This window comes from Gossypium arboreum, chromosome 13 (genome assembly GCF_025698485.1).
Source record: "Gossypium arboreum isolate Shixiya-1 chromosome 13, ASM2569848v2, whole genome shotgun sequence".
In the NCBI taxonomy this organism is placed as follows: Eukaryota; Viridiplantae; Streptophyta; class Magnoliopsida; order Malvales; family Malvaceae; genus Gossypium; species Gossypium arboreum.
Window position 1 is genome coordinate 71410310 of NC_069082.1, and position 72089 is coordinate 71482398.

A 72089-nucleotide genomic window follows, 5' to 3' on the forward strand; every position below is an offset into this window, starting at 1 on the left:
CAACCAGATCTGAGGCTCGTGCGCCTGCTAGAGCTTATGCTATACGTGCCCGCGAGGATGCTTCTTCGCCTGATGTTATTACCGATACTTTTACTCTCTTTGATACTAATGTAATTGCTTTGATTGACCCCGGTTCTACTCATTCTTATATATGTGAAACCTTAGCATCCAGTAAGACTTTACCTATTGAGTCTACTGAGTTCGTAATTCGGGTGTCAAATCCCTTGGGTCATTACGTGCTTGTCGACAAAGTGTGTAAGAAATGTCCCTTAGTAATTCGAGGTTCCTGTTTTTCGGTGGACTTGATGCTTCTACCGTTTGATGAATTTGATGTTATTCTTGGTTTGGATTGGTTGACCGTGCATGATGCGATTGTGAATTGCAAAAGCAAGACTATTGATTTGAGGTGCGCCAATAACGAGATGATCCGAGTTGAGTCTACGGACTTAAAGGGGTTGCCAGCTGTAATATCATCAATGTTGGCCCAGAAATATGTAAGAAAGGGGTGCGAAGCATACCTTGCGTATGTACTTGATGATAAGGAGTTAGAAATAAAACCCGAATCTGTGTCGGTGGTTTGTGAATACCCAGATGTTTTTCCCGAAGAATTACCGGGTTTGCCACCTATTCGAGAGATAGAGTTTGGTATTGAGCTTGTACCTGGGACTACGCCAATTTCGATAGCTCCGTATCGTATGGCACCAACCGAGTTAAAAGAGTTGAAAGCTCAGTTGCAAGAATTGACGGATAGAGGTTTCGCTCGACCAAGTTTCTCACCTTGGGGTGCACCAGTATTGTTTGTGAAAAAGAAGGACGGAACCATGAGGTTGTGCATTGACTATCGTCAGCTGAATAAAGTGACGATAAAGAATAAATATCCGTTACCGCGTATTGATGATTTGTTTGATCAACTAAAGGGAGCCTCAGTGTTTTCAAAGATAGATTTGAGATCGGGTTATTATCGATTCTTGGATTCGAGATTCGGATGTACCCAAAGCGCTTTGAGCGAGGTACGGTCACTACGAGTTCTTAGTAATGCCGTTCGAGCTCACTAATGCCCTGCGGTATTTATGGATTTGATGAATCGGATCTTGAGACGATATTTGGACCGGTTCGTAGTTGTGTTCATTGATGACATCTTGGTCTATTCAAGAGATGAGACCGAACATCTTGAACACACGAGATTAGTGTTGCAAATTTTACGGGAATAGCGGTTATATGCTAAGTTCACAAGTGTGAGTTCGGTTAGAGAGGTTAGCTTCTTGGGTCATGTGGTATCTGCATCGGTATTCGAGTCGACCGAGCAAAATTTCAGCCATACTTAGCTGGAAGCTTCAGAAATATTACTGAGGTTCGGAGCTTTTTGGGACTTGCCGGTTACTACCGACGGTTTGTAAAAGGTTTCTCGATGATAGCCACACCAATGACGAAGCTACTTCAAAAAGATGTTAAGTTCGAATGGACGGAAAAATGTCAGAAAAGTTTTGATCAACTGAAAACTTATTTGTGGAAGCTCAATTTTAGTGCGGCCGAATCGGGCAAAGAGTTTGTCATCTATAGTGGCGCCTCCTACTTGGGTTAGGTTGCGTATTGATGCAAGAAGGTCGAGTTGTGGCCTATCGTCGAGACAATTAAAGCCACATGAGAAAAATTATCCGACTCATGATCTCGAATTAGCGCCATCGTATTTGCTTTGAAAATATGGCGACATTATTTATTTGGCGAGAAGTGCCATGTGTATTCGGATCACAAAAGTCTCAAATATTTGATGACTCAAAGAGACTTAAATCTGCGACAAAGACGTTGGCTCAAGCTGTTAAAGGATTATGAGCTTGTCATTGACTATCTGTTAAAGGATTATGAGCTTGTCATTGACTATCACCCGGGAAAGGCTAATGTGGTTGCGGATGCCTTAAGTCGTAAATCCTTGTTTGCTACTGAGCGATGAATGTACACTTATGCATTCTACCCGACAATGTGTTAGTAGCTGAATTAAAAGCCAAACCATTATTGATTCATCAAATTCGTGAGGCTTAGAAAGTCGATGATGAATTGATTGCAAAACGGGCTGAATGTGCTCCGAATGTGGAATCAGAGTTTCAAGTTGATGATGATGATTGTTTGAGGTTCAGAAGTCGTTTGTGTGTTCCAAGGAATTCGGAACTCATTTCGATGATTCTGAATGAAGCCCATTGTAGCCGAATGTCAATTCACCCGGGGAGTACGAAGATGTACAACGATTTGAAACGTTGATTTTGGTGGCATGGTATGAAACGAGACATCTCCGACTTTGTTTGAGATGTTTAATATGTCAACAAGTGAAAGCGGAACATCAAGTACCTTGAGATTACTTGACCGATCACGATACCCGAGTGGAAATGGGATCGAGTCACAATGGACTTTGTGTCCGGACCGCCATTGTCGACAAGTAAGAAGGATGCGATTTGGGTTGTTGTTGATAGACCGACTAAGTCGGCTCACTTTATCCGTGCGTCTGGATTTTTCATTGGATAAACTAGCTGAATTATACGTTTCTCAGTTGTGAGATTACACGGGTACCAATTTACATTGTGTTGGATAGAGATCCGAGATTCACCTCGCGATTTTGGAAGAAATTGCAAGAAGCTTTAGGTACCAAGCTGCATTTTAGCACCGCTTTTCATCCACAAACCGATGGTCAATCTGAGCGGGTAATTCAGATACTTGAGGATATGTTGAGATGTTGCGTCCTTGAGTTTAATGGTTTATGGGAACGATATTTACCTTTGATTGAATTCGCTTACAACAATAGTTTTCAGTCAAGTATTAAGATGGCACCTTACGAGGCTTTGTACGGTCGAAAATGCCGTACGCCATTGTTTTGGACCGAACTCGGTGAAAGTACAATTTTGAGTGGACTTGATTAAAGATTTGAATAGAAAGTAAAAGTAATCCGTGAAAGTCTAAAGATAGCCGCAGATCGTCGAAATCGTCTGCGGATTTGAAACGAAAAGACATTGAATATCAGGTGGGAGATAAAGTGTTGCTTAAAGTTTCACCTTGGAGAAAGATACTCCGATTTGGCCATAAGGGCAAACTGAGTCCGAGATTCATCGGGCCATATGAGATATCCGAACGAGTCGGTCCAGTTGCGTATCGTTTGATTTTGCCCCCTGAACTTGAAAAGATTCATGACGTCTTTCATGTTTCGATGCTTCGACGCTATAGATCTGATCCATCGCACATAATTAGTCCATCAGAGGTCGAAATTCAAGCCGATATGAGTTATGAAGAAGAACCGATTCGTATCCTAGCTCGTGAAGTGAAAGAGTTGCGAAACAAGAGGGTTCCGCTAGTGAAAGTGTTATGGCTCAAACACGGGATAGAAGAAGCTACTTGGGAACCCGAGAACTCTATGAAAGAGTGATACCCAAACCTATTTACGGTAAGATTTTGGGGACGAAAATTTCTTAAGTGGGGAGAGTTGTGTGACCTTAAAACGACCCTAGTCGGAATGTGGTTTGGGACCACAAAACCGAGGCATAAAAATAATTTAATATTCATTTTGATGCCTATAATATGTGTTAATTCGTGTGTGACATTTTTGATGTTTTGATTTAGGGTTATAAATGTGAATTTCACTAAAAAGGACCTAGTAGTAAACTTTGAAAGTAGGATAGGGAAATGTGTGATGACTAATTGAATCATGCATGCAAAACAATGGTTTTGCATGTCAAATACCCCTTCTTTTTATAAGTGGTGGTCGGCCATGACAAGGGAGGATGGGCAAAACATGTCATAGACATGTTGTGTTTGTGCATTATGGGAGGAAACAATAAACTAAGGTTAGGAATAAAGAAATGGGAAAAAAAAGAAGAGAGAAGGTGTGATCCCCCCCCCCCAATTGCCGTGAGTTGAGGGAAAGAAAACAAAAAAAAAGTGTTCATCATTTTTTTTACTTCTCTTGGCCGAAAATTTTAAGGAAGAAGGAGGGAGTTTTTGCTTCATGCTTGGTTTGGAAGAGGATTAGGAGGAGGTTTGGCCATACTTGTATCTAGATTAAGGTATGTTTGAGGTTGTGCCATGAGATTCATGCATGTTTCTAGTTGCTAGCTTGAGCTCTAATTAGCCCATGGTTCAAATCTTTACTATGTCATGGGGATGATATTCGGCCAAGGTGGATTTTGTGTTAATGCCATTGCATGCTAAATATGAAGCTTGTTAATGAATATGTGATGGTGGGTTGATGACTCTTGGATTTTCTTTTTAGCATTTTTGAGTGAGACATTAAGTTCTTTGTTTAACCATGACCAAAATTGAAATGGTATGGTGTTGTGATGTATTCGGCCATGGTATATCCATAAGTATGATTTATGCTTATTGCATGGTAGGTAGGATTTGTGTTTTTGGATATGTTTATATTTGGTTATAATCAACTTGAGATTCGGCCCTTGCACCTATATGTATATATGTTTGCACATGATGTATTGGTATGACATATATACTATCTCAAGGTATATATTTACTTATGATGATGTTTCGGTTATGAAGTAAATGATAGATGCATATTGAGCTACAATATGTAATGCATTAGTTAGTAAAATGTATGCCATTATGTGTGGTATTAAATATGTAATTGGCCTCAACATCAACATGCATATTCGGCCACATGAGATGGATTGGTGTGCATGCATTCGGTTAGAGGCAAGCATATTGATGCCTTTATCTTGGTTAGGACAATCGGCTAAAAAGGGAGTGTGGGTTAATATCTTGAGTTGATGCATGATTTCACATGTATGTGACTTTAATTTCTAATGTATAAATGTGGGCTAAGTGCCTTGTGTTCCTCTTTTCGATGCTCAAATGATTAAATCGATTTATTTATTTAATTAAGCTCAAGAGCAAAGGGGATCTAAATCCGATAAAGGGAAGGAAAAAGTGGTCGAATAGCCATCGAAATCGTTCGACAACATCCGAGGTAAGTTCTTGAGTAATAGAGCTTAAATTATGATTTGATTAGATCATGTTTTAAGCAAATCGAAATCATGCTCTTTGTGTGTGGATATTGAGCCGATATTTGCAAGTGTGATAAGTGTCTTGTGTTTGAGTTTTGCTAATGAAAATGAAATACTGAATGTGTCATGATTTAGTGTTAAATGTGCATGGTTATTGAATGATGTCCGGGCTAAGTCCCGAAGGCTTTGTGCTAAGTGACCATATCCGGACTAAGATCCGAAGGCATTTGTGCGAGTTCCCAAATCCGGGTTAAGTCCCAAAGGCATTTGTGCGAGCTATTATAACCGGGCTATGTCCCGAAGGCTTTTGAGCGAGTCGCTATATCCGGATAAAATTCGAAGGTACGTGATTCGGGAATGAGCAACCTTGCTGTAAAAATTTCAGTTAATACGCGTGAAAAATTCCAGCAATGAGGTATGTTTCGTATGTGCTTTGAATTAGTTGAGCCCTTACAAATAAGTATTCGCTCAGTTGATAAACGAGCTACCGGCCTTTGGCTAAGTTGATCTTTTGTGTATGAACATAAGGGTTGGTAATGTGAAGTAAGTATGATATTGAAAATGTGTGCATATGAAATTATCCGTTTAGCTATATGAATGCTATGCTTTTGTTGTGCTGGAATCCCTTGCTCAAAACTTACTAAGCATAAATTGCTTACTCCGTTTCTTTGTTCTCTGTTTTATAGATTTTGGCTCGTCAGCTATCGGACTCGGGATTTTTGGAAGTCGAAGTCTCCCACACTATCAAAGCCCCCTTTTGGTACAAATTTTGGTTGAACTTTGAAATGGCATGTATAGGACTACTCTTTCGTTTGTTGGTCATAGACCCTTTGATTTTGTATAAATTTGGATAGCCATGCGAAAATGGCTTATATACACTTTGGCATGGTATCATAATCATTTTGTATGTTGTTCATTAAGAGATGTGGAAATGTTTGGAATCGATTAGCCCTTGGAATGGTTAACCGTGATCATCTTTTGTGCCATGTATGCTAAAAGGGCTAGTTGAATCAAGGAAATTATGAAGTAGGTAAAATCTACCTTAAAGACAGAGGTTGACAGCTGCAGTGATGTGGATGTGAAAAATCACTAAAAATAGTAGGAATGGAATTAAATAGTGAATAAATTGTGTAAATGAACCTTGATGAATCTATTTTCATAGGAAAGTAATGAAACGATCATATGAACAGTATGTTAAAGAGATATTGAAGTTTTCGCGAGACAGGGCCAGAACGGCTTCTGGATTCCCTGTTCCGACTTTGGAAATTCATTGTAAATTAACCAGAGATAATTAGGAGTCATGCCATATATGTATAGATTCCTCTTTGAGTCTAGTTTCTATAGAAACAAACGGCATCAGTATTGAATCCCTGTACAGGGAGATATCCAAGTTGTAATGCGCAAAGGTCAGTGTAGTCGATCCCTGTAATATGGGAGATTTTAACTAATAAACTGTACTAATTGGCCTGACCAAAAAGTCTAGAAAAAAATTTGTAGATGCATATATGAGTCTAGTTTCAGGGAAAAATCACAAAACTGATTTTCGAGTTGCGGAACTCAAGATATGATTTTTAAGGTGACAGTGACACAGTTAGCCAGCTGGCTGGAAATTTCTAAATCGACTGTGATAATAAATATATTTATGTCTGTTAGCACTTCGTGTTCGACTCCGGTGACGGACTCGGGTACGGGGTGTTACACCTCATTTACTGATGCTGCCACTTTATTGGCAAAAAACATATAGACTGTTGGCCTTGAAATCAGTAGGAGTATTGCCTCCGAAGTGCTAATTCAACAAAAGTAAAAAATTACAATTCAAGAAAGTGCTCTAAAATTATATCCAACCTTATGTGAAGTAAAAGGTTTAATGAGGATGAGCGCTATCGTGCATTGAGTAAAATTCTAGACCATCTAACGCAAATGCTCATTTTTTTTTAGTTTACCTTCTACTATGTGACTGGAATGGGTTAGAAAATTTCTTACTGACCATTGAAAATCATGGTTGTGTTGATGATATTTTAGTAACTTTTTATATTTGTAATATTTGGATGATATAATGACATAATAGAATGTCATTACAGTGTTGTAACTTTTTTATGTAAAATTTAACATATGGATTATGACATATAAGAAAATGAAATCATGTAACTTTTTGTTAATATATGAATATTATGTTTGGATGTGAAATATAATTAAAACTATTTATTACTTCTAATATTTTGTTTTTATTGTAGAATAATTAAATTATTTGTTTCACTAATAATATTTTAGCACATTAAATATGTCTGCAGTTTAAAAATAATAAAGAAGGTTATATACTATTTTATAATATTATATGATTTTTTAATTCATGTAATGATAATTATATTAAGAATGTTATTAAATCATACATTATTTTATTAAATTGTATTTAATAATAATTATGTTAAAATATAATTAAATTATTTATTATTATTTTAATAAAATATATTTAACAATAATTTTATTAAAATTTAATAACAATAACACTAATTATCTACTTAAAATTTTAGTTAAAGGTATTTCGATCATTTAAGCATTTTTTCTTATATTATTACAAGATCTATTCTATTCAACCAAACACAATAATGTTATTATAACTCTATTCAATTACAGTCCTATTCCATTAGAGTGAATCAAAAGTACCCTAATTCCCTTAGCTATCACCACCTCCACAACACTAAGATAAACCACTTTTTTACCCTAAGTGCCGCTCACCACCTCCATGGCTCCACCAGTGACCTCTAGCGTTGCTGCCTGTCTGTCCGTCTACTCGTCCCGCTCTAGCCCATCAACGTTGCTTTTTCTGTCCTACTTCTTGCTTCTTCCTGTCATTGCTTCCTGCTTCTTCTTGCTTCCTTTGTCACCACTGATGCTTCCTTTGTCACCTTATCTGCTCTAGCCTTCAGTCATCGCCGTCATCGTCCCACTAGTTTGCTCGGTATATATGTCGTCCCACAGTTCATATATTTTGTTATTTTATTTTTCTTACTGCCGATTTTGGGGTATTTTAGGTACAAACCTTAAATCTTTATACATGTATCTAGATTCTAGAATTCTGTTTTTTTATATATACTTTTATACATTGTTTGTATATATTGTACATATCTTTCTCAAGCCCTGTCCGGTTTCCCAATTGTCTGTTCGAGCCGGGTTGATCGAGTCGGACGGTGGGAAGTTCGTGGACCTCCACGTGGCGAAGCCAGAGCGGAGGTTGAAGAAGCGAGAAGCGGCTCTGTTGCCCAGGGTGAAGCTGAGCAGGATCGACTTGCAATGGGTCCATGTTTTGAGTGAGGGCTGGGTAAGCCCCCTCACCGGGTTCATGAGAGAATTCGAGCTCCTCCAAACTCTTCATTTTAACTCGCTCTGACTCAGCAATGATTCTTTCGTCAACATTTCGATGCCGATTGTGTTGGCGATTGATGATTCTCAAAAGAAGAGGATTGCTAAGTCCAACAGAGTCACGCTCGTTGACTCGGATGATAACCCCGTAGCGATCCTCAACAAATAAGTCAATGAAGTCCTAATATAGAAATAATGTAATGGTAACTGTGCTTTTCTTCAACTTTCTTCACATTTTTCTTTGTTGTTTAATTGGATATATATATACACTTTTTTTCATAGTTTCATGTGATTATTTTTGGGGTTTTTTTTTAAAAAATTTTGTGGTTGGAATTTTCAATATAGTAAAGATTTTTGAAATTGATTCTTTTAATGTTTAGCTTAAAGTTCTTAAATTTTTTACTTTTTTTATTATGATTTTTTCAAATTTGATATATTGCTCATTTGCTATGATTTCATGTTTTATATAGAAATTATAGATCCCTTTGATTTGATTTTATATGAACCAGTATTCTAGATTTAGAAAGCTCCCCTGCCTTTTGATGATATTTAATAAAATTGGGGATGGGGGAATACGAGTGAAGAAGAGGCGGCTCAGCGCTGGCCTCCAACCGTTTGTAACCCTCATGATACGATCCTCGACGAATGCGGCATTTTCCTTGGTCCATGATCCCAGTGAAAGTTGTTCGATTAAAGCTTGTCTGAATGTAGGTCATCAGCGTAATGTTTTTGGTTGTTTGATTGTAGGACACAAACGAGACTATCGTGTATCATAGGTGTCTGGTTGGATTCGATAACTATGCGGCCTTATTGTTTGTTTCCTTAATGTATTTAGTGTATTTAATATATTTAAAATTTATTTTATGTAATAAAATATTTTTTAAAATAAAAAAATGAGTCAGGTAGACTAAGTTCGAATTTAACATATATAATTCAAATCAAATTTGAACAAAGAATTAAATCTCTTTTTTAGCCGGATCCAAACTTACTAATTGGGCTTAAAATTTTAGTCGGACTTGATTTATGGAGAGCTCTAATTGTATCCTATAATTTATTATATTTGCTTGCAAGTACAAGCTAAAGAAATCTTAAATTAATTTGGAAAAGCCAAAATAAACATAAGAGATATGTTGAAATACTGCTTTAATTTGAAAAAACCTAAATACACAAAGGCTATGTTGATATAAGCCTTTACAAAACGGAGGAGATTTTAGTGTCCGTTTGTTTGTCAGTAAAATGTTTTCCAGAAAATGATTTCTAGAAAATGATTTACTTTTCTAGAAATGATTTACTTTTCTGGTGTTTTGATGAATTTGTGTAAAATATTTTCTGTTGTTTGGCAGATTTCCTGAAAATATTTTCCGAAAAGTTGTTTTTACAGATATTTATATTTTAAATTATTTTTTAATAAATTTATACTTTAAATTGTTTTATATATATTGCAATGATTTATTTATAAATTAAAAATAATTCAAATTAAATATATAATAATACTCAATTTTAAGCTAGAATATTAACCGTCATAAATTGAAAACAACCAAATTCAAATAAATTATTTGTAATTGTGTTATAAAAAATAAAAACAAGGATTGAATAATTATAAATTAGCATCCAATTAATACTAGAAATTAATAATATTATCCAAATACATAATTAGTATAATTAGTAGTACACCACATAATAACAACAATATTGTCCAAGTGCATAACTAATATTACACCACATTAAAAGTATCAATATCTTCAACCTTGAGAAAATTTTTGAAGCCAAATTTTTCTATGCTTCTTACTTTTAACTAAAAAGCTTTGGCCTCGAATTCATGACTTACTAGATAATCAAACACGGAACACAAGAAGCCATCATCAAATCCTTCTTCCTCCATTGACATCACTTCTTCGTAAAGATGTGGTGTCTTATCCGTTGTAAATTGTTCCAAAGCATTAGCAATTTTACCAAGTTGTTCACCCACAAATTTAATTTGTTCATCAACGACACTTTCTTGAACATTTTTTCTTTTATGTTTGGATGTGCCAGATGAAGATACATTTGTTCTTACCTCTTCAATCTCTTCATTGTCTCCGTCTATAGGTACTGAATCTTGGTTACCATTATCCAAATCTATGTCAGCAAATGTTCTGGCAAAACTCCCTGTTGCCTTATCTTTGCCAACAACCAAAGCCATTTCATCATAATGATCAATACTTTTATTCAAAAATGGTTCATACTTCTTGTGTGCTTGTTGGATATTATACACAATTAGAATAACAAGTAAAAAACAATTTAAATATACTTAACATATATATACATATATTACCATCACTGCTGCATCATATGTCACTCTATCACATGTGATCATTTTCATGTTATCATCCCATCCAAAACCACTTTCATCCTGAATTGCGCATATAATCTGCCACTGGTTTTTTACAGTCCTCAAATGATTTTCCACATGCTTCGCATCGCATTGGACTTGAAATCTTTCAGAAATAGCTACGGCAACAGGATTAAAAGAAACTGCTTTGAAAGTGTTAGAAAGCTTATTTCCTTTCTGGGCCTTCTCTGTAACACCCCGAACCCGAGACCATCGCCGGTGTCGGACACGAGGGGTTAACAAGCCAAGTTCACATGTTTTGCCCACCAATTTGGCATTTCCAGTCAGGCTGGAAGACTGCGTCACCGTCGCCTTAAAAATCATATCTCGAGTTTCAAAACTCGGAAACTGGTTTCGTAAATTTTCCCTGAATTTAGACTCATATATCCATCCATGGATTTATTTCTAGAATTTTTGGTCGGGCCAATTGGTACAGTTTATTAGTTAAAGTCACCCATGTTACAGGGATCGACTGCTCTGACCTTCTCGCGGTATAACTTGAATATCTCTCTGTACAGGGCTTTAATGCTGGTGCCGTTTGTTTCTAATGAAACTAGACTCAAAATGGAATCTGTACATATAAGTTATGTCTCCTAATTATTTCTGGATAATTTATAGTTAATTTTTAAAGTTGCGACAGGGGACCCAGAAACCATTCTGGCCCTGTTTCACAATAGCTTCAATATCTCTTAACATGTAACTCCTATGATCATTTCGCTTCTTCCATATGAAAATAGACTCATCAAGGTTCATTTACATAGCTTATTCACTATTTAATACCATTCCTACAATTTTGGTGATTTTTCACATTCACGTCACTGCAGCTGGCAGCATCTGTTTTAAGGTAGGTCTTATCATTTTTGTAGTCTCCATCAACCAACTAGTCTTGCCATACATAGGTTCACATATGATCATTTTAACCATACCAATGGCTGATCATGTGACCAACACTCCCATTTCCGATCCATAATCACATTATGACACCATATATATACATTCAAACCATAAATAGTCTAAGTTCATGCTTCCTTTTACGAGCCATTTTCGCATGGCAGTATACATATCATCGCCACATTTTTAAACCAACAAGGGTAGTCTTATACATGCCATTTCAAAGTTCAACCAAAATTTATACCAAAATAGAGGCGTGGATAGTGTGGATGACTTCGACTTTATTAATCCCGAATCCGTTTGCTATCGGCGAAATCTATAAAACAGAGAGCCAAAGCAGCGGGGTAAGCATTTTATGCTTAGTAAGTCTCAAGGAATTTAATCAGCTTTAATTAAAGCAATACATTCACATAACCAAATGCATCATTTCATTAATGCACATTCACATAATCGTACTTACTTCACCATCCCAACACTTATGTTCATACACAAATAACGGCTTCATTAAGGCCGATAACTCGCTCCACCATAGGAGCGGATATTCATCGCTCTTACTCCTAGCGCGCATAAAGCACACACCGCACTTACCTTGTCATTGGGAAATTTCACAAGTGCATTAGCTGAAATTTTCCAGCAAGCTTATAATTTTCAAATCACATACCTTCGGAGTTTAACCGGACGTCGCTACTCGTTCAATCGCCTTGGGACATAGCCGGTTATGGTAACCCGCACCAAGGCCTACGGGACTTAACCCGGATATCACGATTTGCACAAATGCCTTGGTCTTAGCCGGATTTAACAACTTGCACGAATGCCTTGGTCTTGGCGGATATAGCTACTAGCACAATTGCCTTGGTCTTAACCGGATGTAATTTTCAGCATAATTGTCTTCGGGCTTAGCCGGATATCATTCAATTTCTCATGCACACATACATCAATAATCATTGGACATACATATTTCATTTTCGTTACTAAGGCTCAAACACAATTATAATCATTAGCATATTCGCCTTGGGACTTAGCCGGGTGGAATTCAAATACTCATACACACATAATCAATAATCATACACATCCATATTTCATCTCACATAATTCAAGTAAGGTCACTTCTTGAGGACTTACCTCGGATGTTGTCGAGCGGCTTTTACGGCTATTCGATCACTTTTTCCTTCCCTTGTCCAATTGTGGCCCTCTTAGCTCTTGAGCTAATTCAAACAAATTCAATTTATTAAAACCTCATTGTGCTAGCTTATGGCGAATATGACAAGGAATTTAAATGGTCATATGGCCACTCTTTAGCTTGAATACACAATGGTCATGCACATTTTATACTATATCAAGCAATTCAATACAATTTATTTGAGCATCAAGGAAATGCTAAGGCCTTCAATAGGCTACCCAAGGCGAATATTCATGTACATGTTGAGTCCAATTATGCACTTAATACCTCACAAAAACAGCATGCCTTTTTACTAGTTAATGCTTTGCATATTGTGGCTCAAAACTTATAATATAGCATCAAGCACTTATATGTGTGCTAGGCGAATTGTGCTTGAAATTTCACAATTATTCTTCAACATCTTCTTCTTTAAACAAACTTATTCATCACTTCCTTCATAACCAAAACATCATGTGCAAACATATATATACATATATGAGCATGGCAATTTCAAGGTGTCCATAGCCATCCAAAACACAAATTTTAACTAACATGCAAGAAGCATGAACCATGCTCATGAATGCATCATGGCGAATATGGCAATCATGCTCCTTTTCAACTTCAATCATGATAAAACAACAAGAAAACTCAAAATCTTACTCAAGAGTAGACAATCCATCATTGCATGCATCATCATCAAGCTTCACACTTAGCATGCAATGGCTTTATCACCATAACAACTTTGGCCAAACACCATTTCCATGGCATAACAAAGATTTGAGCCATGGCTAACATGCACATCAAGTTAGCAACCAAAACATGCATGAAACTCCCAACACAACCTCATACATACCTTAATCTTGATGCAAATTTAGCCAAATCTCCTTCTTGTTCTCTTCCAAACCAAGCATGAAGCAAAACTCCTATCTCCTCCCTTAGTATTTTCGGCCAAAAGGAAAGAACAAGGATGAACAATTTTTTCTTGTTTTTCTTTCACTTGCACGGTAATGGGGGAGGATGAGCTATTTTCTTGATTTTTTGTTTCTCCTCCAACATCATTAATTATTTTATCATTTAATTCATCATGCATTAACAAAACATGTTTCAACATGTTTTCTTTGCCCATAAACCATGTCATGGCGGCCACTAGCTTCTTTTGGGGAAATTTGACATGCAAATCCTTTATTTTTGCATGCATGAGCAACTAGTCATCACACATTTCCCCATCATACTTTCAAAGTTCACTACTAGGTCCTTTCTAGTGAAATTCACCTTTATAACACTAAATCAATCATCAAAAAATGTCATACATGGATACACACATATTATAGGCATCGAAATAAATTTTAAATTATTTTTATGCCTCGGTTTTGTGGTCCCGAGACCACCTTCCGACTAGGGTCAATTTTGGGCCGTCACAACTCTCCCCCACTTAAGAAATTTTCGTCCCCGAAAATCTTACCGGTAAATAGGTTTGGATATCGCTCTTTCATAGAGTTCTCGGTCTCCCCAGTAGCTTCTTCTATCCCGTGCTTGAGCCATAACACTTTTACTAGCGGAACCCGCTTGTTTCGCAACTCTTTCACTTCTCGTGATAGGATACGCATCGGTTCTTCCTCATAACTCATATTAGCTTGAATTTCAATTTCTGATGGACTAATCACGTGCGATGGATCGGATCTATAGCGTCGAAGCATCGAAACGCGAAAGACATCGTGAACCTTTTCGAGTTCGGGGCAAAATCAAGCGATATGCCTTTGGACCGACTCGCTCGGATATCTCGTATGGCCCAATGAACCTCGGGCTCAACTTGCCCTTACGGTGAATCGAGTATCTTTTTCCAAGGCGATACCTTGAGAAACACTTTATCACCCACCTGATACTCGATATCCTTACGCTTCAGGCCCGCGTACGACTTCTGACGATCGGAGGCTATCTTCAGACTTTCACTTTCTGTTCAGTATCTCTAATCAAATCCACCCCGAAAATCTTGCTTTCACCAAGCTCAGTCTAAAACAATGGTGTACGGCATTTACGACCGTACAAGGCCTCGTAGGTGCCATCTTAATACTTGATTGAAAATTTGTTGTTGTAGCGAATTCAATCAACGGCAAATACCGTTCCCATGAACCACTAAACTCGAGGACGCAACATCATAACATATCCTCAAGTATCTGAATTATCCGCTCGGATTGACCATCGGTTTGGGGTGAAAGGCGGTCTTTGAAATGCAACTTGGTACCCAAAGCCTCTTGCAATTTCTTCCAAAATCGCGATGTAATCTTGGGTCTCTATCCGACACGATAGAAATAGGCACCCCATGCAATCGAATAATTTGGGAGGCGTATAATTCGCCAATTTATCGAGCGAAAAATCCGTGCGGACGAGGATAAAATGAGCGACTTGGTCGATCTATCAACAATGACCCAAATTGCATCTTTCTTACTTACCGAAACGGTAATCCGGATATAAAATCCATTGTCACTCGATCCCATTTCTATTCGGTATCATGATTGGTGAAGTAATCCCGATGGCACTTGATGTTCCGCTTTCACTTGTTGACATATCGAGACACCTTGAAACAAATTGAAATGTCTCATTTCATACCGCCACCAAAATTGGCGTTTGGTCATTGTACATTTTAGTACTACCCGGGTGGATTGACATTCGACTACTGTGAGCCTCGCTCAAAATCATCGAAACAAGTTCCGAATTCCTTGGAATACATAATCGACCCTTGAACGTCGAGCAGTCATTGTCGTCAATCTGAAATTTCGATTCTTCATCCGAAACACATTCGGCTCGCTTAGCGACCAATTCAGCGTCGACCTTCTGAGATTCAAGTATTTGATGAATCAATAACGGTTTGGCCTATAATTCGACTACTAGCACCTCCTCGGGTGAAACGGATAAATGAGCATCCATCGCTCTCAAAGCAGACAGTGCCTTGCGACTTAAAGCATCGGCCACCACGTTGGCCTTTCCCGGGTGATAATCAATGATGAGTTCATAGTCTTTCAACAACTCAAGCCAACGTCTTTGTCGCAGTTTAAATCTTTCGAGTCATCAAATATTTTAGACTCTTGTGGTCCGGATAAATATGACACCTTTCTTCAAACAAGTAATGCCGCCATATCTTCAAGGCGAACACTATATTTGCTAGTTCAAGGTCATGGGTCGGATAGTTTCTCTCATGCGGCTTTAGTTGTCTCGACGCGTAAGCCACAACTCGACCTTCTTGCATCAACACACAACCTAACCCAAGCAAGGATGCGTCATGTATATGACAAACTCTTTACCGGACTCATTTGTACTAGCACTGGGGCCTCGGTTAAACAAGTTTTAGTCGATCAAAACTTTCTTGACAGTGTTCAGACCACTCGAACTCAACATCCTTTTTTGGAGTAGTTTAGTCATCGGCGCAGCTATCATCGAAAAACCTTTCACAAATCGTCGATAGTATCCGGCAAGCCCCAAAAGCTCCTAACCCGGTAACATTCCTTGGAGGTTTCAATTGACTATGGCGAAATTTTGTTCGGGTCCACCCGACACCGATCACGGACACCACGTGCCCCAAAAAAACTAACCTCTTTCACCAAAATTCACATTTACCGAACTTTGCGTATAAGCGCTATCTCGTAAGATTTGCAACACTAGCCTCGGTGTTCAGCATGTTCGATTTCATCTCTCGAATTGACCTAAATGTCATCGATAAATACAACTACGAACCGATCCAAGTATGGCTGAAAATTCTATTCATTAAATCCATAAACACCGCGAGGGCATTAGTGAGCCCAAACGGCATCACCAAGAATTCGTAGTGACCGTACCTCGTTCTAAAAGCGGTTTTGGGTATGTCCGATTCTCGGACCCTCAACTGATAGTACCCCAACCTTAAATCTATCTTTGAAAACACCGAGGCTCCCTTTAATTGATCAAACAAATCGTCAATTCGTGGCAGCAGATATTTATTCTTTATCGTCACTTTATTGAGTTGGCGATAGTCGATGCAAAACCTCATGCTTCCGTCCTTCTTTTTCACAAACAATCTTGGTGCGCCCCATGGAGAAAAACTCGGTCGAGCGAAACCTCTATCCGTCAATTCTTGCAATTGGACCTTCAGTTCCTTTAACTCCGTTAATGCCATACGATACGGAGCTATCGAAATTGGAGTGGTACCAGGTACCAATTCGATGCCAAATTCTACTTCCGAGCGGTGGTAAGCGGCAATTCTTGAGGAAAACATCCGGGTATTCACAAACCACGAACGCAGATTCGGGTTTCTTTTACGATTCCTTGTCATCGAAGCACGTCGCAAGGTATGCTTCGCACCCTTTTCTTACATATTTACGGGCCAACATCGGCGATATTACGGTGGCAACTCCTTTAAGTCCGTAGACTCAACCCGTATTATCTTGTTATTCGCGCTCCTCAAATCGATAGTCTTGCTCTTGCAATTTACAACCGCATCGTGCATGGTCAACCAACCCAGACCAAGAATAACGTCGAACTCATCGAATGGCAAAAGCATCAAGTCCGCCGAAAAACAAGAACCTCGGAACACTAGGGGACTTTTCTTGCACACTTTGTTGACAAGCACGTAATGACCCAAGGGGTTTGATACCGAATTACAAACTCGATGAGACTCAATAGGCAAGTCTTCTTTGGATGCTAAGGTTTCACATATATATGAATGAGTAGAACCGGGGTCAATCAAAGCAATCACATTTGTATTGAAAAGAGTGAAAGTACCGGTAATAACATCGGAGAGGCGGCATCCTCGGCGTGTGGCGTATGGCATAAGTCCTCGCGAGAGCACGAGCCTCGAGATCGATGGTAGCATCTCTAGATCCTCTCGACCGCCATCGACATTGCCCATATATCTAGGTGGCCTACCTCGAGCAGCGGTAACACGGGTTTCCACTCGACTCACATTCATTCAAGCATCCTCGGGCAATCCTTCATAAAGTGGTCGGCCGTTCCACACTTATAACAGAGCGATCACGAAACCAACAGCTCCCGAATGTCATTTGCCACAATGTGGACACTCCGCCCTCTCTCGGTGATCATTTCCACCACTGGCGATCGAAGTGACTCGTGTGGTCACAGGGGGTCGATCGCGTCCTCGTCTAGAAAAGCCCAAACGCCTCTAGACCGGCTCACATCATCTCGAAATCTCTTGATGCTTGTTGAAGAGACTTTCCGAGGACCTCTTTCGAATTCTCCGGTTCCCACATCAACTTTTGTTTCTCCTTTCTAAGCTCTTGACTTTACAAGCTCGCTCAACAAGTACTACGAACTCTCGTATCTCGAGAATGCCAACGAACATCCTTATATCATCATTCAGCCCATCCTCGAAGCGTTTACACATAATAGCTTCGGACGAAATCATTCTCGCGCGTCTGGCTAAGCCTCACAAACTTTCGTTCGTAGTCGTAGCGGACATAGAACCTTGCTTAAGATCAAGAAATTCCTTCGCTTTTGGTCGATGAATCTCGACTAATATACTTTTTTGAACTTCGGTTTGAAAGAATTCCCAAGTCACTTGCTCTCTAGGCACCACGAAGTCGAGTACTCCACCAATAGTAGGCGGACTCACGTAGCAAGGAGATGGTACACTTTAAGCACTCATCGGGTGTACAGGATAGCTCATCGAGCACCGGATAGTGTTATCCAACCAAAATTCAGCTCGCTTCGGCATCATCATCATCCGTAGCCTTAAATTCAGTGGCCCCATGTTTTGAATCCTATCGATTGGGGCTTACTTGACCTTATTTGGTCGATCACGGAGGTATTGTGGGTGCGGGGTTGCATTTGTCGGGAATGGAGGTTGTGGAATAGCCGTGTTAGTTCGAATGTATTGATTAAACCATTCGTTCATCACACTATAAAAGGCTTGCCTAGCCTCATCATTCGGATTGCTGGCCATAGGTTGAGAGTCCATGGCGCTGTCCCTTGCTGGAGCAGCGCCACACTCTCCACACCATCAGCTATCGCTTTCGGTTGGGATCGGGATCCATTGCTAATAACAAACACAAAGTCAAATTGTCGAAATCACCACACTATCGATTCATCATTTAATGGCATGTATAGCTAGACCCCAAACACATCACGGTAGTCCTAGAATCGACTAAACCGTGGCTCGATACCAATAAAATTGTAACACCCGAACCCGAGACCATCGCCGGTGTCGGACACGAGGGTTAACAAGCCAAGTTCACATGTTTTGCCCACCAATTTGGCATTTCCAGTCAGGCTGGAAGACTGCGTCACCGTCGCATTTAAAATCATATCTCGAGTTTCAAAACTCGGAAACTGGTTTCGTAAATTTTCCTGAATTTAGACTCATATATCCATCCATGGATTTATTTCTAGAATTTTGGTCGGGCCAATTGGTACAGTTTATTAGTTAAAGTCACCCATGTTACAGGGATCGACTGCTCTGACCTTCTCGCGGTATAACTTGAATATCTCTCTGTACAGGGCTTTAATGCTGGTGCCGTTTGTTTCTAATGAAACTAGACTCAAAATGGAATCTGTACATATAAGTTATGTCTCCTAATTATTTCTGGATAATTTATAGTTAATTTTTAAAGTTGCGACAGGGGACCCAGAAACCATTCTGGCCCTGTTTCACAATAGCTTCAATATCTCTTAACATGTAACTCCTATGATCATTTCGCTTCTTCCATATGAAAATAGACTCATCAAGGTTCATTTACATAGCTTATTCACTATTTAATACCATTCCTACAATTTTTGGTGATTTTTCACATTCACGTCACTGCAGCTGGCAGCATCTGTTTTAAGGTAGGTCTTATCATTTTTTGTAGTCTCCATCAACCAACTAGTCTTGCCATACATAGGTTCACATATGATCATTTTAACCATACCAATGGCTGATCATGTGACCAACACTCCCATTTCCGATCCATAATCACATTATGACACCATATATATACATTCAAACCATAAATAGTCTAAGTTCATGCTTCCTTTTACGAGCCATTTTCGCATGGCCGTATACATATACATCGCCACATTTTTAAACCAACAAGGGGTAGTCTTATACATGCCATTTCAAAGTTCAACCAAAATTTATACCAAAATAGAGGCGTGGATAGTGTGGATGACTTCGACTTTATTAATCCCGAATCCGTTTGCTATCGGCGAAATCTATAAAACAGAGAGCCAAAGCAGCGGGTAAGCATTTTTATGCTTAGTAAGTCTCAAGGAATTTAATCAGCTTTAATTAAAGCAATACATTCACATAACCAAATGCATCATTTCATTAATGCACATTCACATAATCGTACTTACTTCACCATCCCAACACTTATGTTCATACACAAATAACGGCTTCATTAAGGCCGATAACTCGCTCCACCATAGGAGCGGATATTCATACGCTCTTACTCCTAGCGCGCAAAGCACACACCGCACTTACCTTGTCATTGGGAAATTTCACAAGTGCATTAGCTGAAATTTTCCAGCAAGCTTATAATTTTCAAATCACATACCTTCGGAGTTTAACCGGACGTCGCTACTCGTTCAATCGCCTTCGGGACATAGCCCGGTTATGGTAACCCGCACCAAGGCCTACGGGACTTAACCCGGATATCACGATTTGCACAAATGCCTTCGGGTCTTAGCCCGGATTTAACAACTTGCACGAATGCCTTGGTCTTGGCGGATATAGCTACTAGCACAATTGCCTTGGTCTTAACCGGATGTAATTTTCAGCATAATTGTCTTGGGCTTAGCCGGATATCATTCAATTTCTCATGCACACATACATCAATAATCATTGGACATACATATTTCATTTTCGTTACTAAGGCTCAAACACAATTATAATCATTAGCATATTAGCCGGGACTTAGCCCGGTGGAATTCAAATACTCATACACACATAATCAATAATCATACACATCCATATTTCATCTCACATAATTCAAGTAAGGTCACTTCTTGAGGACTTACCTCGGATGTTGTCGAGCGGCTTTTACGGCTATTCGATCACTTTTCCTTCCCTTGTCCAATTGTGGCCCTCTTAGCTCTTGAGCTAATTCAAACAAATTCAATTTATTAAAACCTCATTGTGCTAGCTTATGGCGAATATGACAAGGAATTTAAATGGTCATATGGCCACTCTTTAGCTTGAATACACAATGGTCATGCACATTTTATACTATATCAAGCAATTCAATACAATTTATTTGAGCATCAAGGAAATGCTAAGGCCTTCAATAGGCTACCCAAGGCGAATATTCATGTACATGTTGAGTCCAATTATGCACTTAATACCTCACAAAAACAGCATGCCTTTTACTAGTTAATGCTTTGCATATTGTGGCTCAAAACTTATAATATAGCATCAAGCACTTATATGTGTGCTAGGCGAATTGTGCTTGAAATTTCACAATTATTCTTCAACATCTTCTTCTTTAAACAAACTTATTCATCACTTCCTTCATAACCAAAACATCATGTGCAAACATATATATACATATATGAGCATGGCGAATTTCAAGGTGTCCATAGCCATCCAAAACACAAATTTTAACTAACATGCAAGAAGCATGAACCATGCTCATGAATGCATCATGGCGAATATGGCAATCATGCTCCTTTTCAACTTCAATCATGATAAAACAACAAGAAAACTCAAAATCTTACTCAAGAGTAGACAATCCATCATTGCATGCATCATCATCAAGCTTCACACTTAGCATGCAATGGCTTTATCACCATAACAACTTTGGCCAAACACCATTTCCATGGCATAACAAAGATTTGAGCCATGGCTAACATGCACATCAAGTTAGCAACCAAAACATGCATGAAACTCCCAACACAACCTCATACATACCTTAATCTTGATGCAAATTTAGCCAAATCTCCTTCTTGTTCTCTTCCAAACCAAGCATGAAGCAAAACTCCTATCTCCTCCCTTAGTATTTTCGGCCAAAAGGAAAGAACAAGGATGAACAATTTTTTCTTGTTTTTCTTTCACTTGCACGGCAATGGGGGAGGATGAGCTATTTTCTTGATTTTTTGTTTCTCCTCCAACATCATTAATTATTTTATCATTTAATTCATCATGCATTAACAAAACATGTTTCAACATGTTTTCTTTGCCCATAAACCATGTCATGGCCGGCCACTAGCTTCTTTTGGGGAAATTTGACATGCAAATCCTTTATTTTTGCATGCATGAGCAACTAGTCATCACACATTTCCCCATCATACTTTCAAAGTTCACTACTAGGTCCTTTCTAGTGAAATTCACCTTTATAACACTAAATCAATCATCAAAAAATGTCATACATGGATACACACATATTATAGGCATCGAAATAAATTTTAAATTATTTTTATGCCTCGGTTTTGTGGTCCCGAGACCACCTTCCGACTAGGGTCAATTTTGGGCCGTCACATTCTCTGCTAGAATTTCAAGAAAAAGATGTTCCATCGATTTTGTCCACCTGAATTGCTTGGAGGTCTCTTCTTTGTTGCCCTTACCCATTCTACATTAATAATTTTCATTGTCAATCATTTCAATATCATTATCCAACCATATAAATTCAATATCTAACATAATAAATTCAACAAGCTTAAAACATAAAAAATTCAATAACTAACAAATTCAAGACATAATAATTTCAAAATCCAACAAACTAAAATTTCAATATCATTATCCAACCAACATTAACAAAGAAAAAATAATTTTAATACTAAAACATACATAACATAGAAACAATAACTCTAAGCCCTAAACCTACCTAATATTTCTAGCCATATAATCAGTCCACATAGTCTGTGCAATTTCTTCTCTCTTAGCAAACCATTCTCTTGCTTCTTCTCTTTCTTCTCACTCCGTAAGAGTTGGTATTATCAACTCAGACTCCTCGTATAATACATAATTAAGTAAATCACTAGGATCAACTCCTATTATATGATTATGAATGATACAACAAGCCAAAACTATATCTACTTGAGTTTGAAAATTCCAAAATGGTCAGCATCTAATACACGAAACCGTTTCTTCAAAATCCCAAAAACACGTTCAATGGTGATTCGCAACGATAAATGACGAAGATTAAAGAGTTCCTTTGCATTTTCAGGTCCCTGATCACTAAACTCTTTTAAATGATATCGGACACCACAATAGGGGGTAATATATCCATTTCGAATGCCATATCCAACATCAGCAATATAATATTTACCTACAATTTTACAAAACATAATATTACTAATAAATTATGAGCTTACTAGAACTATTTGGTATTTAATGTTAATTCTTACCTTCCAGAATTCTTAATCCTCTTGGGCGTGAAAGTGCATCACTTAAAATACGAGAATCATGTGCACTACCTTCCCAACCAACTAGAACATAGGAAAATTGCAAATCAAATGTGATGGCAGCCAATACATTTTGTGTCGTCCCCCCTTTACGGTTACAAAATCTTCCTTGAATGTTAACTGGAACGAATGCACAAACATGAGTTCCAACTAATGCTCCAATACAATCTTTAAAATAAGGATAAAACCTTGGATTGTTTCTGATTTCACTAGGAGTTGACTCATCAGGTAATCTAATAACTAGTTTATACAATTTCAAAATAGCTCTCAATACAACCCTAAAGTAAGGGTGAATTGTCTCAGTTGATATATAATATCTAGATCCAATCACTCGAAACCTTACATTATGACCAATTATATGTAAAAATATAACTACTTGCTCCCTAATATTCACAGACTTAGTTGACTGTAACAAATTATTCCTACTAAGAATATCACACAATTAAAAAAGGCAATGGGTCTCATCTTTATCAATCAATACAATGCTGGTCACCACTATATAAAATACTATTAATATAATTTTCCCTTTCACAATCTCGATTCACACGAGGGTGAGAAGTAATTTCCTTCCTAGTTTTTAATTTTTTAATCCAAAGAGCCCCAAAAGCTAAAACTAAAGCCCCAACTCCGACAATTGCATTTTGATCTTGATTACGATCCATCTACACAAAATAATGACACACAAATATTTGATCACTACAAAAAAGATGCAAGCTTATCATAAGATCACATATATGAATGAAGTTACCATGACTAAAGTGCATACAAACAAATATGAAAATGTTTGAATAAAATTATAAATAAATAAAAAAGAGTTTGAACTTAAAAATAAACCCGTTTTAAAAATATTCGAGCTTTGGATAAAAAAATTTTAGTCTGAACCTGACTCAAATATTTTAACTTAAAATTTTAATCATATCCCTTTTCCCCTACCCGGTCTCAAGGATTAGCTCTCTTTCTTGAGCTTGGAATAAGTTAAACCATGAATTTAGTTAAGCTATAAAGTGAAAGAGGGAACTTAAATCAAATAGAAAGAATGATGTAAACTAATTCAATATTAATGGTGCAATTTAATTTTATAATTTTGATGGACAAAATACTAGTGGTGGTCAGGGTCCTTCAAACAAGCTTTAAATTAGTGGATTATATTATTTGTAGTGTCAAATATAGATAATCCATACCCATTATAGTTTGTCTTAAAGAGAAAAAGAAAATAATAAAACCAATAATAAATAATTATAATTATAACTTCCAAGTCAAAACACTTTTCAATATCATATTTATTATTACATTATTATTAGGTGAATTTATTTTAAAAATTTTAAAAAGTCATACAAATAATTAGATTTAAATTTTTAAATCCAAAAAGTAGAGAGACTAACTTGAACATAAAATTAATGATTAAATTTTAAATATATGTAATGTATAAAGACTTGAAAAATATATTTCAACCTTTAATTTTATTACTATAATTTGACACAAAATAATAATTGTAATTATTTTTTGATAATTTAACTAGAACTAAATCAAAATAGAGAGAATAAATTTGAATGTCTTAGAAGCCTGATGATGGAATAAATTATCTAAAAAAATAAAAAGATTATCCTATCCTAATAATATATCCTAATAATAAATTTGAGTTTAGTCAATGGAATGAATATGTATCCCTATTGGTTGCCTAAAGCTTCCAATTTATTGATTTGATGCAATATGTACATTAATAATTTTAATATATATGGATAAATAAGTCATAATTTTTACAAAATATTTTAAATGTTAAATATTAAAACTACATAGTAAATGTAATTGTATAAAATAAGTAACGTTATTACTTGATAATAGTGAAATACTTTATAAACATCATGTATATAGAATAATTAGTTTTTATATTTTATTTTTAAAAGTATATATTATATATATCGAATCGGATCATAACATGTTATTAAAAAATTTTAAATAAATATATAGAAATATAACTATCAATACATCAACTATTAACCTATAAATTTTTGTACCAAAATTAAATCACATCATTATATTAGAATTTTTCATGAAAATAATAATATTGATGTTATATACAACCGCAAAAACAAGAAGGAAAAAATTGTATCATCATAGGGCCAAAACAGAAGGAAGCTACTTTGGATTCTTCTTTTAAGAACAAACTAGGATTACAACAAACAAAATTTATACATGTGAACCACATCTAGCATGTCGGTCAATAACCTCAACATCACATTGCTCCTTCCCTTAACTATTATGTGTTTTCAAAGAAATTACACATGTTATTAACCCTACAAATAGAAAGCAACAAAAATTGAACAAAACAACAAGCACAAGCTACAAATTTTTGCATGTTATGATCAATAGAGTAGTAGAATTCAATCATGTAAAAACAAAAGCAACATCCATTATCGATTGTCAAAAACAAACCGAGCCTAAGAAACAAGCTACCAAGTCAGTTCAGTTTTCCAACTACAATTCCATATCAAGAAATTCAAGACAACAAATGAAGTAAACTGAAAAGCAATACTCTGATAGTTAAATTAAAGAGTAGGACTAAACCCCAAGTTCTGATTCCTTAAATAATCGAGGTGGACAGTGTTAATGGAAAAAAAAAACTCATTTTCAAAACTAAAATTTATTTCCAACATGAACAGAAAGACAAAAGCTATTCGGCATGTCTAATATGAAGTGGTTACAAATAAACTTACAATTGAATTGCAGCAAATAGCAAATTGCAGCAAACAACTATTCGGCATTAAAAGACTAAACCAAATTGCAGCAAACAACAAAACCAAAATTGCTATGTTAAAACTAAAATCTATCTAACTAATGTATATATGTCAAGAAAATCACTAGTCCTTCATTTAAATGTTGAAAAACATGTTGTTATTTCATTTAAATCAATAGAAAGAAAAAAGCTATTCTACTTCTAGTTTCATTATGTTTGGTTAAAACTTGGGCAAAGACTAGTAAAGTTCATAGCATTTCAACGAGAAATAAAAACCAACCCAGAGCTAAGAATGAGAATTAATGGTAAAAAAGTTCATGGCACCCAAAACCCAGAGAAGTTTACTTTAGGCCTTTTAGTAAGTCTTTCCCTTCCTTGTACTAAGTAAGTTGGGGATCCTTTCTTTCTTTTTAATATTCTTTCTCTCCAGGCAAGCAAGGAAGTAAGCAAGTAAGGAAGGGGGTCTGTATGTCTATCCCATCCCTTCTTTGGTTCAGTCTTTGGTAGTAGGTGCGATATTGAAGGAGTTCAGGGCTAAGGGCTGGAGCTTTATTTCCACTCCCAGTAGTCTGTCTTCAATAGTTCGCTTGGAAAGTAATCTTTCGTAAGCAGGAGGGTAGCGCTTCGCAGGTGAAGGTGTAGGATTTGCTTCTTCCCCTTATTGCTATTACTTATATTTTTATTTTTTAAATAGCTTAGAGGGCCTGCCCTTGTTCTGGTTCTAAAAGAAGAGTTCAAAGAAGAGTCAACCTAGAAGAATTTGAATCATCCAATTCCTATAGCTTATTTGAATCATCCATTGTTTCAAGACCTTTTAAATAAAGCTGAGGAAGAATTTGGGTTTAATCATCCAATGGGTGGTCTTACAATTCCATGTAGTGAAGAGTATTTCATTAGTTTAACAACTGTCATTGAATTGTTCATAGAGGTATTTCATCATCAACCATGGATGCATTAAAAAGAATAGCAGTCTTTTCATAATTTTTTCCTTTTTTTTTTCTCTTTTTTCAGTAGGGATTAGCTAAAAAGAATAACAGTTTTTTTTCTCTTTCATCATCAACCATGGATGCATGAGGAAGCAGAGATAATTTATTTTTAAAAAAATTTATTTTTTACCGAATCTTAAGATGTTAACTAAAAATATTGTTTTTGGTTAGAAGGAATGCGCTAGTTTCGATTATTAATAGAATTGTAGCAAACAACAAATTGCAGCAAACAACAAACAGAGGAAGTAAAAGGAAGCAGAGTTTCCTGGATGAAGAAGAACGAAGATGAAGAACGGCTTGGCTAGGAAAGATTGGTGAGAGTTGGAACAAAAAGTGAAACTAAACAGCAGCCTGAGAAGAGAAGATATGTGAAAAGCCAGGAAAAAAGGAAATTAAAAGATGAAAATAGAAGAAGTAGGAGGAACATACCTAGATGGAGAAGAAGAAAATGAAGAACGGCGCAAGGGGGAAGACTGGAGAGTTGGAAAATGTCTTACGGAAAAAAATTATGTAAGACAATTTCCCTAAAACCTTAGGCATTTTACCCGTGAGTGTGAAAACATTTTACATGGGGAAAACCTTTTCCAGTCAAACAAACACCAGAAAATCAAGAAAACATTTTCCGAAAAATGTTTTCCTGCCAAACAAACACACCCTTAATGGAAATTTTGGAATTTTACAAAACGTTTAACCTTTTAGTGGTCTGCAATATGATTTTAGATATTACAATTTTGGAAATTTAGAATAAAAATGGAAACGTGATTGCGGACACCTTTTTTTAGGAAAAAAAATTAGGAAAAGAATAGGCTTCTTTTCAACAATTTTTTAGACTAAATTACTTTAAAATGTCAAATAAAATTATCAAAATAAATTGTTTTTGAAAATTTCACTAGAATAGGTCGATTTTACTAAAAGATTTGTAAAAAAATACTTTTAGATAATAAAAAATACTTCCAACACTCTTCCACATTAGCATTAATAGTGGCAGCATCAATATTTTTTTATTTTTTAGTGTCATTTATTAATGTGAAAATAAAATTTATAAAACAGTTCTTTATATAAGCCAAAATCTCATTTCTCTTATTTTCTTAAGCGATGTGAGATATGGGTGTATCTAGACGCATAATCCATTTGTAATATGTTCCTAGACAATGTGAGATTACTTACTCTTTTAACCGACAACATGATATTAAAGGCACAATATATTGAAATTTTATTTATTTTTAATTATTTTTGTTGAGTTTATTTCACTTAATTTATAACCAATTTTGAAGTTTTAGTATTTATGTAAACACTAATGAAAAAGTATCATATGATATCGTAATTATCACCGATAGCCATGTTTGTTTGGTTTCTTCTATTATTATTATCTTTTGAATTATATTTTTATTATATTGTTGTATAAAATAAAAGTTGGAATAAACAACCTTCAAATTATATATATTTTGTTAGATATTTTAAATTTATTTTTTGTCAAAAGCAATCTAAACTATAATTTCATAACTATTATAGTCTATACTATTATATTTGTTAGAAAAATTCTTTTAACTAATTAAGAGTTGATACATGACATTTTTAGTAGGGTAAACTATCAAAATAATCACTTTTGTTTACCTTAGGTTACACTTTAGTCACTTGTGTTTGAAATATTACGTTTTAGTCACTTAAGTTAATGTGTTGTAACATTTTAGTCGCTAAGCTGTTAATTATCGTTAACGGTGTAAGGATAAGCTGATATGGCATATTAATCATCATTTCAAACAAAAATTTTATGTTAAATTATACAATTGGTCCCCATATTTTTTTGAACAATTTAATTTTTTTCTTTTATATTCTTTTAGCTTTTTTTTTTTTTTTTCATTCTCTCTGCTTCTTCCTCTGTTTTTCACCTTTCTCCATCTCTTTTAATGTAGTTTTTCTATGTTTTTCATTTATTAAAACTAAAGAGGAAGAAGAAAAGGAAAATAAAGAGATAAAAATAAAAAATTAAATTAAATTGTTCAATGAAATAAAAGAGGACTAGTTTTAACAAATAAAAATATAGAAAAATTACGTTAAAAGAGATGTAGAAGGGAGGAAAATAAAGGCAGAAGCAGAAGAGAATGGAAAAAAAATTAAAAGAACATAAAAGAAAATAATTAAATTGCTCAAAACGAAAAAAAATGAGGACCAATTGTATAATATAACCTAAAATTTTTGTTTCAAATTATGATTTAACGTGCCATGTCAGCTTACCGTTTCACCTTAACCAAAATTAACGGCTCAGTGACTAAAATGTTACAACACGTTAACGTAAGCAACTAAAACGTAATATTTCAAACATAAATGACTAAAATGTAATATGAAGAAAACAAAATTAACTATTTTGATAGTTTACCCTTTTTAATAATATTAATGTAACACTCCTAACCCGTATCCGTCGCCAAAATAAGTGTAACATCCCAAAATAGGGCCTAGTCAGAATAGTGGTTTCGGGACCACAAATACGACATCAAAATATTTATTTTATGATTATTATGAGGCTTAGAATATGAGTACATGCATGCGTTAAAGTTTCATGAAGAAATTCTGAGCATAAGATGTCCAATTGCATGATTTATGAATGCATGATATCTGCAATTACTGATGGCATGAAAATGTATGAAATGCATCTTTGATAATGAATTGTTGATAACCGTCTCAGTTGAGGTTTAAAAGGGAATTCGATGGATAAACCATGTTTTACATGTGGAATAAGATCCTGCATGTGTTGCAGAAAGGAATTAGCCCGGACGGGTAATCCGTGATCTCAAGTATGAAAAGGAATCTAGCCCAGAAGGGTGTTCCTTGAATGATCAAGCCTCCCGAAGAATATATGTGCATTAAGGATTTAGCCCGGACGGGTAATCCTATTAGGGTCTGAATTTAGCCTGGATTGGTAATTCAGATCCGAGCTCATTAAGGGTGTTTGTCTCTATAAGGGATTTAGCCTGGACTGGTAATCCTGCCATGAGTGTGAGGTTCGCGGGAGTGCATATATGGAATGATCATTCGTATGAATTGACGGATAATGGGTATTCCATCGAGATTTCCTAGAAACTCAACGAGATTAGCATTAGATATATATATATGTGTGTGTGTGTGTGTGTGAATTAAATATTAAATGATGAACTCATCTAGTTAAATTACATGATATATGAAAATGTGACTAACTCATTGATTGAGTGCATATGATAGGAAATCATTTCATAATGGATGATTTCATGAATTGAGCCTAGATGTATGCTAATTACTCGGTAAGTTTACTTTCCGATTATTCGAGCTTACTAAGCATGTAAATGCTTACCCCTCTCTTTTTCCCTGTTTTACAGAGCTCGAGGACTTATAAGGATTGGAAGACAGTTGGAGAACCAACACACTATCAACTAGCCAAGCTTTGGCATAAGGACACTTCTACTTTGTTAATGGCATGTATAGGATTTTTTAGTATTTTGTTATATGTGTCATTTGATTTGCCAAATGAAGGCATATAGAAATATATTTAAGTAGGCTATGACCTACGATTTTTATGCATGGTTTTATTTAAATCAATTGGCAATGAGTCTCTTGAACGAGCCAATTTCGGATGGATTAATGCAGCATGGAAACCCATAAACACTAAATGGGAAACAACCTATCATGTATGAAACCAATGATATGAGGTTTCCATACAATGAGTTTTATTAAGATTATTTACAAGTGTAAAATTGTGTTTTCTCTCAAACTTGGAAATTTTTAAGCATAAGAGGTAGAAAGGGGTGATTAAAGGATTGGAAAATAGCCTATTAAGGTCCACATGGTTAGACACACGGGCATGTGTCTAGGCCGTGTGAGACACACGGTCCATCCCCATGGGCATATGCTATGACCGTGTGTCCCCTGCACCTAAAACTCTAAGCTAAATTAGCACACGGGTAGGACACACGGGCGTGTGTCTTGGCCGTGTTAATTTAACAGAATGCTCAAGTTTTGGACACGGAATGAGCTCACGGGCATGTGAGTCCACAAGGTCCACCTATACGGACGTGTGTCCCTTATGTTAAGGAAAATTTTCTGAGTAGCCTAAGGTTAATCAAATGTGCCCATATTTGTCCTGCATTGCTCTCCGATATGTTATAAGTCTCGAAGGCCTATACAAGGGACGAGATGTTCATGATTGAAAGGTTTTAAATTCAAATGAATTTTGTGATCCAAGTTGGTATACTAAAAGTGTAAAGTTCCGGTAATGCTTTGAGCCATGTCCCGATGTTGGATTCAGGCTAAGGGTGTTACAATAAGGTTACGAAGCATTACCAGAGTTTACAGAACAATTTCAGATAATTCATGTCATTTATTATTCATACTCAAAAATAATCATATCGTCCCTAAAATGGACCCTCGAGGCCCAATTTAAACATTTGAATCAAATCGGGACTAAATCGACATCTCAGAAAATTTTTTTCGAAATTTAAAAATTTTTCTTATATACAGGGGTCACACGCCCTTGTGAGTAGGCTCTATGGCTCACACGGCCAAGTGATATGTCCATGTCTCAAGCCGTGTCTGCATTTGATATGAGGCACACAACCGTATCCCAGCCCGTGTCCTTACCCGTGTAACTTTCTGACTTGTGCCACACAGCCTGCCACACGCCCGTGTGTTAGGCTGTGTGGTCAATTTAATTTTCATAAATTAGGTGCAGGTTTCACACAGCCAAGACACACGTTTGTGTTCTAGGCCGTATAGCACACACGACTGAGACACACGCCCGTTTCTCTGCCCATATGCCCAATTTTTAGCATGTTGTTTCTCAATTTTAAGATGTAACACGGCCAAACCACATGCCCATGTACCTGGCCGTGTGTCACACACGGTCAAACACACGCTCGTGTGTCTATCCGTGTAGACAAAATAAGGTTATTTCTTAGCCTTATTTCTCACCCAAATTTAACCTTCAACCTACAACAATGTTTGTATATATTTGCCAACCAATTCAATTTATATAATTCAAGCCAACATCAATAACATGTATGAAATAGTATCATATACATTCTTATGATTAAACTTACTTTTTAGTAAAGACTTATATTTTACCCTAATTAAATCTAACCAACCACATACTTAAATGTTAAACATGATATATAAAATCTCATATTAGTATACCAAAACAAACCATTATTAGTCATTCCAATGGCTAAATTACAAACAACAATGTACTTGCCAACATTGGCCAAGTTAACCTATACATGTCATTATATCAAAATAAGATTACTTTTATACCAAAACAAGCTGGAGAATAGTGTGATAATTCTCCGACCATTCTCCAACCTTAACAAGCTTTCGAACACTATAAAAAGAGAAAATAAAACCTAGTAAGCATTTAATGCTTAGTAAGTTCATATAACAGGAATTAAACTTGCCAATCACGTTCAATAAAATAAGTATATAATAACATGCTTCCCAACAAATTGGCAATTTGCCTAATCACATACACTCAAATAAGCAAGTTAGTCACATATTTCATTTATGCATCAATTAAGCATGGATGAGCTCATCATGTTACATTTTCAGGTATTTCAGGAACACTCAAGATATAATTCATTTAATCTCATAATTTCTTATTTCAGGGATTTATTTGTTGAATCATTGAAATTTCGATGGATACTCATATCTGGTATTACACACAAGGTGTACAAAACAGTAAGTCGTCAACTCATAATCAAGGATACCCATTAGGGCACTTAATCAGGGAGCACACTCTCGAGCTACATATTAGGATGCTCAATTGAGCCATGTATCAGGACGCTTATCCGGGATAAACAGGAAACTCGTAAAAGTTTTAATCAGGGAGCACCGGATAAGGTAACAGAGAGTCCAAACGAGCCACATCAGGAAGCCCATAAGAGCTTATATCAGGATGCTCACGTAGAGCTACGTTTGTGTCCGCATTATTTGCTGGATCACAACCGATCGAATCATGTAACAGGATGCTCACAAAGAGTTGCGGTAGAGTGCAACATATGTAAAATCACTACCGATCAGGATGTTCGCAGGAACTAAATAACAGGATGCTCGAAAAGGCTATAACAGGATTGCTCGTCTGAGTTATATTCTATCCGCAACATATGCAGGACCATATGTAATATGGGAAATCACATATATCCATCGAATTTCATTATTCAAACGGAACTTAATATTTTCTGGATATGATTAAACACACAATAATTTCATTTATTTTTAACATTTATATATTTCATAAAATCACATACCACATTCAATTCAAGCATATAAGTAAACACAATTCGATTACACGAACTTACCTCGATAATTGTTCGTATAAGAAAATCTACTAATCCGAAACTTTTTCTTTTCCTTGATCTAGCTTCAAATTTGAGTTGTCCGGATCTATATAAATGAATTTAATCATCAATTTATCACATTTCATATTCAATTGGATTCAATTTACACTCTAGGAAAAATTACCATTTTGCCCCTAAACTTTTCATAAATTCCAATTTTATCCCTAAACTCGGAAAATAAAATTCATGCAATTTAGTCCTTATTCCAAGCCTAACCGAAATTTTCATATAACATTTACAGCACTTTTATTTCACAAAATTCAAAATTTTTCCATGGGTTTTACCACTTTTCAATTTAGTCCCTAAATCATGATTTCATCAAAATTCTTTGTAAAAGTTATTTATCTATCAACAACCTTTCATTTTCTACCATAAATTTCAAAATTTCAGCATATTCATCCATGGTAAAATTTTTATACTTTAATAACTTTTCAAATTAATCCCCAAAATAGCTAGATTAAGCTATTTCGATCTCAAAAATATAAAAATTACTAAAAACAAGACAAGAATACATACCCAATTAAGTCAAGAAAGTTTGTTTCTCTTTCCTAGGGTTTTCATGTATTTTTGGGAAAGAAGATGATATATAATAAGATGATATTTCTATTAAATTATTTATCATCTTTTAATTATTTTGATTTCCAATTTAGTCCTTAACCCTTTCTAATTTTTCATGGATGAATCACTAAAAATATCTACTAAATTTTCTTTAATGGTCTAATTACCATATAAAACCTCTTATTCTGAATTCCATAGCTTTGATCCTTATACCTACTAGAATTCAACTTTTGCATTCTATGCTATTTGGTCTTTTCCATAATTAAGTACGTAATCAATAAAATTTTCTTATCAAAATTTTTATATAACATTCCTATCATAATACGGACCATGCAGTAATATTAAAATAAATTTTCTTTCTTACTCGGATTTGTGGTCCCGAAAACACTGTTCCGATTTCACTGAAAATGGGTTGTTACAATTAAAAAAATTAATTGAATTATTATTTAATAATATCTCTCACACACATATCTTCACCTATCTCTCTCCTTTTATTCACAACACTAAACATGGAAAAAGAATTTGTAAAAAATTAAGTAATCTCGCATTATCTAAGAACAAACTGCAAATGGATTATGAGTCTATATAAACTCATATCCCACATCACTTAAGAAAACAAGGGAAATGATATTTGAGTCTATATAAAGACATGTTTTGTTAATTTTATTACCACATTAATAGGATACATCACAAAATAAAAAAGAATATTGGTGTTGTCACTTTTCGTAAAATCAACTTATTTTCGTAAATTTTTCAAAAAATACCTATTTTGGTAATTTTGCTTTTTTTTTTTGTATTTTTAGTAATTTAGTCAATTTTTTTTATTTAAGAGTATTTATTGGGCACGATATTTCAATAAACAAAAAGTCAAACCCTCAAAAACTAAACAAAACAAAACAGTCAAGGCTTTTAGATTATATTAAAGTATTAACGGTTGATGTGTCTGCCAAGTATTGAGCTTAAAACTCAATTTTTTCATTTTTATTCTTTTTATAATATAAAGAAAATTAAATTATAAATCTCAAAATTTTCATAATTCAGCCTTACTATCAAAACTTCATCAACTGAATTCTTTTTATATTTATGTCACATCAAACAAAATAAAATATTTTTAAAATATAATATATTGAAAAAAATTACTTTTAATACATTACTTTTAGCATCTTTTTAAAAACAAGTTTTTAAACTTTAATCGTGGTACACTAATAAGCATTTTTCTTATTTTTCCTATAATATAAATTTTGAAAATTTGTGAATTTTATTTAATAAAAAACTTGGTATAATGTCAAATTTAGTTCTCAATTTTATCAATTTGACCATTATTTATTTTTAACTAAATTTGACCTCAATTTTTGAAAAAGAATCAAATAACTTTTTCTTTAATAAAATGATAACTAAAATATTATTTTTAATTGTGTCTTGTGATAACTCGCATGGCGATTCATATGTATTTTCATGCCAACATTGTCATTTATCTTATATGCCAATGTCAACAAATAATTTTAAAAATATAAAAATGAAGAAGATAAAACTATTTTATATTTAAAAATAATAAAAGTTCATAAAAAATTAACATGAAAATGTAGATTGTAATTAGAACTATCATGTTTAAAAGTTTAACACTTTAGTTAGTAGTTTCATTGAAAAATCAACAATTTAACTCTTTTGAAATGTTGATGATCAAATTTTGATTTTTAAAAAAAGTACAAAATCAAACTTAACTAAAAAAAGAATAAAAAGTAAATTGACAAAAAATTTAGGCATTAAAAGCTAAATTTAACATTACACTAAAAAGTTTGATTTTCTGGTTTAACTTGTTGAAAGAAAGGATTAAATTTAACAATATATATATATATAATATTTGGTGAATTGACAACAATAAAATGGTATTATATTAAAAATCAATATATTCAAACAAGGTATAGTATAAAAAGTGTTGAATTATTACAGTTTATAATCAAACATAAAAATTGATTTCATGAAATCCCTATAGGAAAAAAATAGCTATGGGGGTGGCAATGACTTTGATTTCATTCACTTGCAACTATCTATGAATCCGTACATGTCATTTGCAGGTCACCAATGAGTGTCAAACTAAAAGACTGGAAGGCAAAGTTAAAAGCTTGAAGAATCTCAAGTAATCTCCTCTGTGAAGCACGTTAGCTATTGATCTTCAAGTCGATTCACCTCAACTGAACGGTGACAGTGTTCTTTAAGCTACCGGCAATCTCACTCAATATCTGGCAATGGTACTTTCCAGAAATTCCATGAGTTAAAATCTTCCTGCAAAGGAATTGGAATATCAGGGGAATAGTACTATTTTCAAGACTCTGAGACAAACCGTAAACGGGGACAGTTGCAGAGAATTTGTAGAATTGTAAGTAAACAGGCGAGAAATATACTCTTTTACCTGCTCAACCAATGAAGTTGGCGGAAACATGTCGTTAACGAGAGTATGCAATGACGTATATGACTTCACTTCAATACAATGACTAATAGCCACCTCGCCCTGCCAGTTTTGAGTCGGATTGTTAGACTGCCAGCTTTTCTTTTTCTTTTCTTACATGAATAGGACATAGAAAGCACGTACCTTTGGGTTGATAATAAAAATCTTGCCCTTTGGGATCCCAATTTTTCTATAGCTCAGCTCATCCGTGTCTCTGTTTCCAAAGCCCGCATAGAATGGATTGTAGTCAGAGGGGAAAAGTTTCTTGATATCCTGCCATGCACGTATAAGAAAGAAACTCAACGTAAAAGGACACGCTATCACAGTAACAATTTCAATCTACATTGAGAAACAAGGTTAAGTATTCCAGAATTTACCTCTAAACAAGCTATTTTGAATTCATGAGGTGCTCTTCTTATCACTGCAATGAATAAGGTGGAAATGGTAATATGAAACTTATAAACTAATATAAAGAAGGGGAAAGAATAATAGAAAAGGAAAAGGAGTGAAGTGGGCACAAAAGATAATGCATGCATGTAACAAAAAATATAGCCGAAAGGGTTAAAACAACAAAGACAGCCACTTTGATCAATTATAGCAACACTTTCAACTGAAGCCATAAAACTGTGATGCAAACTCAAAACAGCAAAATAGAGTACTTCAATGAACAAACAATATATAAGCAAGATCTCACCTTCGCGATACAATGAGGGGAACAACCCATTGGGGGATATAACAACAGGTCCATTAGGTAAAGCTTTTCCATCCTGCATAAACAAGTCAATCAGTTAAAAACTTACTAGTCATAATTTCAGAGTAAAATCGTTTTAACAAAGGACCATGGTGTAGAAGTAGCTTCTCTTTAGTTCTTCTAATGCCTTTTTGCTCTCATAAGGAAAATGTAAGTTGTATTTAGATGCAAAGGCAAATAATACTTTAGAAGTAAAAGCAAGAAAAAAAATGTTTAAGCAAGCAAACCAAAACCTGGAGTATTTTCTACCTGTTTCAGGTTGTTTAAGAAACTTCTCGTTAGATATGCCTGAACAATTGCTCGTGCACTCAGAAATAGCAGCTGATATCCGTTCTCCTGTTGTGAACAGACAATTCAGTTGACGAAGCTTAATGATAATGGGATAATGTTCACACCATCATAATACTAAGGTTTTCAAATGTTATTCCATAAACTTGCATTCTAAAACCTGATGAAGGAATAGATTGTCACAAATTGCGGTAAGTCTCAAGCAAGTCGAGTGAACATCGAAACAAATGAGAAAAAACATACCTTAATAGCAGAGAAAAGTTTAGCTACACCAGATTGTGTCCAATCCCTTCCAACTAAAGGCATAAACTGGCCTAAAACATCAGACCTGAAAGAGAGGTGTCAAGGTTATTGAGAGACACATCTTTTATTAAAACTATACATGATTGAAACATGTTCAAACGAAAGATTACACCACAAATCAAATAGGGTAGGACAGACAGCTTCTATAAATATGCATTGCTGCTTTAACACTAAAGATCATATTGGAAGATCTACTTTCAGCTTCAAACATAAGTATATGGTTTACTAAAACTTTCTCCTTCACTTCTATAGTCCAATTTAATTTATTGTTCCAAAATTGTACTCATCATAATGATGTCTAGTAAGGAAATTATCTGCCATTTCCAGAATATATATCATAATAAGAATCATAAGTGAGTTTAGAAGGTCCATAAATGGGTGAAACAAGAACATTTCAAAAGATGCAGAGAGATAACATCAGGAGGTAAAAGTCCTTACTTGGTAATAGTTCCATCTACATCTGAGATTACAATCTTTGCATTCCACTTCCACAAGTAAATATGAGCATCAACCTATTAAAGATGCATGGGTTTAAGAGGATAAATTTGAGCATAACACAGACCTTGCAAACCTACTGGAAGAATCGAGTGGTAAAGAATTGAAACCTGTTGCGTTCCAAGGACCCTGGTGGAGAAGCTGAAAGTAATCTTATTCTGACCATCTTTCAGATTCAAGGAAGCTATCTGCTCACTAGTGGGAACATTTGTCCTAATAAATTGCTTGCGGGGAGATTCAATCTTTCCACTGGATGCTGGAGTTGAATCTGCTTGTGAATTTGGTAGAGTAGATTCAGTATCCACAAATTCCTCCTCACTAGACAAATTGCTCTGGGTGTGCTCAAGTGTTTTGACCTTTCTAAAGGGAATGGGCCAGAGCCTCCATCTATTGCCAGAGGATGTGGAAGCGACTATAGAATCATTATTCTTTGTGTTTGATGACTCATTCAGTTCAACAGGGACTGCATATCCAGCCTCAACATCTAACTCTAAACCAAATGCAGCCATTCCAAGAACAATAGGAGCAGCTTTTTCCCATGGAAAGTACTTCCCTCCAAATCGGATGATCAGATTTTCATTCTCAATAATTGACATTGCGTTACTTTTATATTCCTCATGTGATATGCGGTGCATTTCAAAAGCTTCTGCTGCAGCATCTAACCCCATACCCGCATGAAGTTCATTTCCACAGAGTGAGATCTCAAACCCTGGAAATTTAAGGTGTGCAAGAGAAGCTAAGATGATGATCAGCATGAGATAATATTATCTTATTTTCTATTTTAATTTTCTGAAACAATTTTCTCCTATTTTCTGAATTTTGATAATCATGTTTGGTAAATAAAAATGAACACCCTTTCAAAAATAAAAATGGTGAAAATGTGTTTGGTATGTGCATTTTCAAATTAAAATAATAAAAATTGCCAATAAAATACATAAGAATTCAAATTTAAAAAATAATTTGTAATGTAAAAATTATCAAGAAAAAGAAAAAATTATCAAGAAAAAGAATAAACATTCACTTCCCAATCCAACTCTATATGTGTAACAGAGGAAACTGTTCTATAAAAAAAAAAAGGGACCAAAGATGTGAAGCTAAGTATCGGATTAGGGGGGAAGATATGACTTACGGTTTTTAAGGTTTTGCCCCAAATAATAATAATAATAATAATAATAATAATAATAATAATAATAATCATCTAGCATGTCAGATGAGTTAAATTTGGGTCTTTAGATTGTTTACAGCAACATCCAAAAAGAAAATAACAATGATCTTGCATACTTGGTGACTCTAACATAGGTTTGCAATGACAAGTTGACAACTAATTGATATTTTAAAAATCACTTGTTTCATCGAAAACATCTTTTTTTTTCTTTATTTCTTTTTAGTTCACTAATTTTGCCCCATTTTTCATTCCCATTCTCTAGAAGACTTGTTCTATGTTTCCAAACAAACATGGTTTCCACTACATTCTATACATTTAAGGAAAATGAAAACAGAGAATGACTCTGTTTCCTCAAACAAAACACCAAGTATTCTAGGAGAATTAGAGAAAGAAAGAAAGAGAAACAATTTAAGGAGGCAAAGGTCCTTAGTTCCTTACCCAACCTTGCCTGAGTTTCTCTCTCTTTACCAGAAGTTGTTTCAGTTTCCATCATCTCACTTTTGCCAGTCATATCCTCTGGTGCAGGACTTTGCTGGCTACTATTTATCCCTTCAATTGCTGCTGATGCACCAAATTGCTCATCTTTTTGTTCATGGTCATTACTAACAGATTCAACAGATGCAATGTTAGAACCCATAAAATCTGTATCCAAAACTTCGATTTCAACTAGTTCACCCTCAAATTGTAACTCAGGAGATCCATTATTGTTGGAAGAATTGGGACTAAAAGTGGAAGACGGCACATCTTTGGAGTCACCAACAGCTTCCTCTTCAGTTTCATCGTCACCTAGAGGATTGCAAGGAGGTTTATCTTGTGAGATCTGAGCTTCTGACGGGCTAACAATTTCCTTAGAATCAATACCATGTCCACCCAATTCAGATAGTTCAAGGCAGCTCTTAAAAATATCATCCTTTTTCTCAAGCACAGCTGCATCTTCAATGTCACTTTGCCTGTTCATTTCACCTTCATGGTTAGAAAGGTTTGTTTCTTCAGTCTGACATGCATGTTCCACCCCATTTTCACAAACTTCTGGATGGCTCAAAGCAGTAGATTTACCGTTCAAGCTGCAAATATTATCAGAGGAATCCTTACCTGCAGCCGAATTGAGCTTACTAATATAGTCAGCAGCCCATATGTCATCACCTGAACTGAGCTCCTCATTGTCCTCACAAAAATCAGGTCCTTCACCTGGTCCTAGATGGAACTGAGGTGTGCTTAGTTGCACATTTTCAGCGCCCTGTTCTGATGCTGAGACGGGGGCTGTAAGTATGTGGCCATCCACACTAACCAAGACAACTTCTGAATCCGAACCCTGTGCTTCATTAAAACACTCGCCATTTAAACCGTCAAATCTGCCAGACCCAAATTCTGAAAAATTAACTGAACTGTCTATTGAGGATTGCTCATCCTGAAATTCATAGTACCTAGTATCTGATTCTGCCCTTTCAAGCCGTTTTAGATTTGTGAAATCATGTTTGTCCCTCAACTGAGCAACCACGGAATCTGAGACACTATGTTCAAGTCTATAAAATTCACCAATATTTTTGTTACCTTCACCCCGTATAACTTCACCATCAGAATCTTTCAAATCTCCATTTGTCTCATTTCCTTTACAAAAATTAACCTCCCTTGTGAAATATGCTTCCCCAGAGTTATCAAGATACATATGAAAATCCGCTTCAATGTCATTAACGATTATATGAACAAACTTCTCAGCCCCTTTTAGAACACCCTGAAACTTTCCAAACTGAACATACCAAGGTGTGCTTCGAAATGTCCCATCTTGTTGCTGAACAACAATCACATCAACAGCCCCGCCAAAAGGATGGAGAGGAGTAGCAACAGAATACACACCTTGTGAAATTAGACTCCCAACTTTGCCAACCACGTTCATTTGTCAACACTAAACCTTCACCAGATCAGCAAAATTCAAGGAAAGATAACAAAAATCCTTTTCCAGTTCTTTCTTTTTATATAGAAAAAAGATGAATCCAACAAATCACTAGGAGATCAAAATCTTTCTTTCTTCTCAACGATGTTTATTCTTTACCATGAGGCATCTGCATTCAATTCAAAATCAAACCAAGCGAATATTAAACCCTACAATGTTCCCTTTTAATCAGACTCTTTATTTTATATAAAGAAATAAATCCAACAAATCATTGTAAACATCAAAATCTTTATTTCTTCTCAACAATGTTTATTCTTTACCTTGAGGTATCTACATTCAATTCAAAATCAAACCAAGAAAATATTAAACCCTAAAATGATCCCTTTTATTCATATTCTTTATTTTCTATAATGAAGGATGAATCCAATAAACCACAGTAAGCATCAAAACCTTTCTTTCACGTAAATTGTATTTATTCTTTATTCTTTATGTTGAGCTATCTGCATTCAATTAAAAAAAAAAGGAGCAAATATTAAACCCTAAAATGTTCCTTTTTAATCTGCAAGAAAATAATATGTAAAAGAAATAGGAAAGCCAGCAGGGAATCAATCAGCCGTCACTTTCATGCCAACTCCAGAAACTAGAAATCACACTTTCACAGATAATAAGTAAAAGTACCAAAATAGAAAGTTAAAACGCATTTCTTACAAAAGAAGAAATACTAAACCTTAAGAAACACCAAAAAATCGAGTTACTTCTCCTCCAATTTTCACAACAACCAAACAGAAAATAATCGTTGGTTGTACAATTATAGAACAGTCAAAACAAGATTCATAACAGAAAAAAAAAAAAAAAGATAGCCAATGCATTTAAATAAAGAGAAATTGTAGATTTAAAAATCAAACTCTTTTAGTCCAATATTTTCAGCATTAATCTATAAATATTTATATATTTAGTAAAAGTCAATTAAAACTTACGTATAAGAAAATTCCAGGAAGGTCCAATCTTGCAGCTTGAAATCAAGACGATTCTAAGATTGTCTCGAAAGTTTTTCTTAACTTCTTTTGTTTCTTTTAGCTTCGGATTTTGACTTTTTTTCTGTAATTAATTTATAATAATGTTAATAAATTTCTTTAAAATTTAAATGGCAGAGGAGGAGAAGCAGTGAAAAGCTAAACTTGAAACGAACTTATATGAAGGCTTTTGATTGTTCTGAGTTCTGGATAAAACTACGCGATGAAGCTAGAAAGTTAACTTGTAAATTTACGTCACCTTAAGGGCATTTGAGGAATTCTACCTAAGCATAATTTATAAATTACCCCCTACATAATATCTACTTTTTCATTTTGGTAATATTTTATAAATTATTCTTTTCTCCTGTATTGATACTTCCATTAGTAAGCCTTTACTTAACAATGGTCATAGATGTTTTAACCCAATCACATAGGGACAGACAAGATACAAAAGTCACATAAGCACCACCACATCATTATTTATACCAAGTAATTACAAAATTTTAAAATTTTAAAATAAATTTAAATTTTTATAATATATTAATTATAAAAATTAAAATATTTAAAAAGGAATCTACAAAATATCTAAAATTCAAAATAAATATCTACAAAAAAACTCAAAAAGCTAATATTCAAATAAAATTTAAAAATATATAATAAAATCCCTTTAAAAATAAAAAATATAAATAATTCAAAATTATATAAAATATAAATAATTATAAACATATAAATAATTCAAATATAAAATAAAATAAAAATTAAGATTTTACCTACAAATCCCTAATCGGTCTGAATATTTTTATTTTTGAAGTTATATATATTGAATTTTAATTAATACAAGTCATATATTTTAAATTAATAAAATTTTATAAATGATTCAAAAATTATATGAAAATAAAATTATAAACATATAAATAATAGAATATATATAGACCATTTTACCAATAAAGACCCATTTCCTACTTTATTTATGAAAATGGGCCACTTTATTTATTATTTATCGGAATGGGCTAAAAACACTAAAATACGTTCACATAGGAGTGTTTTAAGGAGAAAATTCAGCAAAACGCATCCTTAAGGGAGCACTTTTGCCATGTCAACAAAAAACGCGCTGACGTGGACGCGCTTTGCTGACATGGCAAAAACGCTCCCTCAAGGATGCGTTTTAGCTCTTGTTTTTCTAGGGTTAGGGTTATTTGCATGTTTAGTGCCTAGGGTTTATGGGTTTAGGGTTTTATGGTTTTAAGATTTGGGTTTTGTTAAAATAATTTAAAGTTTTATTTGTTTAAGGTTTAAGGATTTTTTTTAAAGAACCAGGGTTTAGAATTTTTTTAAATTAATTAAATTAGGTTTGAGGGGTTTTAAGTAAATTAATTAAATTAGGGTTTAGAGTTTTTTAAAAATAATTGTGTTTAGCTTTTAGGGTCTTTGTAAAAGGGTTTAGGGTTGAGTCTTGAAAAAATTATATTGATAAGAGGGATTTTGTTTTTTTTTCTACAGTAGTTTCTGAAAAATTAATTTTGAGAAGACGGTTCTAAAAAAATAGTGACAAAAACACTTCAAGCAGGATGCATTGTCAGCAAAAGTACTAAAAAAATCTCCCATGTGGACGCTCTTTTTCTATAGTAGTTTTTGAAAAAATAATTTTGAGAAGACAATTCCGAAAAGATAATGTCAAAAATGCTCCAAGCAGTATGCACTGTCAGCAAAAGTATTGAAAAATGCAGTTTGTACAAATATATTTAAAAAATAGTTTGTACAAATATATTAAAAAAATAAATACATGTGCTGGTCGGAATCAGTGCCACATGGGGGTGGTCAATGGTTACACGCTAGATTCCTTCTTGATTCAGCTTTCGACAGGGGTTGTGGTTGCTCTGGCAGGGGTTGTGGTTGTTCTGGTTGTGGGTGTTGGGAGGATGACCAACCTTGATAGAACAAAGAATGTGGAGGTGTTTGTATCACCCACGGCGGAGATGTTTGAATCCTATAAGGCGATGGAGATTGGAAATGAGATGAGCTCCCCGACGGTGCCTCATGCGATCCCTCATGCGACGATGGCTTATATATCATCGGTTCAGTTAGAGTCATCGGGAAAGGAGATGCATCGAGCCATGCATTCCAACCTGGCATAGGACTAGGAAAAGGAAACATAAAAGGGTTAGGATACATATAAGCGCTAGGTTACGCACCTGGCATAATTTGAAGGGACTGTGGTGTGGATGTCATTGCTTGAGGCGTTGGGCTCGGTGACTGTGTGGGCGCTGTTGATGGATTCGTTCTGTCATCCCTTTTCCTTGAATTTAAAGGGCCCCGTCGTTCCCTTTCGATACGAATTTGTCAACTCCTCTGCTCTTCCGAGAGCAAATATGGCTTGCCATGGTTCCTAAACCATGGCATGTAATTCGGTGCACACGCTAACTCTGGAATGATGATCGATTCGCGAGTAGGTATATGATCATATCGATTTTTCCATATTTTGATATATTCTGAGAAGAATAGCGGCCAATGCATATTTGATTGCCATAAGTCAATTTTGTGCTCATAATCGAGCACCTTAGGTGTCACAGAAATTGGTTGCTAGAATCCAAATTGCGGCACTCTATCCATCTGGTGCATCTCGACAGTAGCATAGTTGACTAATGGGACCTTAACATGCCCAAATACTAGACTCAGTAATATTCAAGACGTACTTCGAAAATAATTTTGGGGGAGTTGAAAAGAAGTATCAATTGCTCGAGAATTACAGTACACAAAGTAAGTGCTCGTGTAAACAAAAAAAAGGAGAGAGAGCACATGTATTTGAAAGAGATGTACAAAAGAGCATATAAAAGTCAAGTTGGTGTATCGAAGGTAAAAACTCCGAAGGTTTGATTGAGGCTGAGTCTAGGGTTTTTAAACCAAATTTATCCATCTTTCATCTACCCCTAGCCTAGCCACGTTACAACCTTGATGAAGACTTATTGATTCAAAGTCCTCATGCTACCTACATTAGTGGAGAGAAATTGCTACGATCAACATATGAAGACATAAGTTAAGCTTAATGATTGCAGCTTAGTCTTGAATAAAGGAATAAAAATCAAATTGGTAAGGGTTAACATGTCTTTGTTACAAAAGCATTTAGTCTAAATTTTGCTATTATAATAAGTTGTTGAATTTAATTAGAACAATATGTATACTTAAGTAGCATAACGATCAGATTTCTTGTCTTTGAGCATAAGTATTTTAAACTCATAGTTTTGGGAAAAATGTTGTTCTGAAGGAATTTTTCAAAGGTGTTTCCAAGAGATTCTTTTCAAAATTTGTGCATTACTCGGGACAAGCAATGAATTAAGTTTGGTGGTGTAGAAACACAAAAATTTCTATACTTTTTCATACGCAATTTCTCTTAAATTCATGCAAATTCGGTTAAATTCTTGTCGAAAAATAATTAAATATTATAAAATAATTAAGTCATGTTAAAAATATGAACATGGTGAATTTATTTAATTCTAAACTTAACTTTGACTAATTTTGACTATTTTTGATAGATTCGCATAAAGGGTGAAAATTGGCTCGGCTAACACTGCTGAAAGCACAAAACCGAGAAGCAATTTGAAGTATCAAGGCACTTTAATTTCTAGCCTAAGACGGTCCAGGAATGTGTATTAATTCATAATTTAATTACTTTTAATTTATTCCCCATTTAATTTGGGTTAAATAAATTATTTTTAATTAATTATGGAGAAAGGGTCCAGTTGAATCGCACTGGTAGAGCCAAATTGAGTGAACCGAACCAGCCACTAAATGGGCAGCCCAGAACTGTCCATATGCTGACCCAAATCAGCAATTTAGCTGATTAAATATGCTTACAAAAAGGCTCTCAAAAGACTTCTAAATTGCATTCAAACCCCACCTTAAATTATAGCTTGGTCAATTTGCCCCAAGCTTAAAATAGCAAAGTTGAAACTCTCAAATTTGCCATATGTGTGGCCGGCCAAGGGAGGGCTCTTTGGCTGCTGGAATTTGCTATTTTTAGCAGCCACAATCAGCTATAAAAACCACTCCTTGCTGATCATTCAAGGAATCCCTCACTTCACATCATTCTCTCATTCCCTCTCTCACTTTCCTCTCATTTCTTCTATTCCATTCCCTCTTGTTCAAGTGTCGATTTCTTCTCTTGGGAAAGAGGCTCTCATTAGCCATTTGGAACAGCAATTTAGGTGTTCATAAGTGTAACGCCCCGTACCCGAGACCGTCGCCGGAGTCGAACACGAGGTGTTAATAGACTTAATTCATTACTTAAACAACTCAAACAATTTATTTTTAAAATTTCCAGTTAAACTAGCAATCTGCGTCACAGTCGCTTAAAAATTCATATCTCGAGTTACGAAACTCGAAATCCAATTCTGTCAATTTTCCCTGAAAATAGGCTCATTTATATATTTACTAATTTTTTTATAGAATTTTTTGATCGAGCCAATCAGTACAGTTTATTAGTTAAAGTCTCCCCTGTTTCAGGGTTCAACTGCTCTGACCTCTATGTATTACAAATCAGATATCTCTCTGTACAGAATTTCAATGACTATGAAGTTTGTTTCTCTTAAAACTAGACTCAATAAGGAATCTGTAAATATAAGTCATGACTTCTAATTATCTTTGAAAAATTTATGGTGAATTTCCAAAGTCAGAATAGGGGATCCAGAAATCGCGCTGGCCCTGTTTCACAAAAATTTAAACATCTCATAAAATATAATTCATATACCTGTTTTGTTCAATCCATATGAAAATAGACTCATAATTCTTCAATTCCATATTTTATTCACCATCTAATTGTATCTCTAATATTTTTAATGATTTTTCAAACTCACGTCACTGTTGCTGTCTGAATCTATTTTATGGTAAATTTTACCTATTTCATGTTTTCCATGGATTAGCTAGTAATTTAGCATACATAACACCAAATATGATCATGATTAGCCATTCCAATGGCTAATCATTACCAAGCATTTCCATACCACTCAATAACCATATCATAAGACCATATATACAAAATGATTATAATGCTATACATGCCATACTCAAAATATACAAGCCATTATGCCAAGATGGTATACGGATAGTGTGAGTGTGCCTCCGACCGTTCCCGATTTTCGAGCTGGCTTGTCAACACTACAAGGAATGAAAAGGAGGGAGTAAGCATAAATGCTTAGTAAGCTCACATGCAAATAGCAAGTAACACAACTATATACGCAAACATAAAACATCATTTGCATAATCATCACTGAGACATTCATATCACATTTTCATTTATCATCTTACCATATTGTTGTTTTATCGATTTTCCAACCCGAGGGTTAAGTACATACTTGTTCAAAGTATCCATTTCACAAAACTCACCAATACGTCCCTTTCATCTCTAGTATTCCTCCATTTGAGTAGAACTTTACCCGTTGAACACATCAGAATATAATTCGGATACATGGAAAGTTTGCACATAAGTGCCACATATGTAGCCAAGCTACCATGTAACCCGCCCATAAGCGAACTTGGACTCAACTCAACCAGCTCGGGCGTTCGCATCCATAAGTGAACTCGGACTCAACTCAACGAGCTCGGATGCCTAGTTACATCTCTTGAACTCGGACTCAACTCAATGAGTTCAGACATTCGCATCCATAAGTGAACTCGGACTCAACTCAACGAGTTCGGATGCCCAAATATCCTAGTGACATGTCACTTGTATCCTAATCCATTCCTAAGGTTCAACGGGACCTTTTTCCCAATCATGTGTCTCAACCATCTTCTACGGAATGCCGATACCGATACTCGGTAGTATTTCACATTTTCCAAATATATCACATAATTTGACATATTATCAAACAATTATCACAAGTATAATATTTCATAATAATTATCATATCATTTAAATAACATTAAAACATTTAAAATAATAACTATGTTACCAACATTTACATATGAACTTACCTCGTATGCGAAAATGGCTACTTTTACCATTTCGTCCACAACTTGGTATTTTCCCCATTTTAGCCTGAATTTTAGTTTTCCTTGCTCTATCATTTAAAATATAGTCTAATTAGGACTCACATTATTCAAATTGACCCAAAATCATATTTTGGCAAAATTATAGTTTTGCCCCTAAACTTTTGCATATTTACACTTTTTCCCCAAAGCTCGTAAATTAAACTTCAGCCTATTTTCTTATGTTTTATGACATGCTGATCATTTTTCCCTTCTATGGAAACATCAAATTCTCACTCTAACATGTACTTATGACTATTAGGTATTTTTACCGATTAAGCCCTTTTGCTAGTTTTCGCTTAAAACCGAGTAGCACAAGTTGTCTAACATAATTTAAAACCTCATATACTATCATAAAACACCAAAATACACAAATTTCACCTATGGGTATTTTTCCAAATATAAACCCTAGGTTAAATTATTGCTAGCATAAGCTAAATCAAGTTACTAGGACTCCAAAAACGTAAAAAACATTAAAAATGAGGCTAGCATAAGCCTGCCGTGTTTATGTTGTTATAAGGCTCGGTAAGATGCTTAATTAAGTAAAATCATGCCTAAGTTATTCTTGCGTTACGACTGTGAGGTAACTAATGAATTAATTATTTAAACAAATTGCAATTGTAATTAATAGACACAGTACTTAATCAGTGCATGTTTATTCTTCTAAGGAAGCTGAAGGTTAGATTAGCAATGTATCTGGCGATATTATTGCCTTGCATAACTTGCAAGATTATTGTGATTAAATTGTTTCAAGGTAGGGATGCCTTGTTACTTCACATAGTCTTTTATATGCTTATTAGATTTTATTAATCGTTTGAATTGACATAGGGATATGCAAGAGATTGGTTCAATTTAATGAATATGTATGTGAAATAACATGTTTGCTTACTAGAATCTGTTTAGTAGGTTGAATTGACACAGGGATATGTCAAGAGATGGATGGATTTTTGTTTGTAAATTTGTTCATAAGTTAGCAAATTACTGGGTTACTGTGAATTTATTCGTAACAATGTAAACATGAGTTTAATAATTCTAAGTTAAAGAAATATAATTAATCCAACACAAGTATGTTACATTGATTAAATCTTATTTGAAATCGTGCACCAGAACTCTTTTGTTTTATTTTAATTATTTACTTAGTTTTTAAGTATTTTTTGACCATATTTTAAAATCAAATTATTTTTACCTCGCCAAAGTGTTTTACAAATACTTTCATAAATAATTATTTTTACAGTCCCTATGGGTACGATAACTCGACATTTACTTGTCACTTTATTACTTGTTGCGATTGTGTACACTTGCACATTTTTCCGTCGCTCTAAGTTTTTGGCGCGGTTGCCGGGGACTGTTTTAAAAAGTCGTTATTTGTGATTTTGTTAGTTTTACATTTTGGTTTATTTTTCTGTTTAATTTTTAACTTAATTAATTTTTCTGTGATTATTTCAGATGTTTATGAGTATTGACCAGATTATTGACTTACTCCCTGTAGACCCTGAGATTGAACGAACTTTCCAACAGCGAAGAAGACAAGCGAACCAGAAAAGGACTGAAGGAATGAATTTCGAGAATATGAATCAAGGAAATGGAGCAAACCTTGCTCAAAATCCTATCACTATTGCTGATGATAGGGATAGAGCTTTAAGACAATATGCTGTGCCAGTATTTAACGATCTTAATTTGGGCATTAGGAGACCCGAAATCGAGGCACAACAATTCGAGCTAAAGCCAGTCATGTTCCAGATGCTTTAGACAGTGGGCCAATTCAGTGGAATGCCTACCGAAGATCCTCATCTTCATTTAAGATTATTTATGGAGGTGAGCGACTCTTTCAAATTAGCTGGAGTTACCGAAGATACATTACGATTGAAGTTGTTCCCGTACTCACTAGGGATAGAGCTCGAGCCTGGTTGAATTCATTGCCACCAAACTCAATTTCTACATGGCAAGAGTTAGCCGAAAGATTTCTCATGAAATATTTCCCACCTAGCAAGAATGCTAAGTTGAGGAACGAGATCACTGCCTTCCAACAAATGGATGATGAATCCTTGTATGAGGCATGGGAACAATACAAAGAGCTATTACGGAAATGCCCTCACCACGGAATCCCACATTGCATCCAACTTGAGACATTTTATAATGGTCTCAATGCTCACACGAGGATGGTAGTGGATGCTTCTGCTAACGGTGCTCTCCTTTCTAAGTCTTATAATGAGGCTTACGAAATCATCAAGAGGATTGCCAGTAACAATTATCAATGTCCAACCAATTGAGCCGCGTCAGGAGGACGAGTCGCTGGAATACATAAAGTGGACGCTCTCACTTCACTTGCATCTCAGGTATCTTCAATTTCTTTAATGCTTAAGAATCTTACTACTAATGGGTCTAATAGTTTTGCAGCCCAACCACCTCACCAATTTGAGAGTATAGCCTGTGTTTATTGTGGGGAAGGACATTTGTTCAAAAAATGTCCATCAAACCTCGAATCCGTATATTACATGGGTGACTAAAACCAAAATCGAGGAAGGTAAGGACTGCAATCCAACTTCTACAACCCATCGTGGCGAAACCACCCGAATTTTTCTTGGAGTAACCAAGGGGCTAGAACCAGTAACAACTACGCCCAACCTAGACCAACTCAGCCGTCTAGTTTTTCCCAACAAGTTCAAAAACTAGCTCAGGCTGAATTATCCAATAGCTTAGAGAGTTTATTAAAGGCATACATAGAGAAGAATGATGCCTTAATTCAAAGCCAAGCAGCTACATTGAAGAATCTAGAAAACCAAATAGGCCAGCTTGCTATTGAACTCAGGAACCGACCACAAGGTGCTTTACTGAGTGATACGGATAATCTAAGAAATCCGGGGAAAGAACATTGTAAAGCATTGACATTGAGGAGCGGAAAGACAGTAGAGCCTAACACTATCGAAGCTGAAAAGGAGCCAGCTGATGCTTAAAACTCAGAGGAAGTTCAACTGAGTGTTGAAATTCCAGTTACACAAGAACCAGAATCTGCAAAACCCGACAAGGTAATTCCAGAACTAGCTAATTCTGATCAACTAACGACTCCGCTAGATGCAGAATTGCCGCAGATAATGAATCAACCAGTTCTAGTAAAAAAACTCCACCACCCTACCCTCAAAGACTTCAGAAGCAGAAGCAGGAAATCCAATTCAAGAAATTCCTAGACGTACTCAAGCAACTTCATATCAACATCCTGTTGGTTGAATCACTTGAACAACTGCCGAATTACGTCAAGTTTATGAAGGATATCTTGTCCAAAAAATAAATACTTGGAGAATTTGAGACGGTAGCTTTGACGAAGGAATGCAGCACATATCTTTAAGACAAACTACCCCCAAAGCTGAAGGATCCTAGATGTTTTACCATACCTTGCAACATTGGAGCAACATATTGTGGTAAGGCATTATGTGACTTAGGTGCGAGTATTAACTTGATGCCTATGTCAATATTTAAAAAGTTAGGGATAGGTGAAGTTAGACCTACTACGGTTACACTTCAACTAGCAGATCGATCCTTAGCACATCAAGAAGGAAAAATTGAGGACGTACTAGTACGTGTAGATAAATTTATCTTTCCTGCTGATTTTGTTATCCTAGACTTTAAAGCAGATAAAGAAGTGCCGATTATCCTAGGAAGACTGTTCTTAGCAACCGGAAGGACCCTTATAGATGTACAGAAGGGCGAGCTTACGATGCGTGTTCAGGATGATCAGGTAACATTTAATGTTTTTAAGTCTATGAGATTTCCTGACACAATTGATAATTGTTCTGCAGTATCCGATTTAGAAGAACTAGTAGTGGTAAAGGAGCTCACCTATGTTGAAGATCCATTAGAACAAATTCTAACATCAGATCCTCCAAATAATGAAGAGGAGGATGAATATTTAGCTTTGTTAGAAGCTAATCAAAGGGGGTTTAATTCGCAATCCCGCTTTGAATCTTTAGAGTTAGAGAAAAAGGAGTATACCCAACCAAAAGCGTTAATCGAGGAGCCACCTAAGTTAGAACTGAAGGTACTACCCTCACATTTGAAATATGTTTATTTAGGTAACGCTTCTACTTTGCCTGTGATTGTTTCAACAGAATTAACTATTGAGCATGAAGAGAAACTCATCTTGGTGTTGAAACAATTCAAGAAGGATATTGGATGGACCATAGCCAATATCCGCGGTATTATTCCATCTGTATGCATGCACAAGATTATCCTAGAAGATGCAAAAAAAAGGACGATTGATGGACAATGAAGGCTGAACCCTATCATGAAAGACGTGGTGAAAAAGAAGATTATCAAGTGGTTAGATATGGGTATCATTTATCCCATCTCAGACAGTTTGTGGGAAAGTCCGGTCCAGTGCGTGCCAAAGAAGAAAGGTATCACAGTCGTAGAGAATGAGAATAACGAGTTGATACCAACTAGAACAATTATGGGATGGAGGATTTGCATTGATTACCGAAAGCTGAACAAGACGGCTAGGAAAAATCATTTTCCTTTGCTATTCTTGGACCAGATGCTGGATAGACTCGCTGGGCAAGACTATTACTATTTTCTTGATGGATACTTGGGATATAATCAGATTACAGTAGCACCAGAAGATCAGCACAAGACAACGTTCACTTGCTCGTACGGTACATTTGTATTTAGACGCATGCCATTTGGTTTATGTAATGCACTTGCTACATTTCAAAGATGTATGATGTCTATTTTTACTGACATGGTTGAAAAGTACTTGGAAGTTTTTATGGATTACTTTTCAGTGTTTGGAGATACTTACGATGATTGCTTAGCCAATCTAGCTAAGGTACTAAGACGATGCGAAGAAACAAACCTAGTACTTAACTAGGAAAAGTGCCATTTCATGGTACGAGAAGGGATTGTTCTAGGGCATCAGATAACGAGACATAGAATTGAGGTAGATAAAGCAAAGGTGGATGATATCAAGAAACTCTGAGCTCTAACATCTGTAAAGGGTGTTAAGAGCTTCTTGGGTCACGCCAAGTTTTATCGAAGATTTATCAAGGACTTCTCCAAAATTGCTAAACCTTTATGCAAATTATTGGAGAAGGACACGACGTTCAAGTTCGATGATGAATGCTTAAAGGCTTTCAAGAATTTGAAGAGTCGATTAGTTACGGCACCCATAATTGTCACACTAGACTGGGATCTACCATTTGAATTAATGTGTGATGCAAGCAATTTTGCAATAGGAGCTGTCATGGGCCAACGAAGGAATAAAGTTTTTCATCCCATCTACTATGCAAGCCGGACTCTTACAGGAGCTCAACTGAACTATACGGTAATAGAAAAAGAGTTATTTGCTATTGTATTTACTTTTGACAAGTTTCGATCTTACCTTGTAGGTACCAAAGTAACTGTTTATACGGACCACTCGGCAATCAAGTACTTACTTGCCAAGAAAAATACTAAGCCGAGACTAATCCAGTGGGTGCTTCTACTTCAAGAGTTCGATCTAGAAATTCAATATCGAAAGGGAGTAGAAAACCAAGTAGCAGATCACTTGTCCAGATTGGAGCCTCAAGAAGGGAATTCTCCTATTATACCAATTCAAGAAACGTTTCCAGATGAACACATACTGAAGGTAAGTCATGTCCATAGTACCCCTTGATTTGCTGATATTGCTAACTATTTAGCTTGTGGTTTGATGCCAATTGATAAGACTTATCAACAAAGGAGAAAGTTTCTTCACGATGTTAAGTACTATTTCTGGGAAGAGCTATATTTGTTTAAAAGGCATGCAGATCAGATGATCAGGAGATGTGTGGCAGAAGATGAAGTGCAAAAGATTTTATACCATTGTCATTCAGCTCCGAGTGGGGGACACTTCAGAGGTACTCGTACAGCGGCCAAATTATTGCAAGCCGGATTCTTTTGGCCAACACTATTCAAGGATGCATACGCGTACATAAAGAGTTGTGACCGATGTCAAAGGGTTGAAAATATCACCAACAGAAATGAGATGCCTCGAACAAACATCATTGAGGTAGAATTGTTCGATGTATGGGGTATTGACTTTCTTGGTCCTTTCCCTCCGTCTTTTGGTCACAAATATATATTGGTAGCAGTAGACTATGTGTCCAACTGGGTCGAAGCTGAAGCTTATCCAACAAATGATACTAGGGTTGTAATTAAGTTCTTGCAGAAACACGTGTTCACAAGGTTTGGAACCCCAAGAGCTATCATTAGCGATGAAGGGTCCCACTTCGTGAACAAGTGGTTAAGATGTTGGACAAGCACGGAGTGAAACACAAGGTTGCAACAGCTTACCATCCGCAGACGAATGGGTGAGCTGAACTGGTAAATAAGGAAATCAAAGGCATACTTGAGAAGGTAGTCTGCCCAAACCGACGTGATTGGTCCAAAAGGTTGGATGATGCTTTATGGGCTTACAGAACAGCATACAAGACACCTCTAGGGATGTCACCTTACAGGTTGGTCTTTGGGAAAGCATGTCATCTACCCTTAGAGTTAGAGCACAAGGCTCACTGGGCTCTTCGACAAATCAACTTGGATCCTAAGCTTGCTAAAGAGAAACTGATGCTCCAACTCAATGAGCTAGAGGAACTTCAGCTATTCTCCTACGAAAATGCCAAATTACTCAAGGAGAGACTTAAGAAATGGCATGACAAGCACATTCGAGTTCGAGAATTTGAAGCAAGTCAGAGAGTTTTATTATTTAATTCTAGACTAAAATTCTTTCCAGGTAAGTTAAAATCACGTTGGTCCGGTCCATTTACGATCCATCGCGTCTATCCATACGGAGTTATCGAGCTCCAAGGTAAGGGAGGTAATTTTCAAGTTAATGCTTAGCGCCTGAAACACGATTGGGGAGATAAGATTTAACGGAATGAAATTTCGTTCATTTTATTGAATGTTTAAAATTTTCTTATTCTCCGTTTTAATAAAAGATTTCGAGCATATTTTCGGGATTAATATGTTTAAATAAATTCTGTTTAGGAGATTGGAACTTAAGTGGGACCGCTTGTGACCCCTCCAATCTTTCACTGGAATTGATTTTAACATAATTTTCCTAAAATTATTCTCTAAATAGAGATTTTAATTTTGATTTTTCAAATAAAAAGGTCAATTTTGGCCCGAGTTTTAAATTGCGACTCAATTTCAAATTTTCATTAAGTTTAGGGACTTAATTAAAGTATTTTTAAAATTTGGTTGCTCTTTTCAGTAAATAATAAAAACTAGATGCCTCTTTTGTAAATATTTCCAAAAGGCTTCTAGAATAAATGTTTTTTAGTTTAAAATGATAATTATTAATATATAATTATACACGTTATAATATATATTAATTATTATCAATTTTAGGATTTTATTCGATAAGTTTTAATAAAGATAATAAGATGATAATCTTTAATATATAATTATATTTATTATAATTTATATATTAATCTTTATCAACTTAGTATAGAATTAGGATTTATTTTATTTTATCTTTGTTTAAAATAAATTAAATAGCAATTAATAATTTAATATTCTTATATCTAATTATTAATTGTTGTTATCTTCATATAGGATTAGAACTTAGAATTTTTATTAATTAAATTGTTTTAAGAATTCTACTCTAATTCCTATTTCTCCCCCTATAAATACCACCCATCTTCTCATTCATTTAACACTTAAAACCCGAAGCACCAAAATACCAAAGTCCCGAAACCCCAAGCAACAGCAGCACCAAACAGTCGGCTCCATCGCACGCACATCCCGCGCACCCAACGCGGACGTTGCCTCGGGCTGCCCCAGCCTCAGCTCGTGTCAGGCCTTCACCTCAGCGATACGCCCTCCACACCATCCTCAGGCGCGCCTGTGTCCTACTGCCGAACGCCTGGTGTCTTGATTGCTTCCAGCCCTCCTGCGCACCATTGCTCCCAAACGCACCACGCCCGCACACCCTAGATGCTTGTACGACATTCCTCTTCCATCCATCCTAAGCCACAAACTCTCCAACTCTTCTTTTTAATTCTCATCTTTTTCTTCATTATTATTATTAATTTTTAGAGTTCTTATATTTTTACAAAAAAAAAAGTGGTAAGACTTAGTCTCTCTTAATTTTTAATTTTTATTTTATTTATTAAATTTTCAATTAATTGAATTATTAATAATTTTTATTAAATTTTATTGAGAAACTAATTTTTCCATCTTATGATCAGGTTAAACATGCCTCGTAAGAGAACTCGTGCTTCCGCTCAAATTGATGAAACACAAAACAAATTCAACTGTGAAGACGCCAAAGTGAGATACGAAAGTATCTTCAAAAATCAACAGATGCATTGTGACAGCCCTAATGTGACCCTAGTCGGAAAGTGGTTTCGGGACCACAAAACCGAGTCATAAAAATAATTAACTGTCATATTTGATGCTTATTATATGTATATATGCATGTGTGAAAATTTCATGTTTAAATTTTGTTAATTGTAAGTGAATTTTATTAAATAGGACTTGTGTGAGAAAATTTAGAAATGTGCTAGGCAAATGTTAAAGTGGCCTATTGATGCATGTTAGAAAATACTTGTCCTTGCATGTCAAATTACCCAAAACTTTAGGTAGTGGCCGGCCGTGCAATGGGTTAAACATATTATAAACATTTTCTGTTAATGTGTTATGTTCAAAATAATAAAATAAAAGGTTGGTAATAAAGTAATGAAAAGGGAGGGGTGATGAAAACAAAGTTGTTTCATCCATGCTCCTCCATTGCCGTGAATTGAAGGAAGAAAGAAGAGGAGGTTCAGTCACTTGGAACTTAAGGGAGGTTAGTCATTTGTGTTAGATTTTCTTTAAACTTTAAGCTTGTTTCTAGTTAATTAGCTAGTTTCTTATATAACCCATGTCAAAATTATGAAAATCTTGGTGATGGTTTGAGCATTCGGTTTTAGTTATTAAAGGATGAGATAGGGTTTTAGTTAGTCAAATGATAAATTCTAATGTTCATGAGTACAATGGCCAAACATAGATTTGTCTAATGAATTGAACAAATGCCGTGTGAGTGATTGAAATGAATGAGTTGGAGGTTGGATCATATTAAGATTCGGCTTTGCACATAAATATTAAGAGTTTGATATTTTTATGATTTTTGGAAGGTAAATAAGGTTATGCTCAAGTTAAATACAAGATTATGGCTGATTTGTGTTTAGTGAGTTTCGGCCAAGGACTTTATGTGCACTCGGTTCAAGTAGAGTAAACGTGACGGGTAGAAAATGGTTGTTAATTGAGATAGTTTAAGGTATTTGTAAGTAGTTTGAATAAATGAACAATAATAATAATAAATCATCTAGTGAATTGGTGTAATTGCCGAATTTGAACTAGAAAGTTATTGAGTAATGTTTGTATGTTAAGTGATAGAATAGAGCGAATGCTTGGAATGTGATATGCATGAATTATAAGTTGGATTAAAGGCTGTTATATTGCCTTATCATTTTCGGGAATGTGCTATGTCAAAGAAATTGAGGGTTGATGTTTAAGTAAGGTAAGTATAGGTATATTCGGCTTGTAGTTTTATAAATGTGATATGAGTATTTTGTGTTGTAAATGAGTAGTAAGTATGTTAAGAATGGTTCTAAAATGTATATGGATGCCGTATGATTGTGTTTGATTGAGAAGTAGCTTGTTTGATTTAGCTCAAGAGCTTAGAGGATCAAAGTTGGATAAGGGAAAGGAAAAAGTGGTCGAATAGCCGTTGAAATCGTTCGACAACATCCGAGGTAAGTTTTCGAGTAATGAAACTTAGTTTATGATTTGATTAAGTCATGACATATAAGCATAACAAATAAACGGTGATATAATGATTCTACTTGAATTGTATATTGAGGTGATTAGTTTATACCTATGACGGGTAGCCGAATGTGTATAGAGATTATGTTATAAAGCAAATCAAATCATGCTCTTTGTATGTGGCTATTGAGCCGAAAATGGTAATGGTTGATAAGTGTCTTGTGTTTGAATTCTAGTTATGAAAATGAAATATAGATGTGTCATGATTCATTGATATATGTGCTTGATTATTCAGATGATATCCGGGCTAAGTCCCGAAGGCATTTGTGCGAGTTCCTATATCCATTTGAGTCCGAAGGCATTTGTGCTAGTGACTATATCCGGCGAAGTCCCGAAGGCATTTGTGCGAGTAGTTGCTATACCCGGGCTAAGTCCGAAGGCATTTGTGCTAGTGACTATATCCGGGCTAAGACCCGAAGGCATTTGTGCGAGTTGCTATATCTGGCTAAATCCCGAAGGTACTTGGGTTTGGAAGTGAGCGATATTGCTGTAATAATTTCAATTAATACGCTCATAAAATACAAACGATAAGGTATGTTTCGTATATGCATCGGAAAGGTTGATTCCTTTCAAATAGTACTCGCTCAATTGATTAATGAGCTTAGGCCTCTAGTTAGGTTTGATACCCGTGTATGAATATATTGGTTGAAGCGTGAAGAAATTATGATTTTGAGAATGTGCACATATGAAATTATTCATTTAGTCATATGAACGCTATACTTTAGTCGTAAATAATTTACGTTACTCAAAACTTACTAAGCATTAAATGCTTATTCCGTTTCTTTAATTCTCTGTTTTATAGATTTTTGTTCGTCACTATCGGACTCGGGATTGTCGAAGTCAAGTCGTCCACACTATCTAAGCCCTTTTGGTACTCTTTTAGTTAAACGTTGATAATGGCATGTATAGGACTAACCTTTGTTGTTAATCAAGTACCTTTGGTAATGTGTATATATTCGGATAGCCATGCGAAAATGGCTTAAATATTTTGAGCATAGTATTAAAATCATTTTGTATATATATGGTTATTGAGAGGTGTGGAAATGCTTGGCAATGATTAGCCATTGGAATGGTTAATCACGATCATATTTGGTGCTATGTATGTCCAATGGCTAGTTGAATGATGGAAACTATGAAATAGGTGAAATTTACCTTAAAATAGATGCTGACAGCAGCAGTGATGTGAGTTTGAAAATTCACTAAAAATAGTAGAAATGTAATTAAATAATTAATAAATTATTTAATCGAACCTTGATGAGTCTATTTTCATATGGAAGAAGCGAAACGACCATATGAGCCGTATTTTATGAGATGTTTAAGTTTTCGTGAAACAGGGCCAGAACGGTTACTGGATCCCCTGTTCTGACTTTGGAAATTTACCATAAATTAACCAGAAATAATTAGAAGTCATGCTTTATATGTACAGATTCCTTTTTGAGTCTAGTTTCATTAGAAACAAACGGCATATGTATTGAAGCCTGGTACAGGGAGATATCTAAGTCGTAATGCATGAAGGTCAGAGTAGTCGAACCCTGAAACAGGGGAGACTTTAACTAATAAATTGTACTAATTGGCCTGACCAAAAATTCTAGAAAAACATATGTAGATGGATATATGAGTCTAGTTTCAGTGAAAATTTATGGGATCAGTTTTTGAGTTCTGGAACTCGAGATATGATTTTTAAGGTGACAGTGACGCAGTTAGACAGCTTGTCTGGAAATTTTAAAATGAACTGTGTAAATAAATGAATTAAGTTCGTTAACACCTCGTGTTCGACTCCAGCAACGGTCTCGGGTGCGGGGCGTTACATGCATCCAGAAAAAGGCTTCACTTTAAAGGAGAGCAACTACCGAGAATTTATGGCACGTATTCGTCAAGTTGCTGAAACCCTCAATTGGGAGTTGGTTTGTGAAAAGAAACCTAGTGTGGATGAGGAACTAGTTCGTGAGTTCTATGCAAATTTAACTTCAAGCGAGATGAAAGAAGTTCCAGTTCGCGGAATCAAGGTACTGATAAATTCAAATGCTATTAATGAGTTCTTTGAATTACCAGATTTTGAAAATGATGAATATTCCACATTGATGAGAAATATCAAGCCCGAAAATTTGTAAGAAATTCTCGAGGAACTGACAGTTTTGGGTTCTACATGGACTGTGTCAAAACAAGGAATCCACACTTGTCGAAGAGAATATTTGACGCCACTGGCGAACGTATGGTTTTACTTCATCCAATTCAGCTTTATGCCTAGCTCACATGGGACTACAATCTCATTAGAGCGAATGGTCTTATTATACTCGATTCTAACTGGTAAGACCATTGATGTAGGGAAGATCAACTTGAGGGAGATACGGAATTGTGCCATTAAACGCTCTGTCCCTGCTCATTTCCCCTTTACAATAACAATTCTATGCTTAAAAGCTAAAATTCTTGCAAATGTAAGGAAGACAGGGTATAGCCAAGGCACAATTACGGATTAGGACCTTTACCGAGTAGCTGGAGACTCAATCCTACAGCAACAAATTGAAGTAAGTGAGGAACTAGAGGACCCTGATGAAGAAAAAGATCCCATGATGAAATCATTCGAAGTCCCTGAAAAGGTAGAATCAGTGGAGCCAGAAGCTGAACCTGATGTTGAAACTTCAATGTTTAGAGCTCAACCACCTAGCCCAGACCTTCGAAATGAGCTGTCAAAATTGATGGACTTAATGCAACATATGCAATGGCAGCAACAAGCCTATTGGAGATACTAAAAAATAAGGGATGACTCGATGAGAAGTGCTTTTAAGAAAATATACAATGACCCGTTTATTTTTGTGCCTGAGTTTCCAGATTTTATATTTGAACCATGGAGTCCATTATCAAAAAAGGAGCGAAGCCATTCATGCAAAGGCTATAATAATGGAGCAAAAGATGAGTCAAATTCGGAAGGGTCTACAAATAAATAAAGGGGGGATCTTGACTTTATTTTATTTCTGTTTTTAGGTCATTTTAGGATTAAGTTTAATTAGGAATCTTTTATTTTTTTTTTTGCTGCATAAATAAACAAGAGAGGGAAATCACTAATAAAATGTGAGCAAGTCACAAAGTTTAAAGTGTGGCAATAGATATATACATGTCTAGGATTGGATTTAGAAAGAGCTTGGTACTTAAGCAGTCAAATTGACTCACCTCCTCTTTTCTAAAATCCTACATGGTGTATAGTATCTGTTCACTTTAAACAATGAGGACATTGTTCATTTTAAGTTGGGGGGACCGAAAATTTGAATTATTTCCACTCAGAATAAAATTCTTCTTTTAAATTATGATTAGGATATTTTGTTCAAAAATTTTATTTTTGTTAAGTATGCTCAATTTGAGTATAATAAAGTTCTATTATTTCAATAAATTATTATGTTAGCTTAATAATGACATGAATGTATTTTTTAATAGAGCATGCAAACTCGTACCATAAAATTTTTAGTCTTTAGGAAAGTTAGGTATGCATGAAAGTTTACGACTTTAGAATTGACTTAGTAGTTTCTTGAGGCGAAATCCTAGGGAGCATGGAACGTTGGAAATGATTTAGGCAACTATTGTTTGGACTGTTTGAGCCTTTCAAGCCCACCATGGTAAAATTTTATCCTTTGAAACCCAACTTTGAGACTATATGGCCTAATTTTATTTCGACCCTTACAATAATTAGCCATTACTTTTCACTTAATGATCTTAAAATTGTCCTAAACACTAGACTTAGTAATATTCAAGACGTACTTCGAAAATAAGTTTGGGGGAGTTGAAAAGAAGTATCAATTGCTCGAGAATTGCAGTACACAAAGTAAGTGCTCGTGTAAAAAAAAAAAAGAGAGAGAGAGCACATGTATTTGAAAGAGATGTACAAAAGAACATATAAAAGTCAAGTTGGTGTATCGAAGGTAAAAACTCCGAAGGTTTGATTGAGGCTGAGTCTAAGGTTTTTAAACCAAATTTATCCATCTTTCACCTACCCCTAGCCTAGCCACGTTACAACCTTGATGAAGACCTATTGATTCAAAGTCCTCATGCTACCTACATTAGTGGAGAGAAATTGCTACGATCAACATATGAAGACATAAGTTAAGCTTAATGATTGCAGCTTAGTCTTGAATAAAGGAATAAAAATCAAATTGGTAAGGGTTAACATTTCTTTGTTACAAAAGCATTTAGTCTAAATTTTTCTATTATAATAAGTTGTTGAATTTAATTAGAACAATATGTATACTTAAGTAGCATAACTATCAGATTTCTTGTCTTTGAGCATAAGTATTTTAAACTCATAATTTTGGGAAAAATGTTATTCTGAAGGAATTTTTCAAAGGTGTTTCCAAGAGATTCTTTTCAAAATTTGTTCATTGCTCGGGACGAGCAATGAATTAAGTTTGGGGGTGTGGAAACACAAAAATTTATATACTTTTTCATACCCAATTTCTCTTAAATTCATGCAAATTCGGTTAAATTCTTGTCGAAAAATAATTAAATATTATAAAATAATTAAGTCATGTTAAAAATATGAACATGGTGAATTTATTTAATTTTATACTTAACTTTGACTAATTTTGACTATTTTCGACAGATTCGCGTAAAGGGTGAAAATTGGCTCGGCTGACACTGCTGAAAGCACAAAACCGAGAAGCAATTTGAAGTATTGAGGCACTTTAATTTCTAGCCTAAGATGGTCTAGGAATGTGTACTAATTCATAATTCAATTAATTTTAATTTATTCCCCATTTAATTTGGGTTAAATAAATTATTTTTAATTAATTATGGAGAAAAGGTCCAGTTGAACCGCACTGGTCGAGCCAAATTGAGTGAACCGAACCAGCCACTAAATGGGTAGCCCAGAACCGTCCATATGCTGACCCAAATCAGCATTTTAGCTGATTAAATATGCTTGCAAAAAGTCCCTCAAAAGACTTCTAAATTGCATTCAAACCTCACCTTAAATTATGGTTTTGTAGATTTGCCCCAAGCTTAAAATAGCAAAGTTGAAACTCTCAACTTTGCCATGTGTGTGGCCGGCCAAGGAAAGGCTCTTTGGCTGCTAAAATTTTCTATTTTTAGCAGCCACAATCATCTATAAAAGCCACCCATTGCTGATCATTCAAGGAGTCCCTCACTTCACATCATTCTCTCATTCCCTCTCTCACTTTCCTCTCATTTCTTCCATGCCATTCCCTCTTGTTCAAGTGCCGATTTCTTCTCTTGGGAAAGAGGCTCTCATTATCCATTTGGAGCATCAATTTAGGTGTTCATAAGCCACCTTGATAGCCAAGGCCAACGAAGAACGAAGAGACCGGATTTGCTTTTTGTTCCCTATCTCTTTAAATTTTGTTGTTGTTTTGACGAACATGGTTATGAATATTTATGCTATTGAAATGGTTATTTTAATAAATTTAGCTTAAATTATGTTTGTGTTGGGTTGATTATATTCTGCCTGCCGTGTTTATGTTGTTATAAGGCTCGGTAAGATGCTTGATTAAGTAAAATCATGCCTAAGTTATTCTTGCGTTACGACTGTGAGGTAACTAATGAATTAATTATTTAAACGGACTACAATTGTAATTAATAGACACAGTACTTAATCAGTGCATGTTTATTCTTCTAAGGAAGCTGAAGGTTAGATTAGCAATGTATCTGGCGATATTATTGCCTTGCATAACTTGCAAGATTATTGTGATTAAATTGTTTCAAGGTAGGGATGCCTTGTTACTTCACATAGTCTTTTATATGCTTATTAGATTTTATTAATCGTTTGAATTGACATAGGGATATGCAAGAGATTGGTTCAATTTAATGAGTATGTATGTGCAATAACATGTTTGCTTACTAGAATCTGTTTAGTCGGTGAATTGACATAGGGATATGTCAAGAGATGGATGGATTTTTGTTTGTAAATTTGTTCATAAGTTAGCAAATTACCGGGTTGCTGTGAATTTATTCGTAACAATGTAAACATGAGTTTAATAATTCTAAGTTAAAGAAATATAATTAATCCAACACAAGTATGTTACATTGATTAAATCTTATTTGAAATCGTGCACCAGAACTCTTTTGTTTTATTTTAATTATTTACTTAGTTTTTAAGTAGTTTTTGACCATCTTTTAAAATCAAATTATTTTTACCTCGCCAAAGTGTTTTACAAATACTTTCATAAATAATTATTTTTACAGTCCTTGTGGGTACGATAACTCGACATTTACTTGTTACTTTATTACTTGTTGCGATTGTGTACACTTGCACATTTTTCTATCGTTCCACACATCTCCAAATACAATGTTGCCAACATGGCAGACCCCCAACTAAGTTCGCCAGCTGCTCTAAAATCAACAAGTTTCAATAGCCACCTCAGATGTACGAGGTTTCAAGATAAGTCCAGCATCAGATAACCTCTAATGATCTCAAGAATGTATGCTCGAGCATATTGTATTCTTTCTATATAACAGCCCGTTTTTGAGGTTAATCAGAACAGTGGTTTTGGGACCACAATCTGAAGTCAAAATATTTATTTTATTATTTTAATAAGGTCTACAGCATGATAGATTAGTTACGTGAAAGTTTCGTAAAGAAATTTTACTGTTTAAATGCTTAATTTGACAAAAAGGACTAAATCGCGTAAAATGAAAAAGTTGCATTCTATTAGTTAAAGGGGTTATCTAGCCTTGGCTTTATAATATAGTGGCCTTGAATGGTAAATAGTCCATTAGTAACATGAGTGGACAATGGTGGACAACCATTATGTGTTTTAATGTTTTAATATTAAGGTTAAATATGGTATTTGGTAAATGGTTAATAAATGATGTACTGAATAAAAACAAAAAGGGATTTTGTCCATTTTATTTGCATTTGGCCGAATATTGAGAAAGAAGAAAGCCATTTTTGGTGCTTAGGGGTTCGGCACTTGCATGATTAATTTGGTAAGTGTTTTGACTCGGTTTTTGATGATTTTTATGTTTTTTTTATCGTTACTTTGAGTACTAGCTAGCCCGTACCTTTAATTTCAAAATTTTTCATGATTTTGTGAGATTTCATTGATGAATATTCATGCTTTTTGATGATTGATGATGAAACATGGAAGTTAGAAGATAGTTTTACAAATTTTACAAAGTGACTTTGAGTAAAAATGCAAATTATGGCTAATTTGTGAAATTATGAAATTTTATGGTTAAAAGTACGAATAAATGAAAATTGAGGGCTGCTATAAGCATGATAATATTCGGCTAGGCTTGGGTTGTGATAAATTTGAATGAATTTTATTTTACGAGTCTAGAGACTAAATTGCAAAAATGTGAAATAATAGGGGTAAAAATGTAATTTTTCCAAAATGTGTAAATTGTGTTAAATTGAATGAAATGTTGTTTAAATAAGTAAATTTTGATATTATTTAGATTGATATAATCGAGAATTGGATCTAGAATGGGGGAAAACAAAGTATCGGACTAATCGATCCGTTCTGTTGTTTTAATGATCGAGGTAAGTTCATATGTAATAAGCATTGTTAAATTTATGGTTTTACTGCTTTGATATTGTATAAATTGTATATATATGATTCTTGTTATGTTTAATGACATATCGGCTAAGAATGGCACTTAGTGTGCGGTTTGAAATAGCTTCGGCTAAATGTGGCACTTGGTTTGCGATTTGTGATAGCTTGGACTATATACATATATGTGGCACTTAGTGTGCGAAATATTGAGAATGACACTTGCTGTGCGAGATATTAATTAAGGCACTTAGTGTGTGAGACAGCGAAGATGCAACGGCATTACGTGTATGTATGAAATGGTAAGGATCGGTACAGATATGTATGCAAAACTCATGAGAAATGATATCAGTTTATGATGCATCTTTGTAACGAAGTAAATAAGTAAGTCATGCCAATGAGAATGATTTTGTGTTGACCTTGTGATTTTGGGTCCATGCTTATGTTGTATAAATATGTATTTATACCATGATGGTTGAAATGACTTGAAAAGGTGTTATTAACTTTGTTATCATTATTTTACACTAAAACAGTTTTAGACAGTTGCAGCAGTCTTTCTTTGAAAATTCACCAAAAATGGTGAAATCGAATTAGTGGTTGAATAAGATATAAAAATAAATCTTATTGAGTTTATTTTCATATAAAGGAAACGATGTAAGCAAAAGAATTTTATATTATGAGATATTTGAATTTTTGTGAGACAGAGCCAGAATGATTTTAAAATCCCCTATTTTGATTTTGGAAAATCATTAAAAATTTTAAAAAAATAATTATGGGTTATAATTTATATTATTAAAATACTTAATGAGTCTATTTTCAAAAGAAACAAATGGAAACATCATCTGGATCTCGTATGAGGAGATAATTAAATTTTAGTAAAGAAAGGTCAAAGCTGTCAAACAGCAGAATAGGGGTAACTTTGAAGAATAAACTGTATTTATTGGCTAATCCATAAATTCTAAAAATTTTATGGTAGAAATATATATGAGTCTAGTTTCAAGGAAAATTAACATATATTAATTTAGAAATCTTTAACTCAAGTTATAAATAATTTAGTGACTATTACTCGAGTAGACAGCTTGACTGAATTATGTGCAATTATGATTGTGCTACCTTGAAAACATGTTGTTAGAATTTGGCAAAAGCATGTTAATAAGTTGCTTATTATTTTCATACGGACTTAATAAGCTATATAGCTTACTCTCCTTCCTCTTCCATCTCTTATAGGTTTATTTAGCTAGCTCAGGTTGGAGATCACCGGAGATTCAATCACACTATCAAGCTACCATTTAGGGTATAAATATTCAAGCACTTGAGTTTATGGCATGTATAGGGGCTTAGTCAATTCTGTATGTGTCATTTGATTTGGCCAAATGTATTGGCTTATGATGATATATTGATTCATTTTGTATATATAGCCATGAGATGTGGCTTATATTGACTATTTGGGTTGTAATGCCTAATTATATGTACTTGCATGTGCCAAAGGTCATGTGGTGTGATAATGTTGTTTAATATGGATGGGTGTATGGTTATGGTTTATGTGCTTGATAATTGATTGATGACATGATTGGCATAAGTATGAAATAAGAGAATGGTTTAATGATAGTCATGGCATGAAAGTTTGATAAGTTTAAACTAGGCAAAGTATGGTACCTTATGCATGAATAAATTGATATGATATTGCCATGATCATGACTTGTTTGATGATGTTTAAATACTAAATTATGCCATAAAAAGTGCCATTAAAGTTATGTTTAAGTATGTACAAATGAGGGTGCCAAATGGCTTGGTAAATAGCCACTTTCTTGGCCACACGGGCAAAGTCACGGCCGTGTGTCTCAGCCGTGTGGAGGGCACGGCCTAGCACCTGGGCGTGTGACTTGGCCATGTGAATCTATTTTGTTTCTGATGTCATAAACAAAGAGTTACACAGACTGAGGACACAGGCGTGTCCCGAGCCACACGGGCGTGTGTGACCACACGGCCTACCACACGGGCGTGTGACCCTGTTTCATGATGAAATTCTCTACGTTTTCCCAAAAGTTTTCAAAGTTTCCGATTTAGTCTCAAATCATCTCCTATGCATGTTTAGGGCCTCGTAAGCTCGTTTAAGGGACGTTATACATATGTATCAATATTTTTTATTTGAATGAAATTTTATGGCCCGATTTTATGTGATTGTGTATGTTTAAGTCCGGTAATGCCTCATATCTTGTCCCGGCCTTGGACACGGGTAAGGGATGTTACATTCTACTTTAGTCAAATCATTCCTTGGCTCTAGGAATGTGTCTCGAAACCATCTCATCTTGATCTGACCTTCATAAATATTATCCAAACTCGCACCCAAAAGATCGTAGCATATGACTCCCCAATCAACAGATTAAGCGGACCCGGTGAGTATGAACCCATCCACCGGTAATCCAGTTGTAACTTCACGTCCTCTAAAGTGATGGTACACTTCCTGGATGGAAGATGAAATGTGTGCGTCTCGGGTCTCCACCTCTCTATGAACAAGTTGATGAGTTTCGAGTCCAACTTGCACTCTTGGCCTATATTGGCCACATGTGAAAAACCCGTTTCCCTCAAGTAATTTTCTATCAATGGTGATGGAGGACCAGACATATTATGAATATAACATTGTAACACCAAATATACAGCCTGTTATAAAAAAATATAAAATAAAAATTAATTAAAATTACATAAATGAAAAAAATATTAAATAATATTCAAAATTTGAAATTAATCCTTACCATTTTCATTTGTTCGACGAAGATATTTTTATGATCGAGACAAATTAATTCCCCGGCCATTGCTAACATGATCGAATATCTTAGAAATTATAAAAAATAATAATACTAATTTAGAAAAAAATTAAAGAAAATAGTTAATTGAAGAGAGCTTTGAGAAATTTTGGGAGAAATTTGAGAGCTTTTTTGAGAATTTTGGAAGAAATGTTTGTGTGAAAAAAAAGGGGGGTTTATAGTTCTATTTTTTTTACCGTTGGACCCCCCAACGGTCAAAATTTTAAATGATCATTGGGCTGACCGTTGGGGTCAAAAACACAGGCTAAAACGTGTCCTTGAGTGAGCGCCTTTGCCATGTTAGCAAAGTGCATCCACGTCAGCGCGTTTTTTTACTGACATGGCAAAAGCGCTCCCTTAGGGATGCGTTTTGCTGGAATTTCCCTTTAAAATGCTCCTACGTAGACGTGTTCTACTGTTTTCGACCCATTCCGGTAAATAATAAATAAAGTGCTCCATTTCCATAAATAAACTAGGAAATGAGCTTTTATTGGTAAAATGGTCATATATATAATATAAAAATTAATATTTGATTGATGTTGACATATCATCGCCAAATGGAATTTGAATTTTGAATATTTTTATTTTAAAATTTATATATATTAATCTTTTAATACTTTTTTAAATTTTATATAAATAATATATTATAAAATAGTATAATTTTATAAATAATTCAAATTTATATAAAAATAAAATTACAAACATATAAACAATTCAAATATATATAATAAAAAATAATAAAAATATTAAGATTTAGAGAAATTATTTTATGGACTCTTCCCACCACATTATCCATGGTCCATTTCCAATTATTTAATGATATTTCAACAACTTTTTTCATGTCATTAACACATAATTTTGGTTTTTACCTTGAACCTCGATCCCATAACTTTGAATCCTGAACTCTAAAACCTTGTACCATGACCTTAAACTTCAAACTCGAACCTCGAACCCTAAAACTTGAACCCTAAACTTCAAACTCAAACCTCAAGTTTAGGGTTTAAGGTATGGGTTTATGGTTTGGGGTTTATTGTTCAAGGTTCGAGTTTGAGTTGAGGTTCATGTTTTAGTGTTTAAGGTTTAGGGTTTAAGATTTAGGATTTAGGGTTCAAGGTTTAGGGTAAAAAAATTACCAAAACTATGTGTCAATGACATTGAAAAAATTGTTGAAATGTCATTAAATAATTGGAAATAGACCACGAATGAAATGGTGGGAAGGGTTAATAAAATAATTTCCCCAAATCATCCATGGCCCATTTTCAGTTATTTAATGACATTCCAACAATTTTTTCCATGTCGTTGACACATAATTTTGGTAATTTTTTACCCCAAACCTTGAACCCAAATCTTAAAACCCTAAACCCTAAACCTTGACCTTGAACCTCAAACTCAAACCCTGAACCCGTGTAACACCCTAGGCTTGACCATATCACTAGGTCTGGGTACTAGATGTTACAAAGGCCTGAATAACTGGCTAACGTATCTGAATCAAATCTTATTTTATTTTCAATTGTTATCATACACATTCAACTATACTATCACATACATCTTTTAAAAGGTACTGCCTTACAACATCATTTAAATTTTCAATTTAAATCTTTAAAATTTCTTGACCACGGCTAAACTCCTGAGGCGTAGCCTCTAGGAGTACCCCTCGATATGCAAGTTATGATTACTGCTATGTATTTCCTCAATTTGGAAGAGTTTGGCTCGGTTCTCTCTCATAACCTCTACAGTAATCTTCAACCCTACAGCTAAGGCAGTACAATCATAAGCTTTGATAAACTTAGTGAGATTTGATGAAACAGGGTAACAATCACATTTCTAAATTTCTAAGGGAAAAATTTTTAAAGCAAAAAATTTAAACTCCTTGTATACACTTAGTTTTCTGTAGATTTCACCTATGAAACCAATGTCTCCCATTTTTCTGTTATAGTCTTAATCTCTATCTAAGACATACGCATATTCCTTTAAGATAACGGTCCTCTAGCGGTACATGTCTGATTCCGTCTAAACCCAACTTCCTTTTTTCCTTTCAACCTTGGTTGCAAATTCCAATATTTGTCATTGGTTGTCTTTCATTTACTTCTTTGAGTTCTGGATACTTAACCTCTACTACTCTTGATGGACTGTCCGCCCTGGGTTTTTCCTTGGAGACCCCCTTCTTCTGTTAGCCTAAGTGACTTAACCTCCGTGTGGGCCTTGGTGGACCTAACCACCTCTGGCTGACATTTACCAACGGACGCTTAGGTTCTGCTCAATCATCTATTATATCCTTCGTTTTAGGATCATTCGCCAAAGAGCTACAACCTTGTACCTGCAAATTCTCTATACCTTAACACCGTAAATCCCCTTTAAGAGGTATACCTACCATATCAGACTATTTTACCTGTTTTTCCTTATTCTTTCATGTTGGAGATTATTCTGCCACATTCACACTCTCTTCCGCACGAGTCATACCTTAGTCCCCATTATCTTGTCTTGTCAGCTTTTGAGTTCATCCCTTTTTGGCAGTCAATACTTGATGCTATGATCAAGCTATGGACTCACTCAGCGTGGTCCCATGTGAACGTCCAAGTGGACTTTTTTGGTTGCCATAGTTGAATAATAGTCTTACATCTGAAATCCTATATTAATGTTCTGATGGATGTTCCCGTGTTTATTGTCCCGACAGACTCTATATGCTGCCATAGTCAAGCTATGGTCTTACTCAATATTCGCCATGTTTATCGTCTTGGCGAACTTCCCTATGTTTAATATCTCGACAGACCACTCGTGTTTAATGTCCCAGTGGACTACTTTGTGTTAAATGTCCTAGTGGACTACCTCTCTTCACTGTCCCGATGGACTATATTGGTTGCCATAGCTGAGCTATGCTCTTACACAATAGACCACTTTTAAGGTGTCGCCCCGTAGGACTGGAAACACAAAAATATAGGTGTCGCCCCGTAGGACTGGAAACACAAAAATATATATACTTTTTCATGCCCTTTTTAATTCAAATTCATGCAGTTTTGGTGTAATTCTTGTCGAAAAATGCAATATAATTAAACATAATCAAATTGTACTTAAATTATTAACATATTGAATTTTAATTAATTTTATAATAAATTTTGATTTATTTTTGATAGATTTGCACATAGGGCGAAAACTAGCTCGGCAAACACTACTAGAAAGCGCAAAAGCAAGAAGCGTTTTTTCAGCCTAAAATGGTCCAAATTATGAATATTAATTCATAATATAATTAATTTTAATTTTAATCCAATTTATTTTGGGTTAAATAATTATTATTAATTAAATTTTAAAAGGAGGCCCAATTGTGCTAAACCGAGAGACTGATCTAACCGAGGAAATAAGCTGCCCAAAACCATCCTACATGCTGACCCAATCAGCTTGTTTAGCTAATTATTTGGCTTGCAAAATAGCCCTTGAAGTTTCCCTGAAATTGCATTTAAACCCCTCCACTTATCAAGCTTTTGTAAATTTGACTCTAGCTAAATTTAGCAAGTTTGAAAGCTTCAAATTTTCCACATGTGCTGATTTTTGCTATTTTTAGCAGCCTATACAACCTATAAATACCCTATTGGTTGCTCATTTGGAACACACCTCTAACACCTTCGTTCTTCACACTTCTCTCTTACTTTTTCTCTTCAAAACCTTCATTTGTTCTCTATTTTCCCTTCCATTCCCTTGTCGATTTCCCCTATTGGAAAAGTGTAACACCCATAACCCGAGTTCGACACTGATACCGGGTACGAGGCATTACCATTCACAAATCACATACAAACGTACAAGTCAGATCATACAAGCCCATTAAAAATCAAAA

General features: G+C 35.1%; 1 protein-coding gene, 1 long non-coding RNA gene and 1 other non-coding gene across 4 annotated transcripts; 1 reads left to right on the forward strand and 2 right to left on the reverse strand.

Moving 5' to 3' along the window:
- The first annotated feature begins 7592 nt into the window (after nt 1-7592).
- LOC128286762 (uncharacterized) lies at nt 7593-9251 on the forward strand. The gene is made up of 2 exons (XR_008277459.1): nt 7593-7953; nt 8131-9251. It is a non-coding gene; the product is annotated as an uncharacterized LOC128286762 (long non-coding RNA).
- A 26392-nt stretch (nt 9252-35643) lies between these two features.
- On the reverse strand, nt 35644-42489 carry LOC108476526 (phosphatidate phosphatase PAH1-like). Of its 2 annotated transcripts, none has more exons than XM_017778749.2 (11): nt 42091-42489; nt 39661-41282; nt 38168-38766; nt 38001-38074; nt 37503-37587; nt 37221-37307; nt 36915-36987; nt 36598-36641; nt 36365-36493; nt 36185-36283; nt 35644-36057 (listed from the first exon to the last, which is right to left on the reverse strand). In XM_017778749.2, exons 2-11 carry the CDS (start codon nt 41114-41116, stop codon nt 36004-36006), a joined length of 2700 nt encoding a protein of 899 aa, XP_017634238.1. In that variant the 5' UTR covers nt 41117-41282; nt 42091-42489; the 3' UTR covers nt 35644-36003. The 2 variants fall into 2 exon arrangements, with proteins under 2 accessions (XP_017634238.1, XP_017634239.1); XM_017778750.2 differs by lacking the exon at nt 42091-42489 and adding an exon at nt 41841-42046.
- Nucleotides 42490-50144: 7655 nt separating this feature from the next.
- On the reverse strand, nt 50145-50251 carry LOC128287429 (small nucleolar RNA R71). The gene has a single exon (XR_008278129.1). It is a non-coding gene; the product is annotated as a small nucleolar RNA R71 (small nucleolar RNA).
- Nucleotides 50252-72089: the final 21838 nt, after the last annotated feature.

What these genes read in the sequence shown, in the direction of transcription:
- LOC108476526 (XM_017778749.2), bottom strand. Translation starts at nt 41,116, where the DNA reads ATGAACGTGGTTGGCAAAGTTGGGAGTCTAATTTCACAAGGTGTGTAT. An exon ending in TCTTAAACAACCTGAAACAG is followed by an intron (nt 36,988 to 37,220) that starts GTAGAAAATACT and finishes TTGTTTATGCAG; the next exon opens with GATGGAAAAGCTTTACCTAA. An exon ending in CAACTTCATTGGTTGAGCAG is followed by an intron (nt 36,058 to 36,184) that starts GTAAAAGAGTAT and finishes ATTCCTTTGCAG; the next exon opens with GAAGATTTTAACTCATGGAA.